The sequence below is a fragment of the Heptranchias perlo genome, unplaced genomic scaffold (genome assembly GCF_035084215.1).
Source record: "Heptranchias perlo isolate sHepPer1 unplaced genomic scaffold, sHepPer1.hap1 HAP1_SCAFFOLD_56, whole genome shotgun sequence".
Lineage (NCBI taxonomy): Eukaryota > Metazoa > Chordata > Chondrichthyes > Hexanchiformes > Hexanchidae > Heptranchias > Heptranchias perlo.
Genome location: NW_027139581.1, coordinates 1685388 through 1757476, shown reverse-complemented (window position 1 = coordinate 1757476; position 72089 = coordinate 1685388). Strand labels below are relative to the sequence as shown.

General features: G+C 48.9%; 3 protein-coding genes across 3 annotated transcripts; 2 read left to right on the top strand and 1 right to left on the bottom strand.

Moving 5' to 3' along the window:
• Nucleotides 1-22262: 22262 nt before the first annotated feature.
• On the top strand, nt 22263-43425 carry LOC137315819 (zinc finger protein 665-like). Its single transcript, XM_067980296.1, has 2 exons — nt 22263-23148; nt 42575-43425. The coding sequence occupies exons 1-2, from the start codon at nt 22367-22369 to the stop codon at nt 43350-43352; spliced, it is 1560 nt and encodes a 519-aa protein (XP_067836397.1). The 5' UTR covers nt 22263-22366; the 3' UTR covers nt 43353-43425.
• On the bottom strand, nt 31443-38899 carry LOC137315811 (zinc finger protein 551-like). Its single transcript, XM_067980291.1, has 2 exons — nt 38835-38899; nt 31443-33140 (listed from the first exon to the last, which is right to left on the bottom strand). Exon 2 carries the CDS (start codon nt 32467-32469, stop codon nt 31534-31536), a length of 936 nt encoding a protein of 311 aa, XP_067836392.1. The 5' UTR covers nt 32470-33140; nt 38835-38899; the 3' UTR covers nt 31443-31533.
• Nucleotides 43426-48021: 4596 nt separating the features above from the next.
• Nucleotides 48022-50235, top strand: LOC137315813 (zinc finger protein 436-like). The gene has a single exon (XM_067980293.1). The coding sequence runs from the start codon at nt 48266-48268 to the stop codon at nt 49106-49108; it is 843 nt and encodes a 280-aa protein (XP_067836394.1). The 5' UTR covers nt 48022-48265; the 3' UTR covers nt 49109-50235.
• Nucleotides 50236-72089: the final 21854 nt, after the last annotated feature.

Here is a 72089-nt window from a genome sequence, read left to right as displayed (position 1 = left end):
CTCTGTGATACAAACACAGTGAGGCCGGTTTTCATCTTTCACCGCCCTGATTTCGTGACTAACAGGTACGGTAGAGGTGGGGAAGTCCGCGGAGATCAGTCCCGCTTGATTCCTGCTGGTTTTTAGCCCCGTTCAGTCCTCTGGTGCGGCCTGTGGCGGGTGGATGAAGCTCCCGTCCGCCAGGCTCTTGTTTCATGTGTTTGCACAAAGCTGGCGGGCGGGGCACACATGCAGCCCGTGGACTGAGGACCAGAGAATCATATTTTAAGAATAATTTTCCGTCTCCTTAGGAACAGAGGAACAGGAGTCGGCCATTGAAACCCTCGAGCGTGTTCCCCCATTCTATAAGATCAAGTTCGATCTGTATATTAACTCAATTTACCCGCCTTGGATTTGAACACTTTATACCCTCGACTATCAAAAATCGATCAATCTCAGTTTTGAAATTTTCAATTGATCCCCAGCCTCAACAGCTTTTTGGAGGAGAGGGTTCCAGATTTCCACTGCCCTTTGTGTGAAGAAATGATTCCTGATATCACCCTTGAACGGACTACCTTTAATTTTAAGGTTATGGCCCATTGTTCTGGACTCCCCCACCAGAGCAAATAGTTTCTCTCCATCTTCCCCATCAAATCCTTTAATCATCTCAAATACGACCATTAGATCTGCCCTTAATCTTCTATACTGAAGGGAATACAAGCCTGGTCTGCACAGTCTGTCCTCATAATTTAACCTTTTTAGCCCCGGTATCATTCAGGTGAATCTGTGCTGTACCCCCTCCAAGGCCCATATATCCTTCCTGAGGTGCGCTGCCCAGAACTGAATTCAGTATCCAGATGGGGTCTAACCAGAGCTCAGCACAGCTTTAACATAACTTCCACCCTTTGTGTTCCAGCCCTTTTTGATCAGGCTCAAAGTTCCATTCGTCTTTTCAATTATTTTTTGTACCTGTCCTTCAGCTTTTAGTGATTTCTGGACATGGACTCCACAATCTCTCTGCTCTTCCACAGTTCCCAGCATCTCACCATTTTGATACCCTGATCTATCTTTCTTAGGTTGAAAGCGGATGACCTCACACTTTCCCACATTGAACTCCATCTGCCAGAGTTTTGCCCGTTCACTTAATCTTTCAACGTCCCTTTGCAACTATCTGCTCCCATCTACAATATTTATTGTACTTCCTAACTTACTGTCGTCAGAAAACTTAGATACACGGCTCTCTATTCCTTCATCCAAGTCATTTATAAACATAGTGAAAAGCTGAATCCCCAGTACAGATCCCTGAGGACACCACTGGTCACATCCTGCTGATTTGAGTCCATACCCATTATCCCCACTCTTTGTCTCCTACCTCATAACCAATTCCCTGTCCAAGCCAATGGGTTGTCTCCAATTCCATGCACTCTCGATTTTGTTAACGGACTCTTATGTGGAACCTTGTCGAATGCCTTCTGGAAGTTCATATAAATAATATCCATAGACACTCCTAATCTACCACATTAATTAGCTCCTCAAAAAAATCAACTAGTTTTGTTTGACATGGTAGCAGGAGAGGTCGATAAGGTGGTTAAGAAGGCAGATGGAATGCTTTCCTTTATTAGCCGAGGCATAGAATAAAAAAACAGGGATGTTATGCTGGAACTGTATAAAACACTAGTTAGGCCACAGCTTGAGTCCTGCGCACAGTTCTGGTCAACACATTACAGGAAGGTTGTAATTGCACTTGAGAGGGTGCAGTGGAGATTTACGAGGATGTTGCCAGGACTGGAGAATTTTAGCTGTGATGACAGATTGGATAGTCTGTGGTTGTTTTCCTTGAAGCAGAGGAGGCTGAGGGGTGATATGACTGAGGTGTACAAAATTATGAGGGGCCTAGATAGAATGGATAGGAAGGACCGATTTCCCTGAGCGGAGGGGTCAATGAAGAGGGGGCATAGATTTAAAGTCATTGGTCGAAGGATTAGAGCGAAAATGAGGAAAATCTTTCACCCAGAGGGCGGTGGGGGTTTGGAACTCACTGCCTGAGAGGGTGGAAGAGGCAGAAACCCTTAACTCATTTAAAAAATACCTGGATGTGCACCTGAAGAGCCGTGACCTGCAGGGCTACGGACCAAATGCGGGAAAGTGGGATTTGGCTGGGTGGCGCGTTTCTCAGCCGGCGCGGACAAGATGGGCCGAACGGCCTCCTTCTGTGCCGTAAATTTTCTATAATTCTATGATTCTAAGAGGTCCAGGATCAATTTATAGCTTATTGAGTAAGACTTGTCACTGTCCCAGACTCTCCCTGTCCCTCGGTATCTGTGTCTGGGGAGAAGCTGATGGATTTGTGTGACTTTCTTCAGGTGAATCTTTGTGCCCATCGAGGTGATGGGTGTCAGAGTCTGGAAATGGGACATTTAATCAGTCCGAGCACCTCTTGTCAGTATCCGGGACTCCCAGGTCAGGCACAGAGCAGTTTACATACAAGAACAACAACTTGCATTTATATAGCGCCTTTAACATTATAAAAGCTCCTAAGGCGTTTCACAGGAGCGATTATCAAACATAATGTGACACTGAGCCATATATGGAGATATTAGGACCGGTGACCAAAAGCTTGTTCAAAGAGGTCAGATTTAATGAGCGTCTTAAAGGAGGAGAGAGAGTAGGAGAGGTTTAGATGGGGAATTCCAGAGCTGAGGGCCGTGGCAGCTGAAGGCACGGCCGCCAACGGTGGAGAGATTTAGGAGAAGCGCAGAAATCTCGGAGGGTTGTTGGGCTGGAGGAGGATACAGAGATAGGGAGGGCCGAGACCATGGAGGAATTTGGAAACAAGGATGAGAATTTTAAAATCGAGGTGTTCCCGTCCGACCAAAAGCAAGCACAGGGGTGATGGATGTACAGGACTTGGTGCGAGTTAGAATACGGGCAGCAGAGTTTTGGATGAGGTCAAGTTTATGGAGGGTGGAAGGTGAGAGGCCGGCCAGGAGATCATTGGAATAGTCAAGTCTAAAGGTAACAAATGCATGGGCGAGGGTTTCAGCAACAGATGAGCTGAGGTGGGCTGGAGATGCGCAATGTTACGGAGGTGGAAGTAGGCGATCTTGGTGATGGAGAGGATATGTGAGTAAATCTCTCTCTACACTGTCCCAACAAACACTCCCAGGGCAGGTACAGCATGGGTTCGGTACAGAGTAAAGCTCCCTCTACACTGTCCCATCAAACACTCCCAGGGCAGGTACAGCACGGGTTAGATACAGAGTAAATCTCCCTCTACACTTTCCCATCAAACACTCCCAGGGCAGCGACAGCACAGCTTTGCCCCGTATCTAACCCGTGCTGTATTTAACTTATGGGTTTTAGAGATATTAACACAACATGGCTAAAATAAATTAACATCAAATATCTGATATAGTGTGTATTCTGGGAAAGAGGAGTTTAGTCTGAGATGGAAACTCAAACAGGCCCTTCATTGCAGACAGGTCACCATGGCAACACAGATCAGACATTCCAAACCCCAGAATCGGCTGGTTGGAATCTCTGATCAGATGAGGAGAAAGAACAGGACTTTGTCTGTTATTAACCATAAGAAAAGTTTAAACCACTGATAACAGAATAGGTTAAATTAGAATGTGTGATGTTTATATCTAAAATTGTGAAAATATAAGAAATAACATAATTAACAGTAGGCAGGGTGGTTTAGGGATAATGAGAAAATTACTGGAGAAGTGTAATTTCTGTGAAACAAGGAATGTGTCTTCCTGTAAATCACAGATTAGAGAAATTCCGGCTGTCTTTTCCTCGATTCCTGCCTCAACCCAGCCGAGAAGACAATGAGTGAGGTACAGAGATGGGTCACTACAGGGCATAAAAGTGAGGGGATAGTGATGGAAGGGACTGGAGACACTGGAGATCGAGCTCAGGGCGCCTGAGGTTCCATCCAGCGGGCTGACCTCGTGTAAGTTATTGTGGACACATGGGACTTGCATGTTTACTCAGATTGACGGATCGATATGAGATATAATAGAGGACAGAGAATCTGCTCATCTCATATTACTTAATAAAGTATGAAAGTTGCAGATGCTAGACTCTCAAACCTGCTAATTTATAAGACAAGGTGTTCGCTACAATCTTAAACCACTAAGTCTCTCTGCTACTTTACTCATTTTAAAGTTTTGCCTTTTACTGTACATTTCATCTCCTTATTCTTCCTCCCAAAATCTATCACCTCACATTTCTCTGCATTAAATTTCATCCGACATCTACCTGCCCCATTTACTAACCTGCATATGTCACACTGAAATCACTTACAGTCCTCTTCACAGTTAGCCCTGGTCCCTTTGGAGATTTTGATCTTGTGTCCGATATACCCGAGCCCAGATCATTTCCCTGTATTGAGAAGAGCAATGGTCCCAGCACTGACCCTGGGGGACACCATTGTTTACATCTCTCCAGTCTGAACAATATCCATTATCCACGACTCTCTGTTTTCTGCCCTTTCCCCAACTTCCTGTCCACGCAGCCCCACTCCCTTCAATTCCGTGAGTATTCATTTTATCAAAGATCCTCCTGTGCGGCACCTTCTCAAACACCTTCAGACAATCCATCCACACAACACCCACTGCATTCACTTTATCCCCACTCTGTGTTATTCCCCCATTACTCCCTGCTTTCTGTCCTGAATTGATCCATTTTACGAACTAATGTAGAAATCTTTGCTCCGCCCCACGGGGTTCCATCTGTTTGAAGCCACAACAGAAAGGTCCAGTTTTCTCCTGGAGTTTGAGATCAATCAGGTTTCAAAATGTTGCAGAGTTTCAGCCAATGAGGGAGATCCGGGCTCAGCCCCGCCCACTCGGTGCCGCAAGCCCCGCCCCCTCTCACTCCCATTGGTTGGAGGACCCGCCACTCCGCTCGGTCCTCCAGCCCCGCCCCCGCACTTCCTATTGGCCCGGAGCTCCCGTCAATCACCAGGACAGTGTGAGCTGAGCATGCGCGGCGGGCGGGCGGCGACTGAGGGAGAGGTGGCGGAAAAAGAGCTGGAGAGAGCGGGTTAATAAAGGGCGGGGATCTCAGGGCCCAGAAACACCGAGTGTCGGGCCCAGGACCCGAGAGAAAACAGGCGGCATCATCCCCCCTCCATTATCCCCCTCCACGACCCGCCGGTTCCGGTTTCTCCAGTTTGGTTGCGGCCGGAAATTCAGTGCAACCTCGGCATTCTCAGCGAGTTAGGGAGTGTCTGGAAATGAAGGAGAAAAGGTGATTGTTCATGGAGCATCGGTAAAGAACGTCGATGTGGCAAGACATACAGTCCCTCTACACCTCCATCTCTCACCAGGACATACAGTCCCTCTACACCTCCATCCCTCACCAGGACATACAGTCGCCCTACACCTCCATCTCTCACCAGGACATACAGTCCGTCCGCACCTCCATCTCTCACCAGGACATACAGTCCCCCTACACCTCCATCTCTCACCAGGACATACAGTCCCTCTACACCTCCATCTCTCACCAGGACATACAGTCCCTCTACACCTCCATCTCTCACCAGGACATACAGTCCCTCTACACCTCCATCTCTCACCAGGACATACAGTCCCTCTACACCTCGATCCCTCACCAGGACATACAGTCCCTCTACACCTCCATCCCTCACCAGGACATACAGTCCCTCTACACCTCCATCTCTCACCAGGACATACAGTCCCTCAACACCTCCATCCTTCACCAGGAAATACAGTCCCTCTGCACCTCCATCCCTCACCAGGACAGACAGTCTCCCGACCTGGGCATTCTCAGCGAGCTAGGGAGCATCCGTGAATGATGGAGAAATCGTGCTGGGTCAGGGAGCATCTGCAAATAAAGGAGATATAGTGACTGTCAGGGAGCGTCTGTAAAGGAAGGAGAAATGATGATGGTCAGGGAGCATTTGTAATTAAAGGAGAAATGGTGACAGGTCAGGGACTGTCCGTAAATGAAAGAGAAATGCTGACGCTCAGCTGGCGTCTGCAAATGAAGGAGCAATGATTACGGTCAGGGAGTGTCTGCAAATGAAGGATACATGGTGACAGGTCAGGGAGTGTCTGTAAATAAAGGAGAAATGATGACAGTAGGGAGTGTCTGTAAATGAAGGAGAAATGGTGATTGCCAGGGAGCGTCTGTAAGCGAAGGAGAAATGGTGATTGTCAGGGAGCGTCTGTAAATGAAGGAGAAATGGTGATGGTCAGGGAGCGTCTGTAAATGAAGGAGAACTGCTGATCGTCAGGGAGTGTCTGTAAATGAAGGAGAAATGGCGATCGGCATGGAGTGTCTGTAAATGAAGGAGAAATTGTGACGAGTAAGGGAATCATCTATAATTCAAGGAAAAATGGAGTCCAGTCAAGGAGAGTCTGTTGGAAAGGAGAAATGTCGATGGGCCAGGGACTAACTTGAAAATAAGAAGAAATGGTGATTGCTCAGGGAACATCGGAAAGGAACATAGATATGGAGGGAAATGCAGTCCCTCGACACATCCATCTCTCACCAGGACATACAGTCCCTCTACACCTCCATCCCTCACCAGGAAGTACAGTACACCTACACCTCCATCTCTCACCAGGACATACAGTCACCCGACACCACCATCCCTCACCAGGGCATACAGTCCGCCTACACCTCCACTTCTCATCAGGACATACAGTCCCTCTACACCTCCATCTCTCACCAGGACATACAGTCCCCCTACACCTCCATCCCTCAACAGAACATACAGTCCCTCTACACCTCCATCCCTCACCAGGACATACAGTCCCCCTACACCTCCATCCCTCAACAGAACATACAGTCCCTCTACACCTCCATCTCTCACCAGGACATACAGTCCCTCTACACCTCCATCCCTCACCAGGACATACAGTCCCTCTACACCTCCATCTCTCACCAGGACATACAGTCTCCCAACACCTCCATCTCTCACCAGGACATACAATATCCCCAAACCTCCATCTCTCACCAGGACATACAGTCCCACCACACCTCCATCCCTCACCAGGACATACAGTCCCTCTACACCTCCATCTCTCACCAGGACATACAGTCCCTCTACACCTCCATCCCTCACCAGGACATCGAGTCCCTCTGCACCTCCATCCCTCACCAGGACATACAGTCCCCCGACTACCTCCATCTCTCACCAGGACATACAGTCCCTCTACACCTCGATCCCTCACCAGGACATACAGTCCCGCTACACCTCCATCCCTCACCAGGACATACAGTCCCTCTACACCTCCATCTCTCACCAGGACATACAGTCCCTCAACACCTCCATCCTTCACCAGGACATACAGTCCCTCTGCACCTCCATCCCTCACCAGGACAGACAGTCTCCCGACCTGGGCATTCTCAGCGAGCTAGGGAGCATCTGTGAATGATGGAGAAATCGTGCTGGGTCAGGGAGCATCTGCAAATAAAGGAGATATAGTGACTGTCAGGGAGCGTCTGTAAAGGAAGGAGAAATGATGATGGTCAGGGAGCATTTGTAATTAAAGGAGAAATGGTGACAGGTCAGGGACTGTCCGTAAATGAAAGAGAAATGCTGACGCTCAGCTGGCGTCTGCAAATGAAGGAGCAATGATTACGGTCAGGGAGTGTCTGCAAATGAAGGATACATGGTGACAGGTCAGGGAGTGTCTGTAAATAAAGGAGAAATGATGACAGTAGGGAGTGTCTGTAAATGAAGGAGAAATGGTGATTGCCAGGGAGCGTCTGTAAGCGAAGGAGAAATGGTGATTGTCAGGGAGCGTCTGTAAATGAAGGAGAAATGGTGATGGTCAGGGAGCGTCTGTAAATGAAGGAGAACTGCTGATCGTCAGGGAGTGTCTGTAAATGAAGGAGAAATGGCGATCGGCATGGAGTGTCTGTAAATGAAGGAGAAATTGTGACGAGTAAGGGAATCATCTATAATTCAAGGAAAAATGGAGTCCAGTCAAGGAGAGTCTGTTGGAAAGGAGAAATGTCGATGGGCCAGGGACTAACTTGAAAATAAGAAGAAATGGTGATTGCTCAGGGAACATCGGAAAGGAACATAGATATGGAGGGAAATGCAGTCCCTCGACACATCCATCTCTCACCAGGACATACAGTCCCTCTACACCTCCATCCCTCACCAGGAAGTACAGTACACCTACACCTCCATCTCTCACCAGGACATACAGTCACCCGACACCACCATCCCTCACCAGGGCATACAGTCCGCCTACATCTCCACTTCTCATCAGGACATACAGTCCCTCTACACCTCCATCCCTCAACAGAACATACAGTCCCTCTACACCTCCATCCCTCACCAGGACATACAGTCCCTCGACACCTCCATCTCTCTCCAGGACATACAGTCCCTCTACTCCTCCATCCCTCACCAGGACATACAGTCCCTCTACACCTCCATCTCTCTCCAGGACATACAGTCCCTCTACTCCTCCATCCCTCACCAGGACATACACTCCCTCTGCACCTCCATCCCGCGCCAGAACATACAGTCCCCCTACACCTCCATCCCTCACCAGGACATACAGTCCCTCTACACCTCCATCCCTCACCAGGACATACAGTCCCTCTACACCTCCATCTCTCACCAGGACATACAGTCTCCCAACACCTCCATCTCTCACCAGGACATACAATATCCCCAAACCTCCATCTCTCACCAGGACATACAGTCCCCCTACACCTCCATCCCTCACCAGGACATACAGTCCCCCTACACCTCCATCCCTCACCAGGACATACAGTCCCTCTACACCTCCATCTCTCACCAGGACATACAGTCCCTCGACACCTCCATCTCTCACCAGGACATACAGTCCCCCTACACCTCCATCTCTCACCAGGACATACAGACCCCCTACACCTCCATCCCTCACCAGGACATACAGTCCCTCGACACCTCCATCCCTCACCAGGACATACAGTCCCCCTACACCTCCATCTCTCACCAGGACATACAGACCCCCTACACCTCCATCCCTCACCAGGACATACAATCCCTCTACACCTCCATCCCTCACCAGGACATACAGTCCCTCGACACCTCCATCCATCACAAGTACATATAATCTCCCCACCTGGGCCTTCTCAGCGTGTTAGGGAGCGTCTGTAAATGAAAGAGAAGTAATGACGGTCAGGACGCATCTGTGAATGATGGAGAAATCGTGCCGGGTCAGGGAGCATCTGTAAATGAAGGAGAAATGATAATGGTCAGGGAGCATTTGGAAATGAAGGAGAAATGGTGACAGTTCAGGGAGCGTCTGTAAATGAAGGAGCAATAATCACGGTCAGGGAGTGTCTGTAAATGAAGGAGACAAGGTGACAGGTCAGGGAGTGTCTGTAAATAAAGGAGAAATGATGACAGTAGGGAGTGTCTGTAAATGATGGAGAAATGGTGATGGTCAGGGAGCGTCTGTAAATAAAGGAGAAATGGCGATTGTCAGGGAGCGTCTGTAAATGAAGGAGAAATGGTGATGATCAGGGAGCGTCTGTAAATGAAGGAGAAATGGTGATGGTCAGGGAGCGTCTGTAAATGAAGGATAACTGGTGATAGTCAGGGAGTGTCTGCAAATTAAGGAGAAATTGCGATCGGCAGGGAGTGTCTGTAAATGAAGGAGAAATTGTGACAAGTAACGTAATCATCTGTCATGCAAGGAGAAATGGAGACCAGTCAGGGAGCGTCTGTAATAAAGGAGAAATGTCGATGGTCCAAGGACTAACTTTAAAAGAAGAAATGGTGATTGCTCAGGGAACATCGGTAAAGAACGTGGATATGGCAGGGCATACAGTTCCTCTACACCTCCATCTCTCACCAGGACATACAGTCCCCCTACAACTCCATCCCTCGCCAGGACATACAGTCCCTCTACACCTCCATGTCTCACCAGGACATACAGTCCCCCTACAACTCCATCCCTCACCAGGACATACAGTCCCTCTACACCTCCATCCCTCGCCAGGACATACAGTCCCCCGAAAACTCCATCCCTCGCCAGGACATACAGTCCCCCGAAAACTCCATCCCTCGCCAGGACATACAGTCCCCCGAAAACTCCATCCCTCGCCAGGACATACAGTCCCCCGAAAACTCCATCCCTCGCCAGGACATAAAGTCCCCCGAAAACTCCATCCCTCGCCAGGACATACAGTCCCCCGAAAACTCCATGTCTCCCCATGACATTCAGTTCCCCCACATCTCCATGAGAACATAAGTACATAAGAAATAGGAGCAGGAGTAGGCCAATCGGCCCCTCAAGCCTGCTTCGCCATTCAATAAGATCATGGCTGATCTGATCCTAACCTTAAATCTAAATTATTGTCCAATTTCCTGCCCGCTCCCCGTAACGCCTAATTCCCTTTACTTCTCGGGAAATGTCTATTTCTGTTTTAAATTTATTTAATTATGTAGCTTCCATAGCTTCCTGGGACAGCAAATTCCACAGACCTACTATCCTCTGAGTGAAGATGTTTCTCCGCATCTCAGTTTTGAAAGAGCAGCCCGTTATTCTAACATTATGCCCCCTAGTTCTAGTTTCACCCATTTTTGGGAACATCCTTACGGCATCCACCACAGTAAATACTGTCCCTCTACACCTCCATCCCTCACCATGACATACAGTCCCCCTACTCCTCCATCTCTCGCCATGATATATAGTCCCTCTGCACCTCCATCTCTCGCCAGTTCATACAGTCCCTCTACACCTCCATCCCTCACCAGGACAGAGAGTCACCCGACACCTCCATCTCTCACCAGGACATACAGTCCCTCCACACCTCCATCTCTCACCAGGACATACAGTCCCTCTACACCTCCATCCCTCACCAGGACATACAGTCCCTCCTCACCTCCATCTCTCACCAGGACATGCAGTCACCCTACACCTCCATCTCTCACCAGGACAGACAGTCTCCCCACACCTCCATCTCTCACCAGGACATACAGTCCCTCTACACCTCCATCCCTCACCAGGACATACAGTCCCCCTACACCTCCATCCCTCACCAGGACATACAGTCCCTCCACACGTCCATCCCTCACCAGGACATAGAGTCACCCGACACCTCCATCTCTCACCAGGACATACAGTCACCCGACACCTCCATCTCTCACCAGGACATACAGTCCCTCTACACCTCCATCTCTCACCAGGACATACAGTCCCTCTACTCCTCCATCTCTCTCCAGGACATACAGTCCCTCCACACCTCCATCTCTCACCAGGACATACAGTCCCTCTACTCCTCCATCTCTCTCCAGGACATACAGTCCCTCCACACCTCCATCTCTCACCAGGACATACAGTCCCTCTACACCTCCATCTCTCACCAGGACATACAGTCCCTCCAAACGTCCATCTCTCACCAGGACATACAGTCCCTCCACACCTCCATCTCTCACCAGGACATACAGTCCCTCTACACCTCCATCCCTTGCCAGGACATAAAGTCCCTCTACACCTCCATCTCTCACCAGGACATACAGTCCCTCTACACCTCCATCTCTCACCAGGACATACAGTCCTTCTACACCTCCATCTCTCACCAGGACATACAGTCCCTCTACACCTCCATCCCTCACCAGGACATACAGTCCCTCTACACCTCCATCCCTCACCAGGTCATACAGTCCCTCTACACCTCCATCCCTCACCAGGACATACAGTCCCTCTACACCTCCATCCCTCACCAGGACATACAGTCCCTCTACACCTCCATCTCTCACCAGGACATACAGTCCCTCTACACCTCCATCTCTCACCAGGACATACAGTCCCTCTACACCTCCATCCCTCACCAGGACATACAGTCCCTCTACACCTCCATCCCTCACCAGGACATACAGTCCCTCTACACCTCCATCCCTCACCAGGACATACAGTCCCTCTACACCTCCATCCCTCACCAGGACATACAGTCCCTCTACACCTCCATCTCTCACCAGGACATACAGTCCCTCTACACCTCCATCCCTCACCAGGACATACAGTCCCTCTACACCTCCATCTCTCACCAGGACATACAGTCACTCTACACCTCCATCCCTCACCAGGACATACAGTCCTTCTACACCTCCATCTCTCACCAGGACATACAGTCCCCCTACACCTCCAACCCTCCCCAGGACATACAGTCCCCCTACACCTCCATCCCTCCCCAGGACATACAGTCCCTCTACACCTCCATCTCTCACCAGGACATACAGTCCCTCTACACCTCCATCCCTCACCAGGACATACAGTCCCTCTACACCTCCATCTCTCTCCAGGACATACAGTCCCTCTACACCTCCATCTCTCACCAGGACATACAGTCCCTCTACACCTCCATCTCTCACCAGGACATACAGTCCTTCTACACCTCCATCTCTCACCATGACATACAGTCCCTCTACACCTCCATCCCTTTCCAGGACATACAGTCACCCGACACCTCCATCTCTCACCATGACATACAGTCCCTCTGCACCTCCATCCCTTTCCAGGACATACAGTCCCCTTGCACCTCCATCTCTCAACAGGACATACCGTCCCTATACACCTCCATCCCTCACCAGGACATACAGTCACTCTACACCTCCATCTCTCACCAGGACATACAGTCGCCCGACACCTCCATCTCTCACCAGGACATACAGTCCCTCTGCACCTCCATCCCTCACCAGGACATACAGTCCCTCTGCACCTCCATCCCTCACCAGGACATACAGTCCCCCTACACCTCAATCTCTCACCAGGACATACAGTCCCTCTGCACCTCCATCCCTCACCAGGACATACAGTCCCCCTACACCTCAATCTCTCACCAGGACATACAGTCCCCTCTGCACCCCGCCCTTGAATTTCAGTTTGTTCATCTCATATTAAATTGAAAAGCATGGTTTACGATCCCTGTGTCACGTCGACAAAAGGATGTACAGATATTACTGGGCAATATACCGAGCTGAGGATATTCCAGGGCCTCACCCACCTCTATTAATGAGCGTGTTGGAACAAGCCGGGTAATCAGCACAGTGATTGTCTGATTGATCAGATTTAGGACTCTACGAATAAACTTTGACCTTTCCAACCATTACGGAATCGCCCAGATTGAGTCTGAGCCGGACGATAAATCTCCCGATCTTTGAGGGCACTATATTCAGTCGGAATGAAGACTTTAAAGGTATAATTCATTGTCACCTTGCACTTCAACTGGATTCAACAGATGATCACATTCTGATCTTGCTGTGTGCAAATTGGCGGCCGCATTTCCTACATTAAAGCGGGGACCAAAATTCAAAATTATTAATTGGCTCGAAAGCCCCTTGCGATGTCCTGAGGCGTTTTATAAATGCAAATTCTTACTTTTTTTCGAACAACTATATTTAGATTCTCCGCTACTCAACGTAACAACTCCGGTTACTTGAATCATTCTCAACATTCACGACTTATTCACTTTCATTCAGATTAAATTACTGACTCCGTCTTATGGACGACGAACCCAGAACTGACAATTGTTCCATGACCAACCCATGTGAGTGTGGAACTGAACCCGGTCAGAGTCAGCACCTTCAGGGGGAGGAGAGAGAGGGGAACCAGTGAGTGTAGAACTGAACCCAGTCAGAGTCAGCACCTTCAGGGGAGGAGAGAGAGAGGAACCAGTGAGTGCGGAACTGAACCCAGTCAGAGTCAGCACCTTCAGGGGAGGAGAGAGAGGGGAACCAGTGAGTGTAGAACTGAACCCAGTCAGAGTCACCACCTTCAGGGGAGGAGAGAGAGAGGAATCAGTGAGTGTGGAACTGAACCCAGTCAGAGTCAGCACCTTCAGGGGAGGAGAGAGAGGGGAATCAGTGAGTGTGGAACTGAACCCAGTCAGAGTCAGCACGTTCAGGGGAGGAGAGAGAGGGGAATCAGTGAGTGTGGAACTGAACCCGGTCAGAGTCAGCACCTTCAGGGGTGGCTTGAAACTCGGAGAAGGAAATATGTTGGAGATGGTGCGATGGGTTTGGATTTAAGCACAGGGAGGAGGGACAATGTGTTGGACGCCGATTTTCAGTCTGGGTAATGAGCAGGAAGAATATTCTGTAGAAACTAGAATTGTCTGTTCTGAATTTCTATCCTGCATTTATCCTGATGACTTTTGTAAACTCCTTTTACAGGGTATTAGAAGGGGAGGATTTGCAGACGGGAAACTCAAACCAAACATCACGTCAAGATCTGACAGAATCCCTCGATTCATCTGGACCTGAATATCATTCGCCTTTGAATGTGAAAGGAGAAATGTTTGTCTGTTCTGTCTGTGGGAAAAGATCAAACATCAGTGTGACTGGAAAATCACCGAGACACACACACACCCGAGTGAGAGTGTTCCAGTGCACTGAGTGTGGAAAGAGCTTTAACCAGTCTCACAGCCTGAAAAAACATCGCACCATTCACAGCGGGGAGAAACCGTCCACGTGTTCTGTGTGTGGACGAGGCTTCAACTGATCGTCCAACCTGGAGAGACACAAGGACACCCGGACCACGGAGAAACCGTGGAAATGTGGGGACTGTGGGAAGGGATTCAATTCCCCATCCCAGCTGGAAACTCATCAGCGTGATCACACTGGGGAGAGGCCGTTCACCTGCTCCGTGTGTGGGAAGGGATTCACTCGTTCATCCCACCTCACTGTGCACCGACTTGTTCACACTGATAAAGGACCCTTTAAATGTTCTGACTGTGAGAAGAGATTTTAAAGCAAAAGGAATCTGCAGAGACACCAACGTATTCACACTGGAGAGGCTGTTTAAAATGTTCTGAGACACCAGTGAGTTCACCTGTGATGCAGGGGTTGGATTCTGCTGTTATTTCTGCTGTTAATCACATCCAGGACTGAACTGTGTTCATTCTGACAGTTGGGGTTTGTTTCTGCTGATGTTAATAACCCCTATAACTGGGCTGGAGTTTAATATTCTGGATACACGGCAAATAAATCAGCTTTGTTTTAAACACCTTGTTGTCGATTTTTGCATTTCCCACTTGAGTGTTTAGCATCACCTGACTGGAGCTCAGAAAGGACAATCTCGGGGGAGGATCGTCCGGTGGGAACAGAACTTCAGCCCGGACACAGTCCTTCAGGGCCACACTGAGAGGGGCAAACGGCACTTTGGGATTTCTCGCCTCTCTTCACTGACAGCAAAGTCACCGTGAGGGTCCTGGCAAGGGGCTCACAGAGCACCCGTCCCATCTCTTCAAACACCCTTGGGTGGATATCATCTGGACCTGGAACACAATCTATTTTGAGATTTGTTCTTTTATCCAAGATGACATCCCTTTCTATTTTAATATTTCTGATGTTATTGTTGACAGAACATCCCACAGAATGAAACAGGGCCAATAAGGAAAAAAGTACTCCTTAAAATTCCTCTTTGGCTGTTCTCTGTTATTAAACCCATTTAAAATAAATGGGATAAATTCTGCATTAAAATAGCAGAGGGAGGAGTTCACAGGCTGGGAGAATTATCCACGAGTCATTTGATCTCCAGATAAAGAAGGACCTGCAGTGTGTTTCCAGAATTCCCTGTTTTATTAATGTGTGCGGGTAAGACACCAGGATAACTAAAAATACACGACCTGGACCATCCCCGGGACATCCCTGGCGGTGGGGGTGGTGTTGGGAGGGGCGGTCATTACGATTGAAAGTTGCTCCGGGAAGAGAAGATCTTTGGAAATGATGGTGGACAATTGTGGTATTAATAGTCAACGTTTTTCCAGCTACGTCAGAAGTCAGAAGAACGTTAATAAGATTTTGAATCACTGAAGGACAGTTCAGGACAGATTCAAACAGATTCCCAAGCTATGACAGAGCTGTTAAATGATTATTTCACATCAGTCTCCACTCGTGTGAATGATGCTCAGATTCCAGCTGTGGGATCTGGTGTCGACAATAACATCAGAAATATTAAAATTAGATCATAATAACATAAGAAATAGGAGCAGGAGTAGGCCAACTGGCCCCTCGAGCCTGCTCCGCCATTCAATGAGATCATGGCTGATCTGATCGTAACCTCAAATCCCCTGGGCCCTCTCCGCCACCCACAGGGCATTGACCGATCCGAACTCAGCTTCATGTCCAATTTCCTGCCCGCTCCCCATAACCCCTAATTCCCTTTACTTCTAGGAAACTGTCTGTTTCTGTTTTAAATTTATTTAATGATGTAGCTTCCAAAGCTTCCTGAGGCAGCAAATTCCACAGACCTACTACCCTCTGAGTGAAGAAGTTTCTCCTCATCTCAGTTTTGAAAGAGCAGCCCCTTATTGTAAGATTATGCCTCCTGGGAACATCCTTACCGCATCCACCCGATCAAGCCCCTTCACAATCTTTCTGTTTCAATAAGATCGCCTCTCATTCTTCTGAACTCCAATGAGTAGAGTACCAATCTACTCAACCTCTCCTCATATGTCCGCCCCCTCATCCCCGGGATTAACCGAGTGAACCTTCTTTGTACTGCCTCGAGAGCAAGTATGTCTTTTCTTAAGTATGGACACCAAAACTGTATGCAGTATTCCAGGTGTGGTCTCACCAATACCTTATATAACTGCAGCAATACCTCCCTGTTTTTATATTCTATCCCCCTAGCAATAAAAGCCAACATTCCGTTGCCCTTCTTGATCACCTGCTGCACCTGCATACTAACTTGTTGATTTTTTTGCACTAGGACCCCCAGATCCCTTTGTACTGCAGTACTTTAGAAAGTGATGTCATCTTGTATAAAATAGGAAATCTCAGAATAGATTGTGCTCCAGACCCTGATGATATCCACCCAAGGGTGTTTAAAGAGATGGGACGGGTGCTCTGTGAGCCCCTTCCCTGGATCTTCAACAGCTCAATGGAGTCAGGGATTGTTCCCTGAGATTGGAAGGTAACTCACGTCGTTCCCATTCTCAAAAAAGGGAACATTCTGGTCCGGAATGCTCCTGTCTTGTTTGACTTCCTGTACTCCTAATCTGTTTTGCATCCACAACTGTCTGCCGCAGTGATTATTAGCGATAAACCACAAGCACATCGCACTCTCTGCTGCACACTCCTTGTAAGCATTATCTCTGGTGTCAGCTGTGACTCAGTGGGTAGCTCTCTCGCCTCTGAGTCAGAGGGTTGTGAGTTTAAGTCCCACTCCAGAGACTTGAACACATAATCCAGGATGACACTCGCAGTGCCAGTACTGAGGGAATGCTGCACTGAAGGAAGTCCCGTCTTTCGAATGAGTCATTAAACCGAGGCCCCATCTGACCTCTCGGGTATCCTTTGATCGTGAAAGGCGCCATTTTAATGCAAGTCTTTCTTTCCTTCTGTGTCCTCTACAATGGGGAGGAAAACTGCAAGAAGAGGGGGAAAGAGGAGCCCGTTCTTCTCATTGCAACCTGCGAGCTTTACCCTGTAACCTTTACTCTGCAGATAAATTAACTCCCTTGTTTAATTTATCAAATTAAGTTTATTTTCTTTTAAATTTAGTTTTACGCAATAAGTTACTGAGCCCACATTCCGACAAAAGAAGAAAACAGAAGAGATAATCACCACCAACCACCTGCCTGTCGACTTGTGACGTTACACTGCAGTTTGGTTTTGTTGTTGCAGTGACCCGCTCTCGGTCCCCCTCCCCCCGGTACGCTCCTCTCCGCTGACTAATCAAATGCAGCTCACCCCTTACTGCACCGAATCCCCAATTACAGTCTCGATCGAAACCAAACTCCGTCAATAGCTGCTGCTCCGTCCGTCCGTTCGTAAAACCCTTCTGAATTTATGCTCGCTAGAATGCCAATCACTTGAGTCAGCCCCAGCTGACAGTAGATTACCAGTTCTAACCAGTCATCTAATTAACTCGGTGACCAATTGGCAGTTCAGGCTGCTTGTTTACCACTAACTGAAAACTGCAAGTTAAGATTAAATTTGAGTGAAATGCTTGATGCCAAACTTAGTCAAATTTTAGATAAAGATCAAACCAGAAAAATCCCCTCACTCACAAAATTCCCAATTATGGACTCTGTCGAAACCAGACTCTGTTGATAACTGCTACTCCGTGCTCCCTCACTCGAACTGCTGGTCAGGATTGAGGACTGGGGTTGGAGTAGTCGTTCGGGCTGATGGGTAGGATTGAGGATTGGGGTTTGTTGTGAGGGATGGTGGTCAAGATTGTGGATTGGGGTTAGTGGTTTGAGCTGGTGGTTAGGATTGAGGATTGGGGTTAGTAGTTCGGCCTGGTGGGTAGGATTAAGGATTGGGCTTAGTGGTTGAGACTGGTGGTTAGGATTGAGGATTGGGGTTAGTGGGTGGGACTGGTGGTCAGTATTGAGGATTGGGGTTAGTGGTTTGGGCTGGTGGTTAGGATTGAGGATTGGGGTTAGTGGTTTGGGCTGGTGGTCAGGATTGAGGATTGGGGTTAGTGGTTTGGGCTGGTGGTCAGGATTGAGGATTGGGGTTAGTGGTTTGAGCTGGTGGTTAGGATTGAGGATTGGGGTTAGTGGTTTGGGCTGGTGGTCAGGATTGAGGATTGGGGTTAGTGGTTTGAGCTGGTGGTTAGGATTGTGGATTGGGGTTAGTGGTTTGGGCTGGTGGTTAGGATTGAGGATTGGGGTTAGTAGTTCGGGCTGGTGGGTAGGATTAAGGATTGGGCTTAGTGGTTGAGACTGGTGGTTAGGATTGAGGATTGGGGTTCGTGGTTTGGGCTGGTGGTTAGGATAGAGGATTGGGGTTAGTGGTTTGGGCTGGTGGTCAGGATTGAGGATTGGGGTTAGTGGTTTGGGCTGGTGGTTAGGATTGAGGATTGGGGTGAGTAGCTCGGGATGGTGGTCAGGATTGAGGATTGGGGTTAGTGGTTCGGGATGGTGGTCAGGATTGAGGATTGGGGTTCGTGGTTCGGGCTGGTGGTCAGGATTGAGGATTGGGGTGAGTAGCTCGGGATGGTGGTCAGGATTGAGGATTGGGGTTAGTGGTTCGGGATGGTGGTCAGGATTGAGGATTGGGGTTCGTGGTTCGGGCTGGTGGTCAGGATTGAGGATTGGGGTTAGTGGTTCGGGATGGTGGTCAGGATTGAGGATTGGGGTTAGTTGCTCGGGATGGTGGTCAGGATTGAGGATTGGGGTTAGTGGTTTGGTTTGGTGGTCAGGATTGAGCTCGGTCATGGAGAAAGTTTTGAAAGAGCGTCTTAAAGGAGGAGAGGGAGACAGAGCCGTTTAGGAAGAGAATTCCAGAGCTTTGGGCCTCTGAAGGCGCGGCTGCTGTTAAGGACAGCATTTATTGTCCATCCCTAATTGCCCTTGAGAAGGTGCTGGTGAGCCGCCTTCTTGAACCGCTGCAGTCCATGTGGTGAAGGTTCTCCCGCAGTGCTGTGGTTAGTGGTTAGAGCGGGTGTGTCGGATTGAGGTTGTGGAGGTCATGGGTTTGGGAGGTGCTGTCGAAGAAGCCTTGGCGAGTGCATTCTGCAGATGGTACACACTGCCGCCACGGTGCTTCTGTGGGGAAGGGAGTGAGCATTTAGGGTGGTGGATGGGGTGCCATTCAAGCGGGCTGCTTTGTCCTGCATGGTGTCGAGTTTCTTGAGCGTTGTTAGAGCTACACTCATCCAGGCAAGTGGAGAGTATTCCATCACACTCCTGACTTGTGCCTTGTAGATGGTGCAAAGACTTTGGCGAGTCAGGAGGTGAGTCATTCGCCGCAGAATACCCAGCCTCTGATCTGCTTTGTAGCCACAGTATTATATGGCTGGTCCAGTTAAGATTCTGATCAATGGTGACCCCCAGGATGTTGATGGTGGGGGAATCGGCGATTGTAATGCTGTTGAATGTCAAGGCGAAGTAGTTAGACTCTCTCTTGTTGGAGATGGTCATTGCCTGGCACTTGTCTGACGCGAATGTTACTTGCCTCTGATCAGACAAGCCTGGATGTTCTCCAGCTCTTGCTGCATGCGGGCTCGGACTGCTTCGAAATCGGAGAGGTTGCGAATCGAACTGAACATTGTGCAATCTTCAGCGAACATCCCCACTTCTGATCTTATGATGGAGGGAAGGTCATTGGAAGGTCCTACGGAATAAAGAACGACAAGGGGGAAGATCCTGTCTCTTTCATTCTGTTTTACAGATGTTTTTTGTTATCAGTGTACTGTCTCTTTAAGAAGCCGGTTGACTATTACTGCCCCTTTAAAAAGTCTGATGAATGTTACTCTCCCTATAAAAGCCGAGTGATTTTTTTCCCACCTGTTAACACCAATTGCATTATGTTCTGTTTTTTTTTATTTATGAATTACACTGTGTTATTCCCCCATTACTCTCCACTCACTGTCCTGAATTGATCCATTTTACTAACTAATGTTGAAATCTTTGCTCCGCCCCACAGGGTTCCATCTGTTTGAAGCCACAACAGAAAGGGCCAGTTTTCTCCTGGAGTTTGAGATCAATCAGGTTCAAAAATGTTGCAGAGTTTTAGCCAATGAGGGAGATCCGGGCTCAGCCCCGCCCACTCTGTGCCGCAAGTCCCGCCCCTCACTCACTCCCATTGGTTGGAGGACCCGGTGCACGCACGGTCCTCCAGCCCCGCCCCCGCTCTTCCTATTGGCCCGGAGCTCCCGTCAATCACCCGGGCAGTGTGAGCTGAGCATGCGCGGTGGGCGGGCGGCGACTGAGGGAGAGGCGGAGGGGAAAGAGCTGGAGAGAGCGGGTTAATAAAGGGCGGGGATCACAGGGCCCAGAAACACCGAGTGTGGGGCCCAGGACCCGAGAGAAAACAGGCGGCATTATCCCCCCTCCACTACCAGCCCTCCATTATCCCCCCTCCACTACCCCCCCTCCATTCTCCCCCCTTTCCCCCCGTTATTGACCCGCCGGTTCCCGGTTTCGCTCAAGCGGAAACGCAACGAGCGGACCATGGGCCCTGCGCATGCGCCAAACTGCGGGACAGTCTGGGAGCGTCTGTAAACGAAAGAAAAATAACGAGGGTCAGGGAGTGTCTGTAAATGAAGGATAAAAGGTGACGGTCAGGGAGTGTCTGTAAATGAAGGAGAAATGGTGAAGGTAAGGGAGCGTCTGTAAATAAAGGAGAAAAAGTGACGGGTCAGGGAGTGTCTGGAAATAAAACTGAAATGGTGATGATCTGGGAGTGTCTGTAAGTGAAGGTGAAATCATGATGCATCAGGCAACGTCTGTAAATGAAAGAAAAATAATAATGTGTCAAGGACATTTGTAAATGAAGGAGAATTCATGCTGGAGCAGGCAGCTTCTGTAAATGAAGGAAAAATCATGGGTCAGTGATCGTCCATAAACGAAGAGAAATGGAGACGAGTCAGGGGGTGTTAGAGAATCATACTTACCTATTTAACGCGCAGGTTAAAAATCAACATAACAACAATATAAAGACAAATCATCAGCAATATTATATCAGCGCTTTTCATCAGTTCACTTCAAGGCAGTTTGCAAAACTCTGTTGCCAGTCTGATTAACCCTTTCCTTAAAGAGAGACAACTCCTGCGACTTCCCCCTCGACCATGTCCCCACCACTGAAGATCATCAATTCTCAGACCGTTACTGACCTCATCTCTTCAGGAGGAGAAACCAGTCATTATAGAACTGAACCCAGTCAGAGTCAGCACCTTCAGGGCAGGAGAGAGAGGGGAACCAGTGAGTGCAGAACTGAACCCAGTCAGAGTCAGCACCTTCAGGGGAGGAGAGAGAGGGGAACCAGTGAGTACAGAACTGAGCCCAGCCAGAGTCAGCACCTTCAGGGGAGGAGAAAGGGAGGGGAACCAGTGAGTGCAGAATTGAACCCAGCCAGAGTCAGCACCTTCAGGGGAGGAGAGAGAGGGGAACCAGTGAGTGTAGAACTGAACCCAGTCTGAGTCAGTACCTTCAGGGGAGGAGAGAGAGAGGGGAACCAGTGAGTGCAGAACTGAACCCAGCCAGAGTCAGCACCTTCAGGGGAGGAGAGAGAGGGGAACCAGTGAGTGTAGAACTGAACCCAGTCAGAGTCAGCACCTTCAGGGGAGGAGAGAGGGAGTGGAACCAGTGAGTGCAGAACTGAACCCAGCCAGAGGAGTGGGAGTGAGAAAACTGGATATGGAGTAAGGAATTTAGAAATGATGCGTTGGGTTTGGATTTCAGCATAGGGAGGAGGGAGAGTTTGTGGGACGGGGTTTTACAGCTTTAGGGGAACAAGAGATGAAAGAATGTTCCATAGAAACTAGAATTGTCTGTTCTTAATTTCTATCCCGTATTAACAGTGATGACTTTTGTGAACTCCTTTTACAGGACATTAGAAGGGGAGGATTTGCAGACTAGAATCTCAAATCAAACATCACGTCAAGTTCTGACAGAGTCACTCGATTCATCAGCACCTGAATATCATCGGCCTTTGAGTATGGAAGGAAAAAGCACCATTCACAGAGGGGAGAGGCCGTGGAAATGTGGGGACTGTGGGAAGGGATTCAATTGCCCGTCCCAGCTCGAAACTCATCGACGCAGTCACACTGGGGAGAGGCCGTTCATCTGCTCCGTGTGTGGGAAGGGATTCACGAAATCATCCCACCTCATTGAACACAAATTTGTTCACATTGATAAGAGACCGATTAAATGTTCTGACTGTGAGAAGAGCTTTAAAAACACAAAGGATCTTTTGACACACCAGCGAGTTCACACTGGGGAGAGACCGTTCACCTGCTCCGTGTGTGAGAAGCGATTCACTCAGTCTTGCCACCTGCTGACACACCAGCGAGTTCACACTGCAGAGAGGCCGTACCTCTGCTCTGTGTGTGGGAAGGGATTCACTCAGGCTTCCAACCTGTTGAGACACCAGCGAGTTCATACTGGGGAGAGGCCGTTCACCTGCTCCGAGTGTGGAAGCAAATTCAGTTTTTCAGCCAGCCTCAGTAAACACCAACTTGTTCACACCAATAAGAGACCTTTTAAATGTTCTGACTGTGAGAAGAGCTTTAAAAGCACGAAGCATCTGCTGAAACACCAACGTACTCACACTGGGGAGAGGCCGTTCACCTGCTCCGCATGTGGGAAGGGATTCACTCAGTCATCCCACCTGCTGAGACACCAGCGACTTCACACTGGGGAGAGGCCGTTCACCTGCTCCGTGTGTGGGAAGGGATTCACTCAGTCATCCCACCTCCTGTCACACCAGCGAGTCCACAAGTGACTGCAGTGGTTGGATTCTGCTGCTATTGCCGCTGTTAATCACATCCAGGACTGAACCATGTTCATTTTTGCAGTTGGGGATTGTTTCTGCTGATGTTAATTACATGTAGCCGTGGTATCCAGGGAAGGGATCGGTAACACGCTGCAATTTAATGTTTTGATAAATGTGAAATAAATCAGCTTTGCTTCAAACACACAGTTTGTCAAGTCCTTGAGTTCTCCAAGGTACGAGGAGACTATTTGACGTCCTGTTACCCACTGTTCCATTTTTGGATCTTTCTCCTTTCTAACTCTGGATTATTTCAGTTCTCAGACCTTCAGTTACTCTCATGGACAAGTCCCAGCTCCCCATACCTCCCAGATTCCTTCTCCTAACCTCAGTATCCAGGGAAGGTATCGGTAACAGGCCCTGGATCTCTAAACACGAAACCCAGTCTGTTAATTACTCCACTGTAGGGGTGAGGGCTGTAACAGGTGAGTGTGATCCTCGCCCAACCAATGTGTGATGCTTCTGCAGTCAAATATCCTGCTGCCACTCACTGCCCCGACTGACGGGTGAAGAGTTGCCACTTAACTGGTCTTGGAGCTTGACCACAGCCTATGGATCTGTGACCCCAGTGGGAGTCGGGACCTTCAGGAGAGGAGAGGAGAAAATGGTGAGAAACCCCCTGTGAGCAGAGTGAGAATAAAATAAATGAGGCACTGGGACCCTGAAGCCCCGCCCACTCTTCGTTCCCGGTCACTGGGACCCTGAAGCCCCGCCCACTCTTTGTTCCCGGTCACTGGGACCCTGAAGCCCCGCCCACTCTTTGTTCCCTATCACTGGGGCCCTGAAGCCCCGCCCACTCTTTGTTCCCGGTCACTGGGACCCTGAAGCCCCGCCCACTCTTTCTTCCCGGTCACTGGGACCCTGAAGCCCCGCCCACTCTTTGTTCACCGTCACTGGGACCCTGAAGCCCCGCCCACTGTTTGTTCCTGGACCAGGAAGGCTGCGCCTGCGCAGTTCTGCTGACTAACCTTCCACGACAAAACTGGCGGTCGGAGACCCGCGCCTGTTATCGGGGGATGAGGCTCACGGCTGCAATCCGGGTGAACACGCCCGGTCCGGTGGCCTCTGAGGCCGCACTCTATCTTTATAAACCCTGCGGCGTGGGCTTGCCCGGTTTATTAATCTCCTGCCCCCGGGCTCTTTTACCTGCTCCGGACCCGCGGCTCCGGACAGAAGTCTCTCTCGCGCCTGCGCGCTGGTCTCCTGTATTGGGGAATAGGGCGTATTCGCACTCGCGCTGCACTCCGGGTAACGCGGACCGCCATTCAAACCATTTTATTGTCATTTGCTGTGATTGGCGGGGTCCGGGGGGACGGTGGGGGAAACGGGGGGATCAGCGAAAATAAATGGAACTTGATCGGAACATTGGAGCCCGGGGCTCGGCCGCCACATGGAGCGGTCTCCGCCCCGCGCCAGGCTCGCTGGGCCGCCATTAACCGGAAGCAACAGGAGACTGTCGCCATTCTGAAAGGGACAGTGAGCGCACTGTCTCTGCCGTTGGCAGTTAAAGTGCTCCCTTCGACTCCAAGTTGTGTTTTTGTGGTAGTGAAACGCACAGTGCTTCTCCTCAACCGTGGGGCTGAGGCGGATCATTAAAGGGACAGTGGTTCCCTTCTTTTACATAGAATTACTTCGAGATGACAGCAGAGAAACAGGCCATTCTACCCAACTGGTCCAAGCCGGTGATCATGCTCCACACGACCCTCCTCCCTGCATCATTTAACCATTTTCTGTGCATGTTTATGATTAAAGGTACAGTTCCACTTCTTACCTGTTGGAGTGGTGCAAATATTTAAAGGGACAGTGACTACACTTTCTGTATATATTTATAGTTAAAGTTACAATGCACCTCCTTACCTGTGGCAGTTGGCGGGGTTTCAGGGTCTCTGTTCCCAACCTGGTTCCAGTCAAAATCATGAACTCATTTAATGTGTTCTCACGCTGCACACAGGTGATTCTCACCGTTCTCTTAGCTCCTCCCCTCAAGCTGCTGACACGCGCTGGGGTGACAGTCTGATTCCCAGAGATTTCTGAACGAACAACCCCAGGGTCGACTTCCATTTAAAAGTCCCAGGGTTAGAATCCCCATCTACACTCCCAGGGTTAGAATCCCCATCTACACTCCCAGGGTTAGAATCCCCATCGACACTCCCAGGGTTAGAATCCCCATCTACACTCCCAGGGTTAGAATCCCCATCGACACTCCCAGGGTTAGAATCCCCATCTACAGTCCCAGGGTTAGAATCCCCATCGACACTCCCAGGGTTAGAATCCCCATCTACACTCCCAGGGTTAGAATCCCCATCTACACTCCCAGTGTTAGAATCCCCATCGACACTCCCAGGGTGAGAATCCCCATCTACACTCCCAGGGTTAGAATCCCCATCGACACTCCCAGGGTTAGAATCCCCATCTACACTCCCAGGGTTAGAATCCCCATCTACACTCCCAGTGTTAGAATCCCCATCTACACTCCCAGTGTTAGAATCCCCATCGACACTCCCAGGGTTAGAATCCCCATCGACACTCCCAGGGTTAGAATCCCCATCTACACTCCCAGGGTTAGAATCCCCATCTACACTCCCAGGGTTAGAATCCCCATCTACACTCCCAGGGTTAGAATCCCCATCTACACTCCCAGGGTTAGAATCCCCATCTACACTCCCAGGGTTAGAATCCCCATCTACACTCCCAGGGTTAGAATCCCCATCTACACTCCCAGGGTTAGAATCCCCATCTGCACTCCCAGGGTTAGAATCCCCATCTGCACTCCCAGGGTTAGAATCCCCATCGACACTCCCAGGGTTAGAATCCCCATCGACACTCCCAGGGTTAGAATCCCCATCTACACTCCCAGGGTTAGAATCCCCATCTGCACTCCCAGGGTTAGAATCCCCATCTACACTCCCAGGGTTAGAATCCCCATCTACACTCCCAGGGTTTGAATCCCCATCGACACTCCCAGGTTTAGAATCCCCATCGACACTCCCAGGGTTAGAATCCCCATCGACACTCCCAGGATTAGAATCCCCATCTACACTCCCAGGGTTAGAATCCCCATCGACACTCCCAGGGTTAGAATCCCCATCTACACTCCCAGGGTTAGAATCCCCATCTGCACTCCCAGGGTTAGAATCCCCATCTACACTCCCAGGGTTAGAATCCCCATCTACACTCCCAGGGTTTGAATCCCCATCGACACTCCCAGGTTTAGAATCCCCATCGACACTCCCAGGGTTAGAATCCCCATCGACACTCCCAGGGTTAGAATCCCCATCTACACTCCCAGGGTGAGAATCCCCATCTACACTCCCAGGGTTAGAATCCCCATCTACACTCCCAGGGTTAGAATCCCCATCTACACTCCCAGGGTTAGAATCCCCATCTACACTCCTAGGGTTAGAATCCCCATCTACAGTCCCAGGGTAAGAATCCCAAAGGAACATAGGAACAGGAATAGCCCATTCAGCCCCTTGTGCCTGCTCCGCCATTTGATAAGATCATGGCTGATCTGTGATCTAACTCCATCTACCTGCCTTTGGCCCATATCCTTTAATACCTTTTGTTGCCAAAAAGCTATCTATCTCAGATTTAAATTTAGAAATTGAGCTAATATCAATTGCCGTTTGCGGAAGAGAGTTCCAAACTTCTCCCACCCTTTGTGTGTAGAAATGTTTTCTAATCTCGCTCCTGAAAGGTCTGGCTCTAATTTGTATACTGTGCCCCCAACTCCTAAAATCCCCAACCAGCGGAAATAGTTTCTCTCTATCCACCCTATCTGTTCCCCTTAATATCTTATAAACTTCGATCAGATCACCCCTTAACCTTCGAAACTCGAGAGAATACAACCCCAATTTATGTAATCTCTCCTCGTAACTTAACCCTTGAAGTCCAGGTATCATTCCAGTAAACCGACGCTGCACTCCCTCCAAGGCCAATATGTTCTTCCGAAGGTGCGGTGCCCAGAACTGCTCACAGTGCTCCAGGTGTGGCCTAACCAGGGTGTTGTACAGCTGCAGCATAACTTCTGCCCCCTTGCACTCCAGTCCTCCAGATATAAAGGCCAGCATTCCATTAGCCTGCTTGATTATTTTCTGCACCTGTTCAATGATGTATGCACTTGAACCCCTAAGTCCCTTTGGACATCCACTGTTTTTAACTTTATACCATTTAGAAAGTACCCTGTTCTATCCTTTCTTGATCCAAAGTGGATGACCTCACATTTGTCGACATTGAATTCCATTTGCCACGATCCCCGAGTGCAGTCCCAGGTTTAGAATCCCCGTGTACAATCCCAGGGTTAGAATCCCCGTGTGCAGTCCAAGGGTTAGAATCTCTTTATACAGTGTAGAGGGTGCAGTCGGAAAATGTCTGCCTGCGTGTGTAAATTGTCTTCAGTCGGTTGTATCTGTGTGTAGCATGCTTGCAATTTCCTTCTGTGTGTCGAATGTGTGTTGTTTGTGTGTAGTTTGAGTGTGCAATTTGTATCTATGTGTAGTGTGTGTTGTTTGTGTGTACTATGTGTAGTTTGTGTCTGTGTTTGTTTGTATGTGTGTAACTTGTGACTGTTTGAAGCATGTGTGTTGTTTGTATGTGTGAGTTAGGTATTTTTCATTCGTTCATGGGATGTGGGTGTCGCTGGAGGGCCAGCATTTATTGCCCATCCTTAACTGCCCTTGAGAAGGTGGTGGTGAGCCGCCTTCTTGAACCATGCAGTCCATGTGGTGAAGGTTCTCCTACAGTGCAGCTAGGAAGGGAGTTCTAGGATTTTGACGCAGCGACGATGAAGGAACAGCGATATATTTCCAAGTCGGAATGGTGTGTGACTTGGAGGGGAACGTGCAGGTGGTGTTGTTCCCATGAGCCTGCTGCTCTTGTCCTTCCAGGTGGTAGAGATCATGGGTTTGGGAGGTGCTGTCGAAGAAGCCTTGGCGAGTTGCTGCAGTGCATTCTGTGGATGGTACACACTGAAGCCACAATGCGCCGGTGGTGAAGGGAGTGAATGCTTCGGGTGGTGGATGGGGTGCCAATCAAGCGGGCTGCTTTGTCCTGGATGGTGTCGAGCTTCTTGAGTGTTGTTGGAGCTGCACTTGTCCAGGCAAGTGGAGAGTATTCCATCACACTCCTGACTTGTGAACTGGGAACTGAGGTTCAGGGATATGTCAGTCGAGATGCAGTGGCAGACATTGAATGGGATATTTCATAACACTCAGCAAAGATACATTCCAGTGAGAAAGAAAGACTCCAGGGGAAGGACGTACCATCCTTTGCCAACTAAGGAAGTTAAAGATAGTATCAAATTGAAAGAAAAAGCATACAATTCCGCAAAGATTAGTGACAGGTCAGAAGATTGGTCAAAATATAAAAAACAGCAAAGAATGACTAAAAGAATAATGAGGGAGAGAGTTGAGCACGAGAGAAAGCGAGCTAGAAATATAATAACAGATAGTAAGAGTTTCTACAGGTATTTAAAAAGAAGAGTAAGTAAAGTGAGTGTTGGTCCTGGAGAGAGAGTGAGTCTGGGGAATTAACAATGGAGAATAAGGAAATGGTGGATGAATTGAACAGATATTTTGCATCCGTCTTCACTGTCGACTATACAAATAACATGCCAGAAATAATTGTGGATCAAGAGGTGAAAGGGAGGGAGGAACTTAAAACATTTACAATCACCAGGGAAAGGGTTTTAAAAAAAATATCAGATCGAAAAGCTGACAAGTTCCCAGGTCCTGACGGACTTCATCCGAGGGTCGTAAAAGAAGTGGCTGCAGAGATAGTAGATGCATTACTATTAATTTTCCAAAATTCCCAAGGTTCTGGAAGGGTCCCATCAGATTGGAAAATAGCAAATATTCCTCTCTATTCAAGAAAGGAAGGACACAGAAAGCCGGAAACCACAGGCCAGTTAGCTTAACATCTGTCATGGGGAAAATGCGAGAATCTATTATTAAGGAGGTTCTGGCAGGGCACTTAGAAAATCTCAATGCAATCAGGCAGAGTCAACACGGCTTTATGAAAGGGAAATCGTGTTTGACTAATTTATTAGAGTTCTTTGAGGAAGTAACAAGCAACGTGGATAAAGGGGACCCTGTGGATGTGGTGTACTTGGATATCCAGAAGGCTTTTGACAAGGTGCCACATCAAAGGTGATGGCACAAAATAAGAACTCATGGTGTAGGGGGTAACATATTTGCATGGATAAAGGATTGGTTAGCTAACAGGAAACAGAGAGTCGGCATAAATGGGTCATTTTCAGGTTGGCAAGATGTAACAAGTGGAGTGCCACAGGGATCAGTGCTTGGGCCTCAACTATTTACAATCTATAACAATGACTTGGATGAAGGGACCAAATGTATTGTTGCTAAATTTGCTATTGAGACAAAGGTAGGTTGGAAAGTAAGTTGTGAAGAGGACATAAGGAGTTCATAAAGGGATATAGATAGGTTACGTGAGTGAGCAAAAATTTGGCAGATGGAGTATAATGTGGGAAAATGTGAACTTGTCCACTTTGGCAAGAGGAATAGAAAAGCAGTATATTATTTAAATGGAGAGAGATTGCAGAACTCTGAAGTACAGAGGGATCTGGGTATCGTAGTACATGAATCACAGAAAGTTATTATGTCGGTACAAGAAGTGATTAGGAAGGCAAATGGAATGTTGTCATTTACTACAAGGGGAATGGAATATAAAAGTGGAAATGTTTTACTACAGTTGTTCAGGGCATTGGTGAGACCACATCTGGAATACTGTGTGCAGTTTTGGTCTCCTTATTTAAGAAAGGACATAATTGCTTTGGAGGCGGTTCAGAGAAGGTTCACTCGACTGATTCCTGGGATGAGGGGGTTATCTTATGAGGAAAGGTTGGACAAGTTGGGCCTGTATACATTGGAGTTTAGAAGGATGAGAGGTGATCTTATTGAAACACATAAGATCCTGAGGGGAATAGAAGGGATAGATGCTGAGAGGATGTTTCCCCTTGTGGGAGAGACGAGAACTAGGGGCCACAGTTTAAAAATAAGGGGTCTCCCATTTAAGACGGAGATGAGGAGAATTTTTTTTCCCTGAAGGTTGTGAGTCTGTGGAACTCCCTTCCCCAGAGAGCGGGGGAGGCAGGGTCATTGAATATTTTTAAGGCCGAGTTAGATAGATTCCTGATTATCAAGGGAGTCAAATGTTATAGTAGGTAGACGGGAAAGTAGGGTTGATGTCACAATCAGATCAGCCATGATCTTATCAAATGACAGATCAGGCTCGAGGGGCCGAATGGCCTACTCCTGCTCTTAATTCGTATGTTTATACGAGTGAGGAATATGAACACCATGAGGTTACAGATTGTGTTGGATTCCAATTCTGCTGCTGCTGATGGCCCACAGCGCCTCACGGATGCCCAGTTTTGAGCAGCGAGATCTGTTCTGAATCTATCCCATTTAGCACGATGGCAGTGCCACACAACACGTTGGATGGTGTCCTCAGTGTGAAGACGGGACTTGGCTCCACAAGGACTGTGCGGTGGTCACTCCTACCAATACCGTCATGGACAGATACTCGCCTTGTTTGCCCTCCCCAATTGCATTACCTCACACTTCTCTGGATTGAATTCCATTTGCCACTTATCTGCCCACCTGACCAGTCCATTGATATCTTCCTGCAGTCAACAGCTTTCCTCCTCACTACCAACCACACGGCCAATTTATGTATCATCTGCAAACTTCTTGATCAAGTCCTCCACATTCAAGTGCAAATCATTAATATATACCACAAAAAGCAAGGGACCAATAGTGAGCCTTGAGGAACCCCACTGGAAACAGCCTTCCAGTTGCAAAAACATCTGTCAACCATCACACTTTGCTTCCTGCCACTGAGCCAATTTTGGATCCGACTAGCCACTTTCCCTTTGATCCCAAGGGATTTAACTTTTTTGACCAGTCTGCCATGTGCGACCTTGTCAAAAGACTTGTTAAAATCCATGTATACTACATCAAATGCGTTGCCCTCATCGACCCTCCTCGTTACCTCCTCATACGAGTCAATCAACTTAGTCAGACACGACATTCCCTGAACAAATCCATGCTGACTGTCCTTGATTAATCCGTGCCTTTCTAAATGACAATTAATACTGTCCCTCAGAATTGTTTCCAATCATTTGCCCACCACCGAGGTTCGGCTGACTGGCCTGTAATTACTCAGTCTATCCCTTTCTCCCTTTTTAAACAATGGTGCACTGTATTTAAAAGAAAGCTGATTTATTTGAGACTGATACAGAATATTAAACTCCAGCCCAGTTATATTGGTTATTATCAGAAACAAACCCCAACTGTCAGAATGAACATGGTTCAGTCCTGGATGTGATTAACAGCAGAATCCAACTCCTGTGGTAACATGTGAACTCGCTGGTGTGACTGCAGGTTGGATGACTGAGTGAATCGCTTCCCACACTCTGAGCAGGTGAACGGTCTCTCCCCAGTGTGAACTCGCTGGTGAATCAGCAGGTTGTATGACTTAATGAATCCCTTCCCACACTCTGAGCAGGTGAACGGTCTCTCCCCATTGTGAGTGCGTTGGTGTGTCAGCAGTCCGTTTGTGCTTTTAAAGCTCTTCCCACAGTCAGAACATTTAAAAGGTCTCTTATCAGTGTGAACAGGTTGGTGTTCAATGAGACTGGATGAACAAGTGAATCCCTTCCCACACACAGAGCAGGTGAACGGTCTCTCCCCAGTGTGAACTCGCTGGTGAATCAGCAGGGCGGATGACTGAGTGAATCCCTTCCCACACTCTGAGCAGGTGAACGGCCTCTCCCCAGTGTGAACTCGCTGGTGAATCAGCAGGGCGGATGACTGAGTGAATCCCTTCCCACACTCTGCGCAGGTGAACGGCCTCTCCCCAGTGTGAACTCGCTGGTGAATCAGCAGGGCGGATGACCGAGTGAATCCTTTCCCACATGCGGAGCAGGTAAACGGCCTCTCCCCAGTGTGAGTACGTTGGTGTCTCAGTAGAGCATTCCTGCTTTTAAACCTCTTCCCACAGTCAGAACATTTTAAAGGTCTCTTATCACTGTGAACAAGTTGGTGTTCAATGAGACTGGATGAACAAGTGAATCCTTTCCCACACACGGAGCAGGTGAACGGCCTCTCCCCAGTGTGAACTCGCTGGTGCCTCAGCAGGTCGGCTGAATGAGCGAATCCCTTCCCACACTCTGCGCAGGTGAACGGCCTCTCCCCGGTGTGAATTCGCTGGTGTCTCAGCAGGGTGGATGACTGAGTGAATCCCATCCCACACACGGAGCAGATAATCGGTCTCTCCCCAGTGTGAGTACGTTGGTGTCTCAGGAGAGCATTCCTGCTTTTAAACCTCTTCTCACAGTCAGAACATTTAAAATTTCTCTTATCACTGTGAACAAGTTGGTGTGAAATGAGGCTGGATGAACAAGTGAATCCTTTCCCACACACGGAGCAGGTGAACGGCCTCTCCCCAGTTTGAAATCGGTGGTGTCTCAGCAGAGTGGATGACTGAGTGAATCCCTTCCCATATGAGGAGCAGATAAACGGCCTCTCCCCAGTGTGACTGCGTCGATGAGTTTCCAGCTGGGATGGGTAATTGAATCCCTTCCCACAGTCCCCACATTTCCATGGTTTCTCCGTGGTCTGGGTGTCCTTGTGTCTCTCCAGGTTGGACGATCAGTTGAAGCCTCGTCCACACACAGAACACGTGGACGGTTTCTCCCCGCTGTGAATGGTGCGATGTTTTTTCAGGCTGTGTAACTGGTTAAAGCTCTTTCCACAGTCAGTGCACTGGAACACTCTCACTCGGGTGTGTGTGACTCAGTGATTTTCCAGTCACAATGAAGTTTGATCTTTTCCCACAGACAGAACAGACAAACATTTCTCCTTGACTTGAGGTTTGGTTTGATTTTCCCGTCTGTGAATCCTCGCCTTCCAATACCCTGTAAAAGGAGTTTACAAAAGTCCTCACTGTAAATACAGGATAGAAATTCAGAACAGACAATTCTAGTTTCGACAGAATATTCTTCCCGCTCATTCCCCCAGACTGTAAATCCCCGTCCCACACACTCTCCCTCCTCCCTGTGCTGAAATCCAAACCCATCGCACCATCCCCAACATATTTCATTCCATCTGAGTTTTCTCTCCCTCCCTCTGAAGGTGTTGACTCTGACTGGGTTCAGTTCTGCACTCACTGGTTCCCCTCTCTCCCTCCCCGTGAAGTTCTCTCCCCCTCTTCCACAACATCTCCTAATTTTGGTGATGGGCTCTCCTTGACCCATCTCCATTTTTCCTTCTTATATTCACTGACACATCCCGATTTCTCTATCAAAGAGACGCTCTCTGACCAGTTACCATTCCAACTTCCTTTACAGACGTTCCCTGATCCGTCGTCATTTGGGTCTGGGGGGAGGGGTTTGGGGGGATAATGTTCACTGTTTTATATTGGGGTCTGGGGGGGATAATGTTCACTGTTTCATATTGGGGTCTGGGGGGATAATGTTCACTGTTTTATATTGGGGTCTGGGGGGATAATGTTCACTGTTTTATATTGGGGTCTGGGGGGGATTATGTTCACTGTTTCATATTGGGGTCTGGGGGGATAATGTTCACTGTTTTATATTGGGGTCTGGGGGGGATAATGTTCACTGTTTTATATTGGGGTCTGGGGGGGATAATGTTCACTGTTTTATATTGGGGTCTGGGGGGGATAATGTTCACTGTTTTATATTGGGGTCTGGGGGGATAATGTTCACTGTTTTATATTGGGGTCTGGGGGGATAATGTTCACTGTTTTATCTTGGGGTCTGGGGGGGATAATGTTCACTGTTTTATATTGGGGTCTGGGGGGGATAATGTTCACTGTTTTATATTGGGGTCTGGGGGGGATAATGTTCACTGTTTTATATTGGGGTCTGGGTGGATAATGTTCATTGTTTTATATTGGGGTCTGGGGGGGATAATGGTCACTGTTTTATATTGGGGTCTGGGGGGGATAATGTTCACTGTTTTATATTGGGGTCTGTGGGGGACTCGGTGTTCACTGAAGTCTGCGTGTCCTGCGCCTGCTCAGCTCACACTGTCCAACAATGGGCCTCTCCCACCCCTCAGCTCACACTGTCCAACAATGGGCCTCTCCCACCCCTCAGCTCACCCTGTCAAACAATGGGCCTCTCCCACCCCTCAGCTCACACTGTCCAACAATGGGCCTCTCCCACCCCTCAGCTCACACTGTCCAACAATGGGCCTCTCCCACCCCTCAGCTCACACTGTCCAACAATGGGCCTCTCCCACCCCTCAGCTCACACGGTCCAACAATGGGCCTCTCCCACCCCTCAGCTCACACTGTCCAACAATGGGCCTCTCCCACCCCTCAGCTCACACTGTCCAACAATGGGCCTCTCCCACCCCTCAGCTCACACTGTCCAACAATGGGCCTCTCCCACCTCTCTCTGTGTGGCTTTAAACAGATGGAACCCTGTGGGGTGGAGCAAACATTTCAACATTTGTTCGTGAAATGGGTGAATTCAGGACAGACAGCAGGGATTATTTGAGGAATAACACAGTGTGGTGATAAAGGGAATTCAGTGGGTGTTGTGTAGATGGATTGTCTGAAGGTGTTTGAGAAGGTGCCGCACAGGAGGCTTTTTGATAAAATTAAGGTTCACGGAATTGAAGGGAGTGGGGCAGCGTGGACAGGAAGTTGGGGAAAGGGCAGAAAACAGAGAGTCGTGGATAATGGATATTGTTCAGACTGGAGGGATGTAAACAGTGGTGTCCCCCAGGGTCAGTGTTGGGTCCATTGCTCTTCTCAATACAGGGAAATGAACTGGGCTCGGGTATATAGGGCACAAGATTAAAATCTCCAGATAATTCAAATGCCACCAAGATAGTGAGTGTGGGGAACTGTGAAGAGGACTGGAAGTGACTTCAGTGTCACGGACACTGGATAATAAATTGGACAGATAGATGGCAGATGAAATTTAATGCAGAGAAATGTGAAGTGATACATTTTGGGAAGAAGAATAGGGAGAGGAAAAGTGAGAGGCTCCGTTGATGAAGCTGTTCAGAAACTATATCCCAGATTTTAATAAATAGGGGTGAATAGTGTTAATCATTGGTTATTGATTGCTGCACACTGTCCCAAACACTCCCAGGGCAGGTACAGCACGGATTAGATACAGAGTAAAACTCCCTCTGCACTGTCCCAAATACTCCCAGGGCAGGGACAGCACAGGTCAGATCCAGAGTAAAGCTCCCTTGACACTGTCCCATCAAACACTCCCAGGGCAGATACAGCATTGGTCAGATACCGAGTAAAGCTCCCTCTACACTGTCCCATCAAACACTCCGAGGGCAGGTACAGCACGGGTTAGATAGAGAGTAAAGCTCCCTCCACACTGTCCCATCAAACACTCCCAGGGCAGGGACTGCACGGGTTATGTGCAGAGTAAAGCTCCCTCTGCACTGTCCCATCAAACACTCCCGGGGCAGTTACAGCACGGGTGAGATACAGAGCTAAGCTCACTCCACACTGTCCCATCAAACAGTCCCGGGAAGGTACAGCACGGGTTTGGTGCAGAGTCAAGGTCCCTCTACAGTGTCCTAAACACTCCCGGGGCAGGAACAGCACAGTTTAGATAAAGGGTAAAGCTCCCTCGACACTGTCCCATCAAACACTCCCGGGGCAGGTACAGCACGGGAGAGATGGAGTGTAAAGTTCCCTCTGCACTGTCCCATCAAACACTCCCAGGGCAGGTACAATAAGGTGAGATAGAGTGTAAAGTTCCCTCTGCAATGTTCCATCAAACACTCCCAGGGCTGCGACAGCACGGAATCGATACCGAATAAAGCTCCCTCGACACTGTCCCATCAAACACTCCCAGGGCAGGGACAGCACGGGTTAGATACAGAGTAAAGCTCCCTCCACACTGTCCCATCAAACACTCCCAGGGCAGGGACAGCACGGGTTAGATCCCGAGTAAAGCTCCCTCGACATTGTCCCACCAAACACTCCCAGGGCAGGGACAGCACGGGTTAGATACCGAGTAAAGCTCCCTCCACACTGTCCCATCAAACACTCCCGGGGCAGGTACAGCATGGGTTAGATACAGGGTAAAGCTCCCTCCACACTGTCCCTTCAAACATTCCCAGGGCAGGTACAGCACGGGTTACGTACAGAGTAAAGCTCCCTCTGCACTGTCCCATCAAACACTCCCGGGGCAGGTACAGCACGGGTTAGACACAGAGTAAAGCTCCCTCTACACTGTCACATCAAACACTCCCAGTGCAGGGACAGCACGGGTTACGTACAGAGTAAAGCTCCCTCTACACTGTCCCATCAAACACTCCCAGGGCAGGGACAGCACGGGTGACGTACAGAGTAAAGCTCCCTCCACACTGTCCCATCAAACACTCCCAGGGCAGGTACAGCACGGGTTAGATACAGAGTAAAGCTCCCTCTGCACTGTCCCATCAAACACTCCCAGGGCAGGTACAGCACGGGTTAGATACAGAGTAAAGCTCCCTCTGCACTGTCCCATCAAACACTCCCGGGGCAGGTACAGCACGGGTTAGATGCAGAGTCATGCTCCCTCTACACTGTCCCATCAAACACTCCCAGGGCAGACACAGCACGGGTTAGATACAGAGTAAAGCTCACTCCACACTGTCCCATCAAACACTCCCGGGGCAGGTACAGCACGGGTTAGATACAGAGTAAAGCTGCCTCTACACTGACCCATCAAACACTCCCAGGGCAGGTACAGCACGGGTTAGATACAGAGTAAAGCTCCCTCTGCACTGTCCCATCAAACACTCCCGGGGCAGGTACAGCACGGGTTAGATACAGAGTAAAGCTCCCTCTGCACTGTCCCATCAAACACTCCCAGGGCAGGTACAGCACGGGTTAGATACAGAGTAAAGCTCCCTCTACACTGTCCCATCAAACACTCCCAGGGCAGGTACAGCACGGGTTAGATACAGAGTAAAGCTCCCTCTGCACTGTCCCATCAAACACTCCCTGGGCAGGTACAGCACGGGTTAGATACAGAGTAAAGCTCCCTCTGCACTGTCCCATCAAACACTCCCGGGGCAGGTACAGCACGGGTTAGATACAGAGTAAAGCTCCCTCTGCACTGTCCCATCAAACACTACCAGGGCAGGTACAGCACGGGTTAGATACAGAGTAAAGCTCCCTCTGCACTGTCCCATCAAACACTCCCAGGGCAGGTACAGCACGGGTTAGATACAGAGTAAAGCTCCCTCTGCACTGTCCCATCAAACACTCCCGGGGCAGGTACAGCACGGGTTAGATACAGAGTAAAGCTCCCTCTACACTGTCCCATCAAACACTCCCAGGGCAGGGACAGCACGGGTTAGATACAGAGTAAAGCTCCCTCTACACTGTCCCATCAAACACTCCCGGGGCAGATACAGCACGGGTTAGATACAGAGTAAAGCTCCCTCTACACTGTCCCATCAAACACTCCCAGGGCAGGTACAGGGTTAGATACAGAGTAAAGCTCCCTCCACACTGTCCCATCAAACACTCCCAGGGCAGGGACAGCACGGGTTAGATACAGAGTAAAGCTCCCTCTGCACTGTCCCATCAAACACTCCCAGGGCAGGTACAGCACGGGTTAGATACAGAGTAAAGCTCCCTCTACACTGTCCCATCAAACACTCCCAGGGCAGGTACAGCACGGGTTAGATACAGAGTAAAGCTCCCTCTACACTGTCCCATCAAACACTCCCGGGGCAGGTACAGCACGGGTTAGATACAGAGTAAAGCTCCCTCTGCACTGTCCCATCAAACACTCCCAGGGCAGGTACAGCACGGGTTAGATACAGAGTAAAGCTCCCTCTGCACTGTCCCATCAAACACTCCCGGGGCAGGTACAGCACGGGTTAGATACAGAGTAAAGCTCCCTCTACACTGTCCCATCAAACACTCCCAGGGCAGGTACAGCACGGGTTAGATACAGAGTAAAGCTCCCTCTACACTGTCCCATCAAACACTCCCGGGGCAGGTACAGCACGGGTTCGATACAGAGTAAAGCTCCCTCTGCACTGTCCCATCAAACACTCCCGGGGCAGGTACAGCACGGGTTAGATACAGAGTAAAGCTCCCTCTACACTGTCCCATCAAACACTCCCAGGGCAGGTACAGCACGGGTTAGATACAGAGTAAAGCTCCCTCTACACTGTCCCATCAAACACTCCCAGGGCAGGTACAGCACGGGTGAGATACAGAGTAAAGCTCCCTCTACACTGTCCCATCAAACACTCCCAGGGCAGGTGCAGCCCGGGTTGAGATTCTGAGTGAAATATCCTGAAGCCCCGCCCACTCCGTCCCTGTACCAAGGTGGCCGCGCATGCGCCGTGACGCTACCACATCCTGTACCAAGATGGCCGCGCGTGCGCAGTGACGCTCCCCCTCCTGTACTAAGATGGCGGCCGGTTCCCCCGGTAACCCGGCCTATCTCCGGGGAGAAATCCCGCAGTTGCCGTCCGGCTGCTCACACTCGGGATCAGAGGATCCGACTCGGGTCCTGCGGCCCCGCTCCATGTTTATAAGCCGTGGGGCGCGGCCTCCGCCCGGTTTCTCAGTGTCCTGTCCCCGGCACCCCGCCTACCTGCTCCCGACCCTCCGACTCCGTCTGGCGACCGCGCGGACCCTTTCCCGCGCCTGCGCGCTGGGCTCCTGGAGACGTCAGAGCCGAGGCCCCGCCCTCACCCACTGGCCCCGCCCCCTCATGGAGCTGCTCCCTCGCGCGAGGCCCCGCTGGTTTTGGGCGGAATGAGACCGCGCGCTGTTCCTCCTCCCACTGCCTGTGGGAATGGGGCAGATATTTAAAGGGACAGGCACTCCCCTTTGTTTATAGTTAAAGGGACAGTCCCGTTTCTCTTTGAATGTCACGGGATTTCATGAACGGAGCTCCTATTAACAATCGGTCCGTTCTGTCATTAGTGCAGAGATTCGGAACATTTAATCATTATGAACAGGAGGAGGCCATTCAGCCCCTCCAACCTGTTCCGCCATTTAATTGTATCATATCTGATCTGTATCTTAACTCCATCTACCCGCCTTGGTACCATAACCTTTAATACCCTCGCCTATCAAAAATCTATCAATCTCAGATCTGAAATTTTCACTTGACCCCCAGCCTCGACTGCTCTCAGGGAGAGAGTTCCAGATTTCCACTGCCCTTTGTGCGAAGAAGTGATTCCTGACATCGCCCCTGAATGGCCTCGCTCTAATTTTAAGGTTATGCCCCCTTGTTCTGGACTCCCCCACCAGAGGAAGTAGTTTCTCTCTATCTGCCCTATCAAATCCTTCAATCACCTCGATTAGATCACCCCTTAATCTTCCAAGCTCCACTCAAAACAAGCCCAGTCTATGCAATCTGTCAGTATCACTCTGGTGAATCTGTGCTGCACCCCTTCCAAGGCCAGTATATCCTCCCTGAGGTGCAGTGCCCAGAACTGAAGGCAGTCTCCAGATGGGGTTTAACCAGAGCTCTGTACAACTGTAACATCACTTCCACCCCTTTATATTCCAGCCCCCTTGAGATGAAGGCCATCATTCCTTTAGCCTTCAAAATTATTTTTTGTAACTGTCCACTAGCTTTTAGTGATTTCGGTACTTGGACCCCGAAATCTCTCTGCTCCTCCACAGTTTCTCGCTGCTTGCCGTTTGGTAAATACTCTGATCTCTGTCTTAGGTTCAAAGTTGGTGAATTCACATTTCCCCACATTCAACTCCACCTGCCACCGTTTTGACCACTCACTGAATCTATTATTGCCCCCTTGCAACTTTCTGCTCCCATCTACACTATTTACTGTGCCTCTTTGCTCAGTGTCATCAGCAAACTTGGATACATGGCTCTCCATTACTTCATCAGAGTCATTTTACGAACAAATGTTGAACTGTTTGCTCGACACCACAGGGTTTCATCTGTTTAAAGCCACAACTGAAAGGTCCAGTTTTCTTCTGGACTTTTATCTTGAGATGAATCAAGTTTCAAAAATTCGGCAGAGATCCAGACACGGAGCGAGATCCGGGCTCAGACCCTCCGCCGCAAGTCCCACCCCTCACACACTCCAATTGGTTGGAGGACCAACTGCCCGCTCGGTCCTCCAGTCCCTCTCCGCTCTTCCTATTGGTCGGGAGCGCATTTGCTCCGGGTTGACGCTGGGATTGAAGGTCCTGAGCTGCAATTGGAAAATAAACATCAATCCAGCCCGTCAGTTCCAATGTGTAATGAGAGTAAATTATTAACAGATTTGGGGAAAAAGACATTTCCCAAAGTTTTTTCGAGGCGAGGCGGTGCGCGCCTGCGCTGTGAGTGTTTCTGACGGTTTAATGGCGGTCTCCATTACCCAGAGTGCCCCGGGCTCTCGGGTTTAGGTGTATTTTTATTTTATTTTATTTCCGCTCCGCCCTCCGCTGCTCCAAAAGCGCTTTTCCCCCGCCCCCAATCTCAGTCCCATCAGAGAAACTGAGGGTCGGATCGGAGCTCCAATGGCGGCGGTCCGTCCCCAGACTGCACCGCGCGCCGGAATGTCCCCTATCGATCTGAGAGGAGCCCAGTGCGCCGGCGCAGGAGAGGCTGATTGTTGGTCAGTGTGAGCTGAGCATGCGCGGCCCGAAGGGTCTGAGGCAGAGAGCGCGGTTCGAGCAGGTCAGAGGAGGTGTGGAGAGAGCGGGTTAATAAAGGGCGGGGATCACAGGGCCCAGAAACACCGAGTGTAGGGCTCAGGACCCGAGAGAAAACAGGCGGCATTATCCCCCCTCCACTACCCGCCGCTTCCCGGGATCGGGCCCGACCCAATCTCCGCTCGAACTGAACCCGCAGAGTCAACAACAACTTGCATTTCTATCGCGCCTTTAACGGAGCAAAATGGGTCAAGAGGGTTCACAGGAGCGGGAAGAGAGGAATGAGGAGAGATTAGGACAGGGCACCGAAAGCTGGGTCAAAGAGGGAGGATTGAAGGAGGAGAGAGAGGGGGAGAGGTTCAGGGAGGGAATTCCAGAGCTTGGGGCTCAGACAGCTGAAGGCACGGCCCCCAATGGTGGGGCGAAGGGAATGGGGGAGGAGCAAGAGGCCGGAATTGGAGGAGAGCAGAGATCTGGGAGGGTCGGAGGGCTGGAGGAGGATACAGAGATCGGGGAGGGGCGGAGGAACATGGAGGAGGTTACAGAGATAGGGGTGGGTCGGAGGGCGGGAGGAGGTTACAGAGACAGGGGAGGGTCGGAGGAGGTTACAGAGATAGGGGAGGGTCGGAGGGACATGGAGGAGGTTACAGAGATAGGGGAGGGTCGGAGGAGGTTACAGAGATAGGGGAGGGTCGGAGGGACATGGAGGAGGTTACAGAGATAGGGGAGGGTCGGAGGAGGTTACAGAGATAGGGGAGGGTCGGAGGGACATGGAGGAGGTTACAGAGATAGGGGAGGGCTAGAGGAGGTTACAGAGATAGGGGAGGGGCGGAGGGCTGGAGAAGGTTACAGAGATCGGGGAGGGGCGAGGGCCATGGAGGTGGTGACAGAGATAGGGGAGGGTCGGAGGGCTGGAGAAGGTTACAGAGATAGGGGAGGGGCGAGGGCCATGGAGGAGGTTACAGAGATTGGGAGGGGCGAGGGCCATGGATGGATTTGGACACAAGGATGAGGAATTTAAATATGAGGCGTTGCTGGACCTGGAGTCACTGTAGGTCAGTGAGCACAAGGGTGATGGGTGAATGGGACTTGGTGCGAGTTAGGATATGGGAAGGACAGTCAGCACCTTCAGGGGAGGAGAGAGAGGGGAACCAGTGAGTGTGGAACTGAACCCAGCAGAGCAGAGGAAAAAATGTAGGAGATGGTGCAATGGGTTCAGATTTCAGCACAGGGAGGAGGGAGAGTGTGTGGGACGGGGATTTACAGCTTTTGAGGCTCAAAAGATGAAAAAATGATCCAGAAAAACTAGAATTGTCTGTTCTGAATTTCTATCCTGTATTTACAGTGATGACTTTTGTAAACTCCTTTTACAGGGGATTAGAAGGGGAGGATTCACAGACGGGAAACTCAAACCAAATATCACGTCAAGATCTGACAGAGTCACTCGATTCATCAGGACCTGGATATCATCGGCCTTTGAATGTGGAAGGAGAAATGTTTGTCTGTTGTGTTTGTCGGAAAAAATTTCAAACATCAGTGTGAGTGGAAAATCACCGAGACTCTCAGACCCGAGTGAGAGTGTTCCAGTGCACTGAGTGTGGAAAGAGCTTTCACCAGTTACACAGTCTGAAAAAACATCACACCGTTCACAGCGGGGAGAAACCGTCCACGTGTTCTGTGTGGACGAGGCTTCAACTGATCGTCCAACCTGGAGAGACACAAGGACACCCGGACCACGGAGAAACCGTGGAAATGTGGGGACTGTGGGAAGGGGTTCAATTACCCATCCCAGCTGGAAACTCATCGACGCAGTCACACTGGGGAGAGGCCGTTCACCTGCTCCGTGTGTGGGAAGGGATTCAATTACCCGTCCCAGCTGGAAACTCATCACCACAGTCACACTGGGGAGAGGCCGTTCACTTGCTCTCTGTGTGGGAAGGGATTCACTCAGTCATCCGCCCTCCGAACACACCAGCTTATTCACACTGCGGAGAGACCTTTTAAATGCTCTGACTGTGGGAACAGGTTTAAAAGCTCGGAGGGACTGATTAGACACCAGCGAATTCACACTGACGAGAGACCGTTCAGTTGCTCTCACTGCGGGAAGAGGTTCAGGCAGTCATCCACTCTCATTGCCCACCAGCGTGCTCACACTGGGGAGAGACCGTTCACCTGCTCCATGTGTGGAAAGGGATTCATTCAGTCACAGCACCTACTGACACACCAACTTGTTCACACTGATAAGAGACCTTTTAAATGTTCTTACTGTGGGAAGAGCTTTAAGAGCAAATGGGAACTGCTGACACATCATCGACGCACACACACTGAGAGGCCGTTCCCCTGCTCCGTATGTGGGAAGGGATTCACTCGTTCATCCCACCTTCTGACACACCAGCGAGTTCACACTGGGGAGAGGCCGTTCACCTGCTCCGTGTGTGGGAAGGGATTCACTCATTCATCCAACCTGCGGAGACACCAGCGAGTTCACCTGTGACTTCCGGGGTTGGATTCTGCTGTTATTGCTGCTGTTAATCACATCCAGGACTGAACCATGTTCATTCTGACAGTTGGGGTTTGTTTCTGATGTTAATAACCCCGATAACTGGGCTGGAGTTTAATATCCTGGATACATGTTAAATGAGGCAGAAGATCAGCCATGATCTTATTGAATGGTGGAGCAGGCTCGAGGGGCCGTATGGACTACTCCTGCTCCTATTTCTTATGTTCTTATGTTAACTGCTGGTTCAACACTCTAGCAGTGATTTGCTGTCCAGTTAAAGAAGGACCTGCAGTGTGTTTCCAAGAGTTCCCTGTTTTATTGATACATTTATCCAGTGCCGTTAACATAGTAAAACGTCCCAAGGCCCTTCACAGGAGCGATTAACAAACAAAATTTGACACTGAACCACATAAAGAGATATTAGGACAGGTGAGCAAAAGCTTGGTCAAAGAGGTAGGTTTTAAGGAGGGTGGACTCGATTCAGCGATGAGTAATGAGCCAGACTTAGTTAATAATCTAACAGTAAGGGAACATTTATACATGAGCCCACACAGTGAGTGACAGCAGGATTATCCACTGTGGTGGGCATCACGGTCGAGTCCAGTCCTGCCCTCAAGTGACATCCATAAATTTCCCAGTTGAGGTCACTGGATCTCCATCGAGAGCAGGGTTACTCTTATTTAGCCCAGTGGTACTGAGGCCAATTCCAGCCCCTGAACTGCTGCCTTGGCTGAGATCAAGGATTGGACTTGTGATCTTCCTGGTCAGTGGTGCAGAGGGTTTTAAACTGGGCCGGGGGTTAGAACAGAATATTTTGAAACAAATGTCATTCCACCTTTGAACAAAACCATCGACACACAGTAGAAAAATCAGAAGTCTTTCAAAATGAAACAAGTGAGTCAAATGGATCTTCAAAAATAGTGAGAGATTTTAGAAAGGCTGAACTCACTAAAATAGACAGGTTTCCATTCACTGCACTGAATACAGAAGGGAGCGACTGTTAATAGGGACCCTGTTAGTGAAGGATGAAGCAGTGTCTGTCCCTTTATCATAGAATCATTGAATGATAAAGCACAGAAGGAGGCCATAAGGCCCATCATGCCTGTGACAGCTTTAAGAAAGAGCTATCCAATTGGTCCCATGCTCATGCCCTTTATCCTGCAAATTTATCCTATTCAAGTATTTATCCAATTCCCTTTTGAAAATTAGAATTGACTCTGATTCCCCCATGCTTTCATGCAGTGTCTATCTCGGGTGTTTTTTGAAGAAGTTGCTGGGTCAGTGGATGAGGATAATCCGGTTCACATTGTCTGTCTCAGGGGTGTTTTTTGAAGAAGTTGCTGGGTCAGTGGATGAGGATAATCCGGTTCACATTGTCTATCTCAGGGGGTTCAAACTCATTTTCTATGGTGGGCCTGATCCGATATCCTGACACTTGGCCTGGGCCACATTCAGCAAAACTTATTAAACTAGAAATAGATCAAGATGAACGATATCGGTCCTCACAGCACACAGAAAAAATGAGGCCTCGAAGTTTCTCTCAGAATGACAGGCCTGAACTCGAGTTGGAAAACACAGTTGGAAAACATTGATCAATTGAACCGGACTGGGCGGGGCCTGAGGTGCGAGTTGGTGAAGGAAAAGTGGCGACCGGTGAACTTCGCTCCCTGTCTGAGGGCCCAGGCACTCGGGTTTCTGTATAATTTATTGATTGATTTTGTTTAATGTTTATTGTCCCTCCGGCCCCAATCTCGATACGATGACGAAATTTCTGTTCACCGATTCGGACCTTCAATGGCGGAGAGTTTACCCAGAATCCGCGGCGGCCCAGAAAGTGCCCTATCAGTGACTATAGGAGCCCAGTGCGCAGGCGCGGGACTGGTCTGTGCTCTGAGCATGCGCGGTGCGAGTGGTGGCGACGGACTGAGGGAACAGGCGGGTCGGGATCCGGTCGGAGACGGTGGGCGCGGGGGAGGAATTGGACCCATGGGTGGGCAGGGAAGCTTCATAAACACCCGGTGCAGGCCTCAGGCCCCGAATAAGAGCCCACAGGCCCCGTGTTTACACCGCGGTGACAGGCCCGACCGGCGGCCGCCCGGGTGAGCGGGGAACTGGCCGCCATCTTGGTCAGAGAAGTAAGGGATCACGGCGCGTGCGCGGCCATCTTTGTTCACGAGCGGGCGGGGCTTCAGGGTCCCGGTGACAAAGTGGGCGGGGCTTCAGGGTCCCAGTGACCAGCAACAAAGGGTGGGCGGGGCTTCAGGGTCCCAGTGATGAGGAACAAAGAGTGGGCGTGGCTTCAGGGTCCCAGTGATGAGGAACAAAGAGTGGGCGGGGTTTCAGGGTCCCAGTGACCAGCAACAAAGGGTGGGCGGGGCTTCAGGGTCCCAGTGATGAGCAACAAAGAGTGGGCGGGGCTTCAGGGTTCCTGTGCCTGTGAACAAAGAGTGGGCGGGGCTTCAGGGTCCCTGTGCCTGTGAACAAAGAGTGGGCGGGGCTTCAGGGTCCCAGTGACTGGGAACAAAGAGTGGGCGGGGCTTCAGGGTCCCCGTGAGTGGGGACAACGAGTGGGCGGGGCTTCAGGGTTCCTGTGACCGGGAACAAAGAGTGGGCGGGGCTTCAGGGTCCCTGTGACAGGGAACAAAGAGTGGGCGGGGCTTCAGGATCCCTGTGACAGGGAACAAAGAGTGGGCGGGGCTTCAGCGTCCCTGTGACAGGGAACAAAGAGTGGGCGGGGCTTCAGGGTCCCTGTGACAGGGAACAAAGAGTGGGCGGGGCTTCAGGGTCCCAGTCAGTGGGGACAAAGAGTGGGCGGGGCTTCAGGGTCCCAGTGACCGGGAACAAAGAGTGGGCGGGGCTTCAGGGTCCCTGTGATGGTGAACAAAGAGTGGGCGGGGCTTCAGGGTCCCTGTGACCAGGAACATAGAGTGGGCGGGGCTTCAGGGTCCCAGTCAGTGGGGACAAAGAGTGGGCGGGGCTTCAGGGTCCCAGTGACTGTGAACAAAGAGTGGGCGGGGCTTCAGGGTCCCAGTGACTGTGAACAAAGAGTGGGCGGGGCTTCAGGGTCCCAGTGACTGGGAACAAAGAGTGGGCGGGGCTTCAGGGTCCCTGTGACGGTGAACAAAGAGTGGGCGGGGCTTCAGGGTCCCTGTGATGGTGAACAAAGAGTGGGCGGGGCTTCAGGGTCCCAGTGACCAGGAACAAAGAGTGGGCAGGGCTTCAGGGTCCCAGTGACTGGGAACAAAGAGTGGGCGGGGCTTCAGGGTCCCAGTGACTGGGAACAAGGAGTGGGCGGTGCTTCAGGGTCCCTGTGACCGGGAACAAAGAGTGGGCGGGGCTTCAGCGTCCCTGTGACTGGGAACAAAGAGTGGGCGGGGCTTCAGGGTCCCAGTGACTGTGAACAATGAGTGGGCGGGGCTTCAGGGTCCCTGTGACGGTGAACAAAGAGTGGGCGGGGCTTCAGGGTCCCAGTGACTGTGAACAAAGAGTGGGCGGGGCTTCAGGGTCCCAGTGACTGGGAACAAGGAGTGGGCGGGGCTTCAGGGTCCCAGTGACTGGGAACAAGGAGTGGGCGGGGCTTCAGGGTCCCAGTGACTGGGAACAAGGAGTGGGCGGGGCTTCAGGGTCCCAGTGACTGGGAACAAGGAGTGGGCGGGGCTTCAGGGTCCCAGTGACTGGGAACAAAGAGTGGGCGGGGCTTCAGGGTCCCAGTGACTGGGAACAAAGAGTGGGCGGGGCTTCCGGGTCCCAGTGACTGGGAACAAGGAGTGGGCGGGGCTTCAGGGTCCCTGTGACTGGGAACAAAGAGTGGGCGGGGCTTCAGGGTCCCAGTGACTGGGAACAAAGAGTGGGCGGGGCTTCAGGGTCCCAGTGACTGGGAACAAAGAGTGGGCGGGGCTTCAGGGTCCCAGTGACTGGGAACAAAGAGTGGGCGGGGCTTCAGGGTCCCTGTGACGGGGAACAAAGAGTGGGCGGGGCTTCAGTGTCCCAGTGACTGGGAACAAAGAGTGGGCGGGGCTTCAGGTTCCCTGTGATGGTGAACAAAGAGTGGGCGGGGCTTCAGGGTCCCTGTGACGGTGAACAAAGAGTGGGCGGGGCTTCAGGGTCCCTGTGACTGGGAACAAAGAGTGGGCGGGGCTTCAGGGTCCCAGTGACCGGGAACAAAGAGTGGGCGGGGCTTCAGGGTCCCTGTGACTGGGAACAAAGAGTGGGCGGGGCTTCAGGGTCCCTGTGACTGTGAACAAATAGTGGGCGGGGCTTCAGGGTCCCTGTGCCTCATTTATTTTCCTCTCACTCTGCTCCCAGGGGGTGGAGAACTGAACCCGACCAGAGTAGAGGGAGGGAGGAAACTGGGAGTGGAGGGAAGAAATGATGGAGATGGTGCGATGGGTTTGGATTTCAGCACAGGGAGGAGGGAGAGTGTGTGGGACGGGGATTTACAGTCTGGTGGAATGAGCGGGAAGAATGTTCCATAGAAACTAGAATTTTGTGTTCTGAATTTCTGTCCTGTATTTACAGTGAGGACTTTTGTAAACTCCTTTTACAGGGGATTAGAAGGGGAGGATTTGCAGACGGAAACTCAAACCAAACATCACATCAAGATCTGACAGTCACTCCATTCATCAGGACCTGAATATCATCGGCCTTTGAATGTTGAAGGAGAAATGTTTGTCTGTTCTCTCTGTGGGAAAAGATTTCAAACATCAGTGTGAGTGGAAAATCACCGAGACACACACACCCGAGTGAGAGTGTTCCAGTGCACTGAGTGTGGAAAGAGCTTCAACCAGTTTCACAGCCTGAAAAAACATCGCACCATTCACAGCGGGGAGAAACCGTCCACGTGTTCTGTGTGTGGACGAGGATTCAACTGATCGTCCAACCTGGAGAGACACAAGGACACCCGGACCATGGAGAAACCGTGGAAATGTGGGGACTGTGGGAAGGGATTCAAATACCCGTCTGGGCTGGAAACTCATCGACACAGTCACACCGGGGAGAGGCCGTTCACCTGCTCTGTGTGTGGGAAGGGATTCGCTCGTTCATCCCATCTGCTGAGACACCAGCAAGTTCACACCGGGGAGAGGCCGTTCACCTGCTCCGTGTGTGGGAAGGGATTCACTCGTTCATCCAACCTGCTGATTCACCAGCGAGTTCATACTGGGGAGAGGCCGTTCACCTGCTCCGTGTGTGGGAAGGGATTCGCTCATTCATCCCACCTGCTGACACACCAGCGAGTTCACACTGGGGAGAGGCCGTTCACCTGCTCCGTGTGTGGGAAAGGATTCACTCAGTCATCCAGCCTCATTTCACACCAACTTGTTCACACTGATAATAGACCGTTTAAATGTTCTGACTGTGAGAAGAGCTTCAAGGGAACAAGGGATCTGCTGAAACATGAACGAGTTCACACTGTGGAGAGGCCGTTCACCTGCTCCGTGTGTGGGAAGGGATTCACTCAGTCATCCACTTTGCTGACACACCAGCGAGTTCACACTGACGAGAGGCCGTTCACCTGCTCCGTATGTGAGAAGGGATTCACTTGTTCATCCCACCTGCTGACACACCAGCGAGTTCACACTGGGGAGAGGCCGTTTACCTGCTCCGTATGTGAGAAGGGATTCACTTGTTCATCCCACCTGCTGACACACCAGCGAGTTCACACTGGGGAGAGGCCGTTCACCTGCTCCGTGTGTGGGAAGGGATTCACTCAGTCATCCCACCTGTTGAGACACCAGCGAGTTCACCTGTGATGCAGTGGTTGGATTCTGCTGTTAATCACATCCAGGACTGAACCACGTTCTTTCTGACAGTTGGGGTTTGTTTCTGATGTTAATAACCCCGAGAACTGGGCTGGAGTTTAATATTCTGGATATATGCACTCCAGAGGGGCTCTGACCGAGGCTCTGTGGAACTGAAGCATAACTTCCTCCCCTTTGTATTCCAGCCCTCGAGATAAAGGCCAACATTCCATTAGTCTTTGTGATTAATTTTTGTATCTGGGCACTAGCTTTTAGTGATTTGTGTACATGGACACCCAAATCCCTTTGCTCCTCCACAGTTCCCAGTCTCTCACTTTAAGAAAATACTCCAATGTTTCCTTCTTGTATACAAAGTGGATGATCTCACACTTCCCCACACTGAACTCCATCTGCCACAGTTTTGTCCACTCACAAAATCTGTCCCTTTGTAACTTCCTGCTCCCATCCACACAACTTACTGTGTCTCCTAACTTAGTGTCATCTGCAAACTTGGATATAAAACTCTCTCTTCCTTCATCCAAGTTATTGATAAATATGGTGAAAAGCTGAGACCCCAGTCCAGATCCCTGGGGAACACCACTTGTCACATCCCACCAATCAAAGAACGTTCCCTTTATCCCCACTCTCTGTCTCCCACCTCCCAACACAAGTCACAAGGTCACTTTCAATTTTGTGCACTTTTATTTTTGCGAATAATCTCTTGTGCTGAATCTTATCAAATGCCTTCTGGAAGTCCACACAGACAATGTCCATCGACACTCCCTGTCCAGCCTGTTAGTGACTTCAAAAAATTCATCGAGATTAGTCAGACATGACCCACCCTTCACAAATCCACGCTGACTCTCTTTGATCAGCTCAGGCTTGTTCAAGTCCTCAATCATTCTGTCTCTGGTGATAGATTCCAGTAACTTCCCCACTCCTGACGTTAAACTGACAGGTCTGTCGTTTCCTTTTCTCTCTCTTCCTCCTTTCTTAAATATTGGAGTGATATTTTCATATCCAAGGGCACAATTCCCGAGTCCAGAGAGCTTTGTGAAACTATGACTAATGTTTCTGTAATTTCCCCACCTGTTTCCTTTAATACCCTGAGGGAAAACCATCAGGTCCTGGAGATTTCATTCTTTCTTTGCAGTTATTTATTTTTCTATTTCCAGAGATAATTGATTCATATTTAATATTAAACATTGATTATCAGATGGGTTTAATTTGTATTCTTTTCGTTACTTTTTATTGCTCACTTTGGTATAATTCACCTGTTTCTTTCTTTTATTGAATCAGTTTTTATTAATATCCTTTTTATTACTCACTCCTTTCATACAAACCTCAGATTCCCCAGTCTAAGTTCCCTCGGTTAACTTGAGGTTTTCACCCCCACCACTGTAACTGGAAGATCAACTTCAGGTAACTACTGGGGAGATCACATGACGGGGCACCGGGGAGACCATAAGAGATAGGAGCAGGAGCAGGCCATTCAGCCCCTCGAGCCTGCTCCGCCATTCAATGGCTGATCTGATTTTTACCTCAACTCCTCTTTCCCGCCCTTTCCCCATATCCTTTGACTCCCTTGCTGATCAACAATTTGTCTAACTCAGCCTTGAATGTATTCAATGACTCAGCCTCCACAGCTTTTGGGGTAAAGATTTCCAAAGAATCATGACCCTGTGGGAGAAGAAATTCCTCCTCATTTCCGTCTTAAAAGGACGACTCCTTATTCTCAGACAATGACCCCGAGTTCTAGATTCCTCCATGAGGGGTAACATCCTCTCAGCATCGATCCTGTCGAATCCCCTCAGAATCTTTTATGTTTCAATAAGATCTCCTCTCATTTTTCTGAACTCCAATGAGTATAGACCCAACCTGTTCAATCTTTCCTCATAAGACAACCCTTCCATACCCGGGATCAACCTCGTGAACCTTCTCTGAACTGCCTCCAATGCAAGTTTGTCCTTCCTTAAATAAAGGCACCAGAACTCTACGCAGTACTCCAGGTATGGTCTCACCAGCACCCTGTACAGTTGTAGCATGACTTCCCTGCTTTTATACTCCATCCACCGAGAAATAAAGGCCAATATTCTGTTTGATTGCTGCACCTGTATGTTGACTTTTTGTGTTTCATGTACGAGGACACCCAGATCCCTCTGTACCGCAGCATTCTGTCGTATTTCTCCACTGAAATAATATTTTGCTTTTTTATTTTTCCTCCCAAAGTGGATGACTTCACATTTTCCCACGTTAAATTCCAACTGCAAAATTTTTGCCCATTCACTTAACCCGTCAATATCCCTTTGCAGACACTTTGTGTCCTCATCGCAACTTGCTTTTCCACCTATCTTTGTATCATCAGCAAATTTGGCCACAAGACACTCTGTTCCTTCATTGAAGTCATTGATATATATTGTAAATAGTTGAGGCCTCAGCACTGAGCCCTGCGGCACCCCACTAGTTACAGATTGCCATTATCCCGGCTCTTTGTTTTCTGTTTGTTAGCCAATCCTCTATCCATGCCAGTATATTACCCCCAACACCATGAGCTCTTATCTTGTGCAGTAATCTTTTATGTGGCACCTTATCGAATGCCTTTTGGAAATCCAAATATACTGCATCCATTGATTCCCCTTTATCCACCCTGCTCGTTACTTTCTCAAAGAACTCGAATAAATTGTCAGACATGTTTTCCCCTTCATAAAACCATGTTGACTCTCCTTGATTGTATTATGAGTCTCCAAATGTCCTGCTACTACTTCCTTAATAATGGAATCTAGCATTTTCCCAATGACAGATGTTAGGCTAACTGGTCTATAGTTACCTGCTTTCTGTCTCACTCCCTTCTTGAATAGGGGTGTTACGTTTGCGGTTTTCCAATCCACGATCTCTGCACCCACCTCCTTTCAGACTCTTGGATGCAAGCCATCAGTTCGAGGGGACTTGTCAGCCTTTAGACTCATTAGTTTACCTAGTACTTTTTCTCTAACCGGTCTCTCTCCGGTGTGACAGTGCCGGTGTGTCAGTAAATGTGATGATCGAGTGAATCCCTTTCCACACACACAGCTGGTGAACGGATTCTCCCCATTACGAAGATTCTGGTGTGGCAGTAGGTGAGATGAGCGAGTGAATCCATTCCCACACTCAGCTGGCGAACGGCCTCTCCCCGTGTGACTGGGTCGATGAGTTTCCAGCAACTGAACCCCTTCCCACAGTCCCCACATTTCCACTGTTGATTCCTGGCACGTCTGTGTTTGTGTCTCATGGGCTGGACGATTGGCTGAAAGGATGTTCACACACAGAACACGTGACCAGTTTCTCACTGCTGTGATTGGTGAGTTTTCCTTCTGTATCCAAAGGCCGATGATATTCAGGTCCTGATGAATCGAGTGACTGTCAGACCTTGACGTGATGTTTGGTTTGAGTTTCCCATCTGTAAATCCTCCCCTTCTAACATCCTGTAAAAGGAGTTTACCAAAGATCCTACTTTAATTACAGGATAGAATTTCAGAACAGACAATTCTAGTTTCTTGTCTCTCGTTTCAAATTCTACCATCAAATTTTATTTGATTTCACTCCTGTGAGGCACCTTGGGATGTTTTACTTCGTTAAATGCTCTGTATAAATACAAGTTGTTGGTGTTTCTGACGAATATTCGGTCGTCTCCTGTCCCTTCCAAGCTGTAAATTCACCATTCAACACTTTCTCCCTCCTCCCTCCGTCCTTACTGTCTGAAATCAACATTCATTCCGCCATCTGTGATTTTGTATAAGAAGATAAGAACATAAGAAATAGCAGCAGGAGTCGGCCATTCGGCCCCTCGTGCTTGCTCCGCCATTCAATATGATCATGGCTGATCTTAGATCTCAACTCCACATTCCCGCCCGATCCCCATATCCCTTGATTCCCCTACAGTCCATCATGAGGTCAGAATTGGGGATGTTCGCTGATGATTGCACAGTGTTCAGTTTCATTTGCAAATTCTCAGATAATGAAGCAGTCCGAGCCCGCATGCAGCAAGACCTGGACAACATCCAGGCTTGGGCTCATCAGTGGCAAGTAACATTCGCGCCAGACAAGTGCCAGGCAATGACCATCTTCAACAAGAGAGAGTCTAACCACCTCCCCTTAACATTCAACGGCTTTACCATCGCCGAATCCCCCACCATCAACATCCTGGGGGTCACCATTGACCAGAAACTAACTGGACCAGCCATATAAATACTGTGGCTACAAGAGCAGGTCAGAGGCTGGGTATTCTGCGGCGAGTGTCTCACCTCCTGACTCCCCAAAGCCTTTCCACCATCAACAAAGCACAATTCAGGAGTTTGATGGAATACTCTCCACTTGCCTGGGTGAGTGCAGCTCCAACAACACTCAAGAAGCTCGACACCATCCAGGACAAAGCAGCCCGCTTGATTGGCACCCCATCCACCACCCTAAACATTCACTTCCTTCACCACCGGCGCACCGTGGCTGCAGTGTGTACCATCCCTTGGATGCACTTCAGCAACTCGCCAAGGCTTCTTCGACAGCACCTCCCAAACCCGCGACCTCTACCACCTAGAAGGACAAGAGCAGCAGGCACATGGGAATTCCACCACCTCCATGTTCCCCTCCAAGTCACACACCATCCCGACTTGGAAATATATCGCCGTTCCTTCATCGTCGCTGGGTCAAAATCCCGGAACTCCCTACCAAATAGCACCGTGGGAGAACCTTCACCAGACGGACTGCAGCGGTTCAAGGAGGCGGCTCACCACCACCTTCTGAAGGGCAATCAGGGATGGGCAATAAACGCTGGCCTTGCCCGCCACGCCCACATCCCATGAACGAAAAAAAAATGTAAACCGTGCTGTCGTTGCCCTGGGAATGTTTTATTGGACAGTGTAGAAGGAGCTTTATTCTGTATCTAACCCGTGCTGTACCTGCCCTGGGAGTGTTTGACGGGACAGTGCAGAGAGAGATTTGCTCACATATCCTCTCCATCACCAAGACCGCCTACTTCCACCACTGTAACATTGCGCATCTCCAGCCGACTTGACTTCTCCAATGCTCTCCTGGCCGGCCTCTCATCTTCCACCCTCCATAAACTTGAGCTCATACAAAACTCTGCTCCCCGTATTCCAACTCGCACCAAGTCCTGTACATCCGTCACCCCTGTGCTTGCTTTGGTCGGTCTGGGAACACCTCGATTTTAAAATTCTCATCCTTGTTTCCAAATTCTTCCATGGTCTCGCCCCTCCCTATCTCTGTATCCTCCTCCAGCCCCACAACCCTCCGAGATTTCTGCCTTTCTCCTAAATCACTCCACCATTGGCGGCCGTGCCTTCAGCTGCCTCGGCACTCAGCTCTGGAATTCCCTCCCTAAACCTCTCCGGATCTCCGCCTCTCTCTCCTCCTTTAAGACGCTCATTAAATCTTACCTCTTTGAACAAGCTTTTGGTCACCTGTCCTCATATCTCCTTATGTGGATCGGAGTCAAATTTTGTTTGATAATCGCTCCTGTGAAACGCGTTGGGACCTTTTATTATGTTAAAGGCGCTACATGAATGCAAGTTGTTGTTGTTGTATGTTAATTGCTCTGTGCCTGACCTGGGAGTCCCGGATACTGACAAGAGGTGCTCTGACTGATTAAATGTCCCATTTCCAGACTCTGACATCCATCACCTCGATGAGCACAAAGATTCACCTGAAGAAGGTAACACAAATCCATCAGCTTCTCCCCGGACACAGATACTGAGGGACAGGGAGTGTCCGGGACAGTGACAAGTCTTACTCAATAAGCTATAAATTGATCCTGGACCTCTTAGAATCATAGAATTATAGAAAATTTACCGCACAGAAGGAGGCCATTCGGCCCATCGTGTCCGCGCCGGCTGAGAAACGAGCCACCCAGCCCAATCCCGCTTTCCTGCATTTGGTCCGTAGCCCTGCAGGTCACAGCTTTTCAGGTGCACATCCAGTTATTTTTTTACATGAGTGAAGGGTTTCTACCTCTACCACCCTATCAGGCAGTGAGTTCCAGGCCCCCACCGCCCTCTGGGTGAAAATATTTTCCTCATTTTCGCTCTAATCCTTCTACCAATCACTTTAAATCTATGCCCCCTGGTTATTGATCCCTCTGCTCAGGGAAATAGGTCCTTCTGATCCACTCTACCTAGGCCTTGCATAATTTTGTACACCTCAATCAAATCATCCCTCAGCCTCCTCTGTTCCAAGGAAAGCAACCACAGACTATCCAATCTGTCATCACAGCTAAAATTCTCCAGTCCTGGCAACATCCTCGTGAATCTCCTCTGCACCCTCTCTCGTGCAATGACATCCTTCCTGTAATGTGGTGACCAGAACTGTGCGCAGCACTCAAACTGTGGCTGAACTAGTGTTTTATACAGTTCCAGCATAACATCCCTGCTTTTATGTTGCATGCCTCAGCTAATAAAGGAAAGCATTCCATCTGCCTTCTTAACCACCTTATCTACCTGTCCAGCTACCATGTCTAACGAAGCTAGTTGATTTTTTTGAGGAGCTAATTAATGTGGTAGATTAGGAGTGTCTATGGATGTTATTTATATGAACTTCCAGATGACATTCGACAAGGTTCCACACAAGACTCTGTTCACAAAATCGAGAGTGCATGGAATTGGAGGCAATCTATTGACTTGGACAGGGAATTGGTTATGAGGTAGGAGACAGAGAGTGGGGATAATGGGTTTGGACTCAAATCAGCAGGATGTGACCAGTGGTGTCCCCAGGGATCTGTACTGGGGCCTCAGCTTTTCACTATGTTCATAAATGACTTGGATGAAGGATTAGAGAGCCGTGTATCCAAGCTCGCTGACGACAGTAAGTTAGGAAGCACAATAAATATTGTAGATGGGAGCAGATCGTTGCAAAGGGACGTTGAAAGATTAATTTAATGGGCAAAACTGTGGCAGATGGAGTTAAATGTGGGAAAGTGTGAGGTCATCCACTTTCGACCGAAGAAAGATCGATCAGGGTATCTAAATATTGAGATGTTCGCAACTGTGGAAGAGCAGAGAGTTTGTGGGGTCCAAGTCCAGAAATCACTAAAAGCTAATGGACAGGTACAACAAAATAATCGAAAAGCTAATGGAACGTTGGCCTTTATTTCAGGGGGTGGAAAACAAAAGGGTGGAAGTTATGTTAAAGCTGTGCTGAGCTCTGGTTAGACCCCATCTCGAGACTCCGTTCAGTTCTGGGCAGCGCACCTCAGGAAGGATATATGGGCCTTGGAGGGGGGACAGCACAGATTCACCAGAATGATACCGGGGCTAAAAAGGTTAAGTTACGAGGACAGACTGCACAGACGAGGCTTGCATTCCCTGAAGTATAGAAGATTGAAGGCTGATCTCATTAAGGTGTTTAAGATGATGAAAGGATTTGATGGGGTCGATGGGGAGAAACTATTTCCTCTGGTGGGGGAGTCCAGAAGAAATGGGCATAACCTTAAAATTTGTGGTAGTCCGTTCAAGGGTGATGTCAGAAAGCATTTCTTCACACAAAGGGCAGTGGAAATCTGGAACCCTCTCCTCCAAAAAGCTGTTGACGCTGGGGATGAGTGGAAAATTTCAAAACTCCGATTGATAGATCTTTGCTCGTTAAGGTTATTAATGGTTACAAATCCAAGGGGGGAAATGGAGGTAAGATACAGGTCAGCCCTGATCTAATTGAATGGAGGAAAAGGTTTAAGGGGCTGAATGGCCTCTTTCTGTTCCAAAGGAAACGTAAAATTATAATTAAAAGATGATTCTCTGGTCCTCACTCCATGGGCTGCATGTGTGCCCCGCCCGCCCGCTTTGTGCAAACACATGAAACAAGAGCCTGGCGGACGGGAGCTTCCTACACCCGCCCCAGGCCGCTCCAGAGGACTGAGCGGGGCTAAAAACCAGCAGGAATCAAGCGGGACTGATCTCCGCGGACTTCCCCACCTCCACCGTCCCTGTTAGTCACTAAATCAGGGCGTTAAAAGATGTAAACCGGCCTCACTGTGTTTGTATCACAGAGATGAGGGGATTGGGCCGAACACCAGACCAACACCTTGTGATGATGGAAAGTCTTCTCATTATTTAATGAATTTAACAATTCCAGTAAAGGGATATTTCACCACATTCTTCAACTCCTCTCTGAATTTAGTCTGGGTCACGGCATAAATACACGTGTTGGTGCAGCAACTCAGGAGCTGGAGCAGAAATCCCAGTTCTTGTACAAATTCAGGTAGAGACACAGGAATAAAGTCTAACAGATACAATCGGTTCCATACAAAATACAACAGAAACACCGCCCATAACAGGATAAAATTCCCCGATATAACAAACAGTAAAATGATGGATTTCCTTCTCTTCTCCATCTCTGGGTCACTGGGACTCTCCCCACTGCTGTGGGCCCGGAGTCTCCTGCGGACTCTGCTCGACACTAAAATGTATCTGACTGTTAAAACATTGAGCAGCAGAATCAGAAGAAATGGAACAAATGGGGTTACAATATAATGAAGCAATTCAATTATTGCCCACACCTGTGAATGACGAACATCCCATGATATATAACAAAACCAGGGAGAATTACTAATCCAATATTCACCTCCAAGCATAAAGTACCAGAACGTGTTCTTCACACATAACAGCACACTCACTGTTCCGAGAACCACAGCCGCCGTTTTCTCGGTGCAATATTTAGTTTTCAGCTTCTGGCAACAAATGGCCACAAATCGATCAAAGGTGAAAGTGACTGTGAACCAGACAGAACAGTCTGTGCCTGCGTAAAGCAGGACGGCGTGGATATTACACACTTTAAAGGCCCACATGAACTGAAACTGAGTCCAATAAAGAATAGGAATTTGCCTGAATATCAGATCAGTGATAACGACCAGTAGATCCGCCGCTGCCATGGACACCAGGTAACGGGTAACACATTTGGAGAGACCGCACCTTCCTCGAGACAGGACCACAATCGTCACTAAGTTCACTGTAAGGAAGAGAAAAACAGGGAATTATACTTCAGACTGAGAGTAAAAGCAGCAGCCTGGTCGCTCATCCCTGGGAACATTCTACTAAATCTCCTCTGCACCCTCTCCAAGGCCTTAAAATCCTTCCTAAAGTGTGATGCCCAGAATTGGAGACAATTGGACAGCTGAGGCCTGACCAGTGATTTATAACCAGTGGTTAGTCCACTCTTGGAGTATTGTGCACAGTTGTGATCTCCATTAATAACAAGGGTTTAAAGGCACTGGACTGAGTTCAAAACAGATTTACAATGATGATACCAGAACTGAGAGGATATACTTATCAGGAGAGGCTGAACAGGCTGGGACTCTTTTCTCTCCTTTTTTTCACTTGTGGTGTAGTGGGGGGACAAATCTCGTGGTCATAAATATAAGATAATGACCAACAAATCCAATAAGCAGTTCAGGAGAAATTGAGTTACCCAGGGACTGGTTAGAATGTTGAGCTCGCAAACACAAGGAATAGTTGAGGCGAATAGAATAGATGCATTTAAGGGGAAGTTAACTAAGTACAAGAGGGAGAAAGGAATTGAAGAATATGCTGATCGGGTGAGATGAAGTAGAATGGGAGGAGGCTCGTGTGGAGCATAAACACCGGCATAGACCAGATGGGCCGAATGGCCTGTTTCTAAGCTGTAAATTCTATGTATTTCTATGTAACCCGAGTTTAGGAATTTTTAAATTGAGGCTTCGCTCGACCGGGGGCCAATGTAAGTCAGCAAGCAGAGGGGTGATGGGTGAACGGGACTCGGTGCGAGTTTGGATGCGGGCAGCAGAGTTTTGGATGAGCTCAAGTTTATGGAGGGTGGTGGGTGGGAGACCGGCCAGTAGAGCATTGGAATAGTCGAGTCTGGAGGGAACAAAAACACGGATCAGGATTTCAGCAGAAGATGGGCTGAGGCAGGGGCAGAGACGGGCAATGTTCGGGAGGTGGAAGTCGGCGATCTTGGTGATGGAGAGGATATGGGGTCAGAAGCTCAGCTCAGGGTCAAATAGAACGCCTACTGGTCCGGTTCAGCCTCAGACAGTGACCAGGGAGGGGGATGGAAACAGTTGCGAATGAACGGAATTTATGATCGGGGCTGAAGACAATGGCTTCAGTCTCTCTAATGTTTAAATGGACGAAATTTCTGCTCATCCAGGACTGGACGTTGGATTCGCAGTGAAGGGGTCGAGAGAGGCGGTGGTGAGAAACAGCTGGGTGTCAGTTCCATGTGGAATCTGACTTTGTGTTTTCGGATGATGTCACCGAGGGGAAGCTTCAATATGTGAAATAGGAGGAGGTCAAGGATTGTTCCTTGTGGGACACCAGAGATAACGGTGTGTGGGCGGGAAGATGAATCATTGCAGGAGATTCTCTGGCTAAGCCTGGATTGATAGGAATGGAAGCAGGCGAGGGCAGTCCCACCCAGTTGGACAACGGACGAGAGGCGTTGGAGATAGATGGTGTGGGCACCCGTGTCAAAGGCTGCAGACAGGCCAAGAAGGAAGAGGAGGGATAGTTTTCCACGGTCAGTCACATGGGATGTCATTTGTGACTTTGATTCGGGCCGTCTCAGTGCTGTGTCAGCGGTGGAAACGTGATTGGAGAGGTTGCTAATGCATTTGCAGGAAAGATGGGAACAGATTTTGGAAAAGACAACACGTTCAAGGAGAGGAAAGGGAGGTTGGAGATGGGGGCGGTAATTTACAAGGACCGAGGGGTCATGGATTTTTTTTGAGGATGGGGTGATGACGGCAGATTTGAAGAGGAGACGAGAGAGAACCGTGAATGAAAGGGTTAACTTTGCCCCTTTGGACATTACATTTGGACATTGTAAGTTGAAACTGCAAAGGCAGCAATGTGCAGAAACTTTCAGAAGCTTCGGTTTTCAACAACAACTGATCTGAATGAAAGCAACGATGAGTAGAAGCTTCGAAAAGCTTCGAACTGGCTTTTGTTTCTCAAAACAACTGATAAGAACCTTAACAGATAACAACTTGGGAAAAACAATGCTGAAACAGTTAGAAACCCTTGGGAAAGACAATTCAAGTTACTTGTTCACAGGTAACAGGAGTTTTAAGGTCTGCTGGTTATAGTTAATGACACTGATCTGTGGAAACCAGCGCTAACAGATAGGTCATCAATACACTCTGAAATATTGGACAATATCCAATAATGATTCAGCTCCAGGCAGCTGTCTTACTCTATGAACAAATATTTCTGATCCGATACTAGGGTTCAGTGCAGAGAGCAGACGGCAAACTGTTCAATAAAGAGAATCGTCCACCAACATTCCTTGTGTACGAGACTCAAATAACAGGCAAATCCTAAAAAATGACCATCAGTTGAAGAAAGTCATAAAAAGAACAGACTGTTCATTGGACTGGGACCAATGAATCGGGAACTGTTCACATGTTACATGAAGGAAACAAGATGCATTACCAGACACTGAACAAGAGGATTACACTGAATACAATTAATAACCGGGTCTGAAGGACAAGAACAGTTAAACATGGTTTACAGAATTAACTGCTTAAATAATGACTTACCAGGAACGCCAACAGCAGCGAGGAGCGGATAGTAAATCTGTTGTACATCAATAATTGCCCACAGAATCCGAAGCTGAATTGGAATATACCAGAACATTCTTTCATTATCTCTGCGATCCAATGATCACTGTTTGTACTGGAGGCAAAGCTGCATCAAACACTCTGATGTGACGCCTTGAAAACAGTCCCTATTTATGGCCTGAGGGAACTCTCCAGTGAGACAATTAAACGACACATTGACATTAATTGAGGTCAGTAAACAAACAGGTTAGGTAAATCCCTTAACACCGTCACTCCATATTGAAAATTACGGGTAAACAAGCATTTTACTGATGTGAAGTGAAGCTACCGAAAGTTCTAAATATTACTTAAAGAAAATGATGTAAAAAAAGAAAATATGAATCCCGCAGTCTGACAGTACTGATGTGAAGAGAGAGCAGCTTCACTGACAGAGTTCAGATTATTTCTGTGAATTCAGCCGGCAATTTCAGAATTTTTCAAATACGTTTTCTGGGGTGGAGTTTCCAAAAGTGCAAAAGACAACAAGGATAGATTAAAGTAATGGTCAGTCAGGATATATTGGGACTGATAATATAGTGGTCAGTGAGGATACATGGGGACTGATAATATAATGGTCAGCAAGGATACATTGGGGCTGATAATACATTGGTCAGTAAGGATACACGGGGGCGGATAATACAATGGTCAGTAAGGATAAATGGGGGCTGATAATACAATGGTCAGTAGGGATACATGTGGGCTGATAATACAGTGGTCAGCAAGGATACATGGGGGCTGATAATACAATGGTCAGAAAGGATACATGGGAGCTGATAATACAATGGTCAGAAAGGATACAGGGGGACTGATAATACAATGGTCAGTAAGGATACATGGGTACTGATAATACAGTGGTCAGTGAGGATACACGGGGGCTGATGATACAATGGTCAGTAAGAACACATTTGGTGTAAATGCAATGTCCTTCACGGATACATGTGGGTGACAACTGAATGTTTTGTAAGGATTCTTGAATGCAGATAATGCAATGATCAGTAAGGAAACACGGGGTTTGCTAATGCAATTGTCAGAAGAACACATTTGTGTGATAATGTAATGGTCAGTAAGAACACAGCGGAATGATAATACAGTAGTCAGTAAGAATACCTGGGTTTATACTACAATGGTCAGTCAGGATACATGGGGTGTGATACTGCCATGGTCAGTAACTGTAAATGGGGCAGATTATATCATGGTCACCAATAATGTGTAGGGGTGATAATACAATGGTGAGTACGGATACTTGAGATGTGATAATGCAATGGTCGATAAGGATACTTGGATGCAGATGATACAATGGTCAATTATGATACATGAGGGTTATAATACCATGGGCAGTAAGGATACTTGGGGGCTGATAATGTAATGGTCAGTAAGGAGAGATGGGATTGATAATACAATGGTCAGTAATTATACACGGGGTGTGATAATTCAATGGCAGTAAGGATACATCGGTGGTAATAAAGCAATGATTAGTAAAAATACACGGGGCTGATAACACAATATTCATTAAGGATACATGGGGCCGTTAATTTAATGGTCAGTAAGAATACATAGGATCTGCCATTTACATGCTTATTTAGGATACTTTAGGCAAATAATACAATGGTCAGTAAGGATACATGGGGGCTGATAATAGAGTGGTCTGTAAGAACACATGGTGGTGGTAATACAATGGTCAGTAAAGGTACTTAGACACAGATATTCCAATTGTCAGTACGAATACATGTGAGTGATAATGCAATGGTCATTAAGAATACATGAAGGTTCATAATAGAATGGCCAGTCAGAATACATGGGATTGATAATACACTGGTCAGTAAGGATACACGGGGAGTGATAATACAATGGTCAGTCAGGATACATGGGATTGATAATACAATGGTCAGTCAGTAAAAATGGGGGTGATCACAGAATGGTCAGTATGGACACATATTGTGTGATAATGCAATGGTCAGTAGGAATCCATGTGGTGGGATAATACAATGGTCAGTAAGAGTACCTGGGATGTGTCAGTGCAATGGTCAGTAAAGATACTTGGATGCAGATAATACAGTTGTCAGTGAGAATGTATGTGGATGAAAATAAAATGGTCAGTAACAATACAAACAATTGTCAGTAAGGATATATGTGGTGTGCTGATACAATGCTGAGTAAGAATACATGGGAAAGATAATGTAATGGTCAGGAAGAAGATATGACGGTGGTAATGCAACAGTCAGTCAGAATATATGGGAGTGATAATACAACGGCCAGTAAGAATACATGGGAGTGGTAATAGAATGGACAGTAAGTAAAGATGGGGGCTGATAATACAATGGTCAGTAAGTAAAGATGGGGGCTGATAATACAATGGCCAGTCAGTATACATGGGGGCCGATAATATAGTGGTCAGTAAGTATACATGGGGGCTTTTATTTTTTTATTTTTTTTATTCGTTCACGGGATGTGGGCGTCGCTGGCAAGGCCGGCATTTATTGCCCATCCCTAATTGCCCTCGAGAAGGTGGTGGTGAGCTGCCTTCTTGAACCGCTGCAGTCCGTGTGGTGACGGTTCTCCCACAGTGCTGTTAGGAAGGGAGTTCCAGGATTTTGACCCAGCGACAATGAAGGAACGGCGATATATTTCCAAGTCGGGATGGTGTGTGACTTGGAGGGGAACGTGCAGGTGATGTTGTTCCCATGCGCCTGCTGCCCTTGTCCTTCTAGGTGGTAGAGGTCGCGGGTTTGGGAGGTGCTGTCGAAGAAGCCTTGGCGAGTTGCTGCAGTGCATCCTGTGGATGGGACACACTGCAGCCACAGTGCGCCGGTGGTGAAGGGAGTGAATGTTTAGGGTGGTGGATGGGGTGCCAATCAAGCGGGCTGCTTTGTCCTGGATGGTGTTGAGCTTCTTGAGTGTTGTTGGAGCTGCACTCATCCAGGCAAGTGGAGAGTATTCCATCACACTCCTGACTTGTGCCTTGTACATGGTGGAAAGGCTTTGGGGAGTCAGGAGGTGAGTCACTCGCCGCAGAATACCCAGCCTCTGACCTGCTCTCGTCGCCACGGTATTTATATGGCTGGTCCAGTTAAGTTTCTGGTCAATGGCTGATAATACAATGGTCAGTAATTATACACGGCGGCTGATAATAGAATGGTCAGTAATACACATGGGTGCTGATAATACAATGGTCAGGAAGGATGCATGGGGGCTGATAATATAATGGTCAGTAAGTATACACGGCGGCTAATAATAGAATGGTAAGTAATATACATGGGGGCTGACAATACAATGGTCAGTAAGTATAAACGGGGGCTGACAATGCAATGGTCGTTAAGTATACATGGGAGTGACAATAGAATGGTCAGTAATTCTACACGGCGGCGGATAATACAATGGTCAGTAGGTGTACATGTGGACTGATAATACAATGATCATTAAGGACACATGGCGACTGATAATTCAATGGTCAGTGAGGATACATGGGGACTGATAATACAATGGTCAGTAAGGACACATGTGGACTGATCATACAATGGTCAGTAAGGATACATGGGGGCTGATAATACAATGGTCTGTAAGGACACATGTGGACTGATCATACAATGGTCAGTAAGGACACATGGGGTCTGATAATACAATGGTCAGTAAGGATAAATGGGGGCTGATAATACAATGGTCAGTAAGGACACATGTGGACTGATCATACAATGGTCAGTAAGGATACATGGGGGCTGATAATACAATGGTCAGTAAGGACACATGTGGACTGATAATACAATGGTCAGTAAGGATACATGGGGGCTGATAATACAATGGTCAGTAAGGACACATGGGGGCTGATAATACAATTGTCAGGAAGGATCCATGAGGCAGATCTTGCCAGAAATCGCTCGGAGCGTCGAATCGACGGTCATTGCCGCTCCTTCGATTTAAATTAACGAAATTACTGACGGCGGGCTTTTCGGCGTCGAATTGTTTGAATTGGACCATGAATCCAATCCTGCTCTGTCCCCCGAGCCTCTGAGCAGCGTTGGTTGCCGCGGCTGGAAATGTCTGTGAGAGGAGAAGACACGCCCACAAAATCTATCTGGAAGTGAAGTCACGCCCACAGCTCCAGCCTTCATTGCTCAAAGAGGTGAGCAGACTTCTCATTGAAAGTTAGTGTTCTGCATGTAATTGTGAATAAAAAAAATAAACTTTTTATAAAATGCCGAATTTAAATGAACCGTTTATAAAAAGCAGTGGAAAGTTAAATAAACAGTCTTTAAAAAGGAGTGTAAAATAAAATGAACTGTTTTTGAAAAGGCTGTTTTTACACTGAGAAAAATGATGGAACAGCAAAAGATGAATGAGAAGAGGTGAAACAAATGTTGTGATGAAGACCTCTCCACACTCCTCAATGAGGTTGAGGTGAGGCTTCGGCGGCTTCTGGGGAACGGAAGTCTCGGGCGGCACAGAAAGTTAGCGTGTTGGTGTGGAAGGAGGGAGCACAGGTTCTGAGCACTAACAGCACCGTGTCACGGAGAGCGGAACAGGGCCGCAAAAAATCAATGATTTAATGCAGTCGGCTAGGATATATAGAGAGTTTTAGAAATTCAAAAGTTCAGATTTAAATGTGCTGAGTTTAACTGATGCATGAACACAGGTTGTTTCTGGGTGGTGTGGTCAAGGTTCAATCTAATGGCAACTGTTCGTAAAACTCAGTTGCCATTGTGGACGGGCCTCACTAAATGCTTTTCGAGATCTTTTATCCCTACTCCAGAGATTTGAGGTGTTACAATTAGTGAATTCGACCCTGTCTCCAAACCCCCAACTTATCTCTCTCACACAAACAAGCACAAACTGATTTTTATTGTTTAATGTCCTTTGGTGTAAAATGGCTTTTAATAACCGTGAGAGGTCGAAGACCGGCGGCGGTTCAGCCTTTATGAGGGAGATGACCGAGCATGAAGAAAGGGCCACTCAGCTGCAGGGCAACACTTCCAGTTTAGTGCCTGGTGTCCGATCAGACACTGGAGCGAGGAAAGGTGAGTTTGACATTCCTCTATTGGCCAGCTGCATGTTTAAAACCTGCGTGTTGTCTGAAGGATGGGAAAAGGAGATTCGAGTCTGACCATGCTCGTGCAGCGTGTGGGCGTCTGTGATGTGACCGATGAACATGCTTCACCAGTGGAACATTTTGTTCTTCCTTCCCACAGGTTCACAGCCGTCTGAGGACACTCGGGCTGCAGAAGGTGGTGAGTCGGCGGCGGCAGAGGGTGATGGTGTTTGTGCTGCAGAGGGTGATGGTGTTTGGGCTGCAGAGGGTGATGGTGTTTGCACTGCAGAGTGTGATGGTGTTTCAGCTCCTGACCCCACCTGCCACCCTCAGGGTGTTGATGTGGGGGGAGCGCTTGACCATGAGGAGCCTCACCTCACCGCCTCTCCAACTCCAGGCCCCTCTGGCTCTGTGCGAGACACACACAATCCCCCTCTCACAGGCAGCCGCCAGCTGAGTCCGACCTGTCGGGGTGTGAGGAACCGTTGGTAGTTGGGGTAGATGCACCCCAGTCCCCCGTGAGGCGAAGTAGACGTCATCCCCATCCCCCCTCCCCCTCGCCCCCCATGTTGATGATGAATTGGGAGAGGACATCAACGGTCAACAAGTGAGACGATTGACGGCTGATGAGAGCGACAAGTACCGTGACTGTTACGTCTCCATGAGACAGGAGATGAAGGATGCTGGACAGAACATTAGCGCCAAGCTGGCCCATACTGGACAGAACATTCGCGCCAAGCTGGCCCATACTGGACAGAACATTGCCCAGCTGGCCCAGACTGGACAGGACATTGCCCAGCTGGCCCATCTTGGACAGAACATTGCCAAGCTGGCCCATACTGGACAGAACTTTGTCCAGCTGCCCCATACTGGACAGAACATTGCCCAGCTGGCCCAGACTGGACAGAACATTGCCCAGCTGGCCCATACTGGACAGAACATTGCCCAGCTGGCCCATACTGGACAGAACATTGCCCAGCTGACCCATACTGGACAGAACATTGCCCAGCTGGCCCATACTGGATAGGACATTGCCCAGCTGGCCCATATTGGACGGAACATTGCCAAGCTGGCCCACACTGGTCAGAACTTTGTCCAACTGCCCCATACGGGACAGAACATTGCCCAGCTGGCCCATACTGGACAGAACATTGCCCAGCTGACCCATATTGGGCAGAACCTTGGCCAGCTGGTCCATACTAGACAGAACATTGCCCAGCTGGCCCATACTCGACAGAACATTGCCCAGCTGGCCCACACTGGACAGAACATTGCCCAGCTGACAAATATTCACCAGGCTCTCGTACATTTCATGGAGTTGAATGCGAGCACGGCTGTGCTGCACCTGAAGCCCGTGACACCCCCCGTGCCACCTCCTGCCGCAGACAGATTGCAGGCCCAAGAGCCAGGAGCTATTCCTGCACCTAACGCTGCTTTTACTCATGTCCCCGTGGAACAGCAGCACCCCAGCTCCGAACTCCTTGATTACAGCCATTTTGTAAGACACAGATTTCGTGCCCTTGGCTCAAGAGGGGCTCGATCACAGGGAGGGATGGGGGCCTGGAGGAAATAGGATGCTCCTCGAGGACAGAGTTCACCTCCTCTTGTTCAGAGTGTCACAGCGACCCTCGAGCATGCCGCAAGGGGGCGTCTGTAAATCTTATTGCTGTTTGTTCGGTTGATGTTTTGGTTGTTTGTTTTTATTCGCTTGTTGATATTTTGTCATGTGATGAATCTCTTCTGATTGTTTGTGTGATAATTTTTGTTGCTGCTGCTGCTGCCCTTCAAACTTAATCAGAAATCATTTGTAATTGTTCGAAGATTTTCTGAATATAAACCATGTTAACATCACAAATGCTTTCAAACAACAAAATTAATAAGTTAACCTAATTTTTATTTAAAGTTTTGCACTACACACCTCAATGTTCACAATAAAGTTTTGCAACAACTAAATACCTCAAAATGTTAATGTAAAGTTTTGCACTAATGTTTTGATGCTGCAATTAAGGCTCACTGTTTCACTTTCAATCTTGCTTGTCCTGTTATCTGCTTTCCTGGGAGGGGGCGGGGAGGCAATTACCCATTTTCATCGATGTCAAAAAGCATCAGCCACTGGGTGCTCTCTCGCTGCCCTGTCTCCTGCAGCCACGGTTTCCCCGGGGGTGGGGATGGGGGAACCAACAATGGCCCGAGCAACATCCGGGTTGTCATCCTGCATCTCATCCATTCCCAGAGGCATCTCGTCTTCCTGGTCAAAGGTCAGTCCTTCCCGCAGTGTAAAGTTGTGCAATGCGCATCAGACAACCACAACCCTGGACATCTTGAGAGGTGAGTACGGCAAAGTTCCCCCGACCTGTCCAAGTATCGAAAGCGTGATTTCAGCTCCCCGATTCTCCTCTCCACTACTTGGCGCGAGCACACGTGGGCACGGTTGCTCCTCTCCTGAGCTGGACTATTGGTCCTTCGGTAGGGTGTCATCTGCCACGGCTTCAGCGGGTCGCCCTTGTCACCTGATATCCATCCAGATCCTTGCTGCTCTCCGGTGAAGGTATCATTGCAAGTCTGAGTGGCGAAGGACGAAGGCATCATGGGCACGTCCATTGTGATCTGTATTTACACTCATGATCCACAGGTCGGCATCGCAAAGGATCCTCACATTGAACCAATTAAACCCCTTCCTGTTGATGTTAGTGACAGGTGCCTCATTGGGTGCCTTCCATATCACATGGGTTCCATCGACTACACCATGAACTCTGGGGAATCCAGCGATCCTGTGGAACACGGTAGATCTCTCCATTTGGGGAATCCAGCGATCCTCTGGAACACGGTAGACCTCTCCCTTTGGGGAATCCAGCGATCCTGTGGAACACGGTAGACCTCTCCACTTGCGGAATCCAGCGATCCTGTGGAACACGGTAGATCTCTCCATTTGCGGAATCCAGCGATCCTGTGGAACACGGTAGACCTCTCCATTTGCGGAATCCAGCGATCCTGTGGAACACGGTAGACCGATTCCTTTGTCGATCTGGGGACATGTCAAGTTTGATGAACTGGGAAACCCTGCGGAATATCGCGTCCGTGACCTCATGAATTCACTCTCGCAGGGCTCTGGGTGATGGTGTATCTGTGACCTGATGAATTCAGACTCTCACAGGGCTCTGGGTGATGGTGCATCTGTGATCTGATGAATTCAGACTCTCACAGGGCTCTGGGTGATGGTGTATCTGTGATCTGATGAATTCAGACTCTCACAGGGCTCTGGGTGATGGTGTATCTGTGACCTGATGAATTCAGACTCTCACAGGGCTCTGGGTGATGGTGCATCTGTGATCTGATGAATTCAGACTCTCGCAGGGCTCTGGGTGATGGTGTATCTGTGACCTGATGAATTCAGACTCTCACAGGGCTCTGGGTGATGGTGCATCTGTGATCTGATGAATTCAGACTCTCACAGGGCTCTGGGTGATGGTGTATCTGTGATCTGATGAATTCAGACTCTCACAGGGCTCTGGGTGATGGTGTATCTGTGACCTGATGAATTCAGACTCTCACAGGGCTCTGGGTGATGGTGCATCTGTGATCTGATGATTTCAGACTCTCGCAGGGCTCTGGGTGATGTTGCACATGTCACCGGGGCCTGACTGAAATGACCCACATGCCACTGACGAGGCCCTGCAGGAAATAGAAGGTGGCTGAAGCTCCTCTTGTGATATCTCACAGAGGCGGCCGATTGCCTCCTTGCTAAAACGAAGTCTCCACATAAATATCTCTTCCGACAACAATGTGGTTGATGTGGTGTGTATGGACTTCCAATAGGCGTTTGATAAAGTTCCGCCTGGTAGGCTTATCATCAAGACTGCGGCCCATGGAATAAAGGGGGCTGTAGCAACATGGATACAGAAATGACAGGTGAACAGAAACAGAGAGAAGTGGTAAACGGTTGTTTTTCGGACTGGAGGAAGGTGTACAGTGGTGTTCCCCAGGGTCAGAGCTGGGACCACTGTTTTTCTTGATATATATTAATGACTTGGACTTGGGTGTTCAGGGCACAATTCCAAAATTTCCAAAACTTGGAAGGGTCGTATACAGTGAGGAGGACACTGATAGACGTCAAGAGGATACAGACAGGCTGGTGGCTTGGGCGGGCACGTGGCAGATGAAATTTAAAGCAGAAAAATGCGAATTGATACATTTTGGAGGGAAGAATGAGAAGACGCAATGTAAACTGGAGGGCACAACGCTAAAAGGGATAAAGGAACAGAGAGATCTGGGGGTTTATGTGCACAAATCGTTAAAGGTGGCAGGGTATGTTGAGAAACTGTTTTAAAAAGCAACGGGATCCAACGCTTTATAAACAGAGCCACAAGTACGAAAGTATGGAAGTCATGACGAACCTTTATAAAACACTGGTTTGACCACAACTGGAATATTTTGTCCAGTTCTGGGCACCGCACTTTAGGAAAGATGTGAAGGTCTTCGAGAGGGTGCAGAAGAGATTTACTCGAACGATTCCAATGATGAGGGACTTTAGTTACGTGGATAGACTGGAGAAACTGGGGTTGTGATTCTTGGAACAGAGACGGTTGCGAGGAGATTTGATCGAGGTGATCAAAATCATGAAGGGTCCAGACAGAGTCGATCGAGAGAAACTGTTCCCATTGGTGGAAGGGTCAAGAACTAGAGGACATAGCTTTAAGGTGATTGGCAAAAGAACCAAAGGTGACGTGAGGAACAGCTTTTTAACACAGCGAGTGGTTGTGATCTGGAATGCACTGCCCGAGGGGGTGGTGGAGGCAGATTCAATCATGGCCTTCAAAAGGGAATTGGATAAGTACTTGGAAGGAAAAAAATGCAGGGCTACAAGAAAAGGAACGAGCTGGATTGATCTTGCACAGACGAGGCACAGATTCGATGGGCCGAATGGCCCCATTTCGTGCTGTAACCTTTCTCTGACGGTGTGATGGAAATGGGAGAAGAGTGAAAATGAGTCAAAATACAACCGTAATAACAACTATTAGGAGTGGGGTTTGAAACCACGCTGGTAAAACCCATTGAATCTGACGTTTAAACTCTTAACCACTCGGTCATCCTGCGTTTTGAATTTGTGTGTAATGTGCCGGAGTGTCATTTCTTTCATCTCTTCGTCAGTCAAGGTCCAGAATGAAATGATGTCGGGAGTGGAGAAAGAGACTTTGAAAAGCGTTGAAGAATTGACACACGCACCCACACGTACAGGTTGAAATACAGAGATGAAAGCTTTGAGAAAGAAAGCTCTGAACCGCAGTCGGCAGGATTCAAACCTGCGCGGGGAGACCCGAGTGGATTTTCAGTCGATCGCATAAACCACTCGGTCACAACGACTTGATTTCAGTTAAATGCTGTTCACTTAAAATTGCAACGATCCTTCCGTGCGGTAACATTTCTATCATGCAAATGAAGAAGAGTGACAATGAGCAGGATCAAAATGTAACCGAAGTAACAGCTGCGAGGAGTGGGGTTCAGAAACACGCGGGGAGAAATCCACTGGATCTTAAATCCAAAGCCTGAACCACTCGGTCATCCTGGTCCTTCCAGCACGACCGCTCGTCTTTAGCTTTTTCCATCCCTGTAGAAGCTTTTAGAGTCCGTTCCGTTTCTTGCCAGTTTACTCTCATTTTCTATTTTCCCTCTTTATCAATTTCTTGGTCCTCCTTTGTTGAATTCTAAAATGCTCCCAATCCTCAGGTTTACTGCTTTTTCTGGCAACTTTATTGCCTCTTCCTTTGATTTAATACTATCTTTAATTTATCTTGTTAGCCACGGTTGGACCACTTTTCCTGTTGGGTTTTTGTGCCTTAAGAATATATATTTGTTGCAGTCTATCACTGTCCTCCTCACTGTTTACTGCACTTCCAAGTTTTGTGTCATCTGCAATTTTTAACATTTTGCCCTGTACACCCAAGTCCATGTCATTCATATATATCAAAAAAACAGTGGTCCCAATACCGACCTAAAGGGAACACCACTGTACACCTCCCTCCGTCCGAAAAACTTTCACTTGCAATTGATCTCCAATATTTGATGTGGAAAATACACTGAAAGTCGAACTCGGACCATCCCACTTTCCACAATTCAATTTCACTGATATTCCAGCGATTTTAAAACCTGCTCTCTGCCTCACTCTTCACCTCGATTTCAGAACCCGAATAATGTACAAGTAATGAATACACAGAATCGAGCTGTGAGCAGACCCGGGCTAATTCAGCCGCTCGAAACAGAGAGGGAGAGAGAGAGAGAGAGAGAGACAAACAGAAAGAAATTTATTTCCAATATTTCATGTGGAAAATACATTGAAAGACTAACTCGGATCATCCCAG

What these genes read in the sequence shown, in the direction of transcription:
- LOC137315819 (XM_067980296.1), top strand. Translation starts at nt 22,367, where the DNA reads ATGGAAGGAAAAAGCACCATTCACAGAGGGGAGAGGCCGTGGAAATGT. An exon ending in TCACACCAGCGAGTCCACAA is followed by an intron (nt 23,149 to 42,574) that starts GTGACTGCAGTG and finishes CAACCTGGAGAG; the next exon opens with ACACAAGGACACCCGGACCA.
- LOC137315811 (XM_067980291.1), bottom strand. Translation starts at nt 32,469, where the DNA reads ATGGGATTCACTCAGTCATCCACCCTGCTGAGACACCAGCGAATTCAC.
- LOC137315813 (XM_067980293.1), top strand. Translation starts at nt 48,266, where the DNA reads ATGGAGAAACCGTGGAAATGTGGGGACTGTGGGAAGGGATTCAAATAC.